The 69,938-nt window shown below is 40.4% G+C and overlaps 1 protein-coding gene across 1 annotated transcript; it reads right to left on the bottom strand.

The window, feature by feature from the left end:
* Positions 1-13,858: 13,858 nt before the first annotated feature.
* Positions 13,859-30,311, bottom strand: DDX18 (DEAD-box helicase 18). Its single transcript, XM_515753.8, has 14 exons — positions 30,021-30,311; positions 27,174-27,458; positions 25,113-25,256; positions 23,609-23,744; positions 23,156-23,256; positions 22,844-23,043; positions 22,644-22,758; positions 20,188-20,327; positions 19,797-19,958; positions 19,294-19,446; positions 18,527-18,640; positions 15,904-15,960; positions 15,443-15,620; positions 13,859-14,328 (listed from the first exon to the last, which is right to left on the bottom strand). Exons 1-14 carry the CDS (start codon positions 30,103-30,105, stop codon positions 14,186-14,188), a joined length of 2,013 nt encoding a protein of 670 aa, XP_515753.3. The 5' UTR covers positions 30,106-30,311; the 3' UTR covers positions 13,859-14,185.
* Positions 30,312-69,938: the final 39,627 nt, after the last annotated feature.

Below are 69,938 nucleotides of genomic sequence, written 5' to 3'. Positions count from 1 at the left end.
AATGATACAGGTGATGGAAGTCACACAACCAGCCCCAGCCCTCACTCTGTCATGACAAATTTCCAAGACAAATTCTGGAAATTCTCTGTTGTTCTTTAAACATTTTCTTGGGCAAATATTAACTATTATTTTCACTAATGACGTCAAGAAGGGCTAATTACGGTTAATCACAGTAGAAAATAAAACTTGATTCCCTTTCCTGAATGGCTTGAGCATGAAATAGGAGAAGGGACAAGACAACCTCCGGGTATTGTTTCTAATTCTTTAAAAAGTTGTACTTGCAGCCAGGCACGGTGGCTCACGCCTGTAATCCTAGCACTTTGGGAGGCTGAGGCAGGCGGATTGCCTGAGCTCAGGAGTTCGAGACCAGCCTGCGCAACATGGTGAAACGCCGTCTCTACTAAAAACACAAAAAATTAGCCAGGAATGGCAGTGTGCACCTGTAGTCCCAGCTACTCGGGAGGCTGAAGCAGGAGAATTGCTTGAACCCGGGAGGCAGAGGTTGCAGTGAGCTGAGATCGCACCACTGCACTCCAGCCTGGGTGACAGAGCGAGACTCTGTCTCCAAAAAAAAAAAAAAAAAAAAAAAAAAAGTTGTACTTGCATGTAGAAAAAGCATTTGACAATTTCAACATCAGTTGAAGACAAAATATCCAAGAAACTAGGATGAAAAGGGAACTTCCAGTTGGGTATGGTGATGGCTCATAATCCCAGCACTTTGGGAGGCTGAGGTGGGCGGATTGCTTGAGCCCAGGAGTTTGAGACCAGCCTGGCCAACATGGCAAAACCCTGTCTCTACTAAAAATACAAAAATTAGCCGGGTGTGGTGGCCCATACCTGTAATCCCAGCTACTTGGGAGGCTGAGGCACGAGAATCGCTTGAACCTGGGAGGTGGAGGTTGCAGTGAGCCAAGATCACACCACTGCACCCCAGCCTGGGTGACAGAGTGAGACTGTCTCAAAAAAAAAAAAGAAAAAAAAAACGTTGGGGGGACCTTCCTCAACATGATACAGGACCATCGTCGTATATGGAAAGCCAGAGCTGACATAATATGCAATGGTGAAAGACTGAAAGCTTTCTCTCTAAGACTAGGAACAAGATCAGGATGCCCACTTTTGCCAGTTCGGTTAAGCATAGTTCTAGCCACAGCAATTAAGCAAGAAATAGAAATAAAAGGCATCCAAACTGGGAAGAAAGAAGTAAAACTATATTTGCAGATGACATGATATTATAGATAGAAAACTCTAAAGAATCCACAAAAAATTGTTAGAGCTAATTAATTCAACAAAGTTGCAGGATACAAGATCCACACTTAAAAATGAGTTGTATTTCTATACACAAACAATGAATGATTCAAAATAAAATTAAGAAACAATTCTACTTACAATACCATTAAAAAGTATAAAATACATAGGAATGAATTTAACCAAAAAGATGCAAAGCTGGTAAATGAAAACTAAAAAACATCACTGAAAGAAATTTTAAAAGACCTAAATAAATGAAAAGACATGCCGTATTCATACGTTGAAAGACAACATTATATTATTAAGGTATCATTACTTCTCAAAGCAGTCTATAGATTTAATGCAATCCATATCAAAATCACAACAGCCTTTTTTTTTTCAGAAATAGAAAACTCAGTCCTAAAATTTATATGGAATCTCAAGAACCTGGAATAGCCAAAACAATTTTGAGAAAAGAATAAAGTTGAATGACTTATAATTCACAGGATCAAAACTGACTGCAAAGCTACAGTAATCAAAAAAGTGTGGTTCTGGCATCAGGATACACATATACACCAATGGAACAGAATTGAGAGTTCATAAATAAATTCATATATCAATGGTCAATTGATTTTTGAACAGTGCCAAGACCATTCTATGGGAAAAGGAACACTCTCTTCAACAAATGGTTCTGGAACATCCGCATGTAAAAGAAAGATGTTGAATCCTTATCTCATACCTAATGCAAACATTAACTCAAAATCTATCAAAGACTGAAAGTTAAGAGCTAAAATATAAAACTCTTAGGAGACAACATAGAGAAAACTCTTCAGAGCAGTAGCTTGTGCACTGGTTTCTTAACTATGACACCGAAGGCACAAGCAACAAAAGAAAACAATGGATAAATTGGGCTTGTCAAAATTTGAAACTTGTGCATCAAAGGACAAGTTGACAAGTTGTGCACTACTAAGAAAGTGAAGACAACCCACAGAATGGAAGAAAATATTTGCAAATTATATATTTGATAAGAGTCTAGTATCCAACATATGTGAAGAACTTCTTCAACTCAGCAATTTAAATTTCCCAATTTTTAAAAGGGCAAAGGATCTGAAAAGATATTTCTCTAAAGAAGATATACAAATGGCCAAGAAACACCTAAAAAGATGCTAAGTGATATGAGTCATTAGGAAAATGTAATCAAAACCATAATGAGATATTATTTTATACCCACCAGGATGGCTGTAAGAAAAATGAAAAATATAAATAACAAGTGTTAGCAAGGATGCAAAAAAATTGCAGCTCTCATGAAATGTAATAAATAATGGTGCAGCTGCTGTGAAAAACTGGCAGTTTCTCAATAAGCTAATCATAGAATTACGACCAGCAATTCCACTTACTTGTATTTTGGGATTCAAGGTGACACTTTGTCACCGACTTTTGTTGTCCATGGCTTTTCAGTTTGGTTGCTGTTTTCACATGGGCACTCTGGAAGATCCAAACATTATTCTGGTATCGCTGTTACCATCTTCCTAGGCCTCCTGTTGGAGAGCTTTGTGAAATACCCCTTTCTGATATGCATTTCAAATATGTTTCCCCAGTTTACATTTGTCTTTTGTCATTTGAGCAGCTTGGATGGGGGACTTGGATATCAGGAGATGGGGGAATTTGGGGACCATGGGTGGCTTCTCACATTGCGTCCTCTGTGAGCTGGCAGCAGCACTTCCTAATCACCCAGGGAGTCCGTCTTATCCCCCTCTTCACAGCCCTGAGGCTCCATAAAGTGATTAGACTTTCTCAGGTTGTTAATAGTATTTTTCTCCTGGGCTTCCTCAATAGTACAATTCAGTTCACCTATTGCTCAGAAAATATTGCTATGGTAACCTATTCTGGCAAGTAAAGCAATTACCTAGAGTTGAAGAAAAAAAAGTTGGACTAAAAACCTGAGTACTCAACCATTTATTACCCAAAGGCACTTGAAAGAATTAAGGAAAACAAACAAAGGCAGGTACACTGCTCTGTCCATGACAGATTAGAAAGGGCTTAATCCAACTGGAATGATCAGAGGACAATCCTTTAAAGTAGGGAGTGTGGGTGAATCTGATTCCTTGCCACACTGAGGTTTGCAAGATAGACTGCAATGAGAGGCTGCCAAATGTCTAATTTGGGGTCAAAACCTAGCTTGTATTAAAGATTCTTCAAGTCGTGTAAGGTTCCATTGATATTTAACCCCAGGTTTCTATTGCTGTGAAACCCTGTTCCTGGGTTCAATGCAGAAGTCCAGCCTCTTTCTTCCCAGTGGTTGACAGGACTCCTGAGAAATGTGTACATGTACAAGTGAAAAAAAGGAAAGATGCTATATTAGTTTCCCACTGCTGCTGTAACAAATTATCACAAACTTAGTGGTGTGAAGCAACAGAAATGTATTATAATAATCAGAAGTCCCAACTGTGTCTCCCTGAGCTAAAATCAAGGTGTTAACACAGCTAAGCTCCTTTTGGAGGCTTTAGGGGAGAGTCTGTTTCTTTCCTGCCCACTACATTCCTTGGCTTATGGCCCTTTCCTGCATTTTCAAAGCCAGCTGTGTAGTATCTTCAGATCTCTCTGCGACTCTCTGTCCTCTGCTTCTGCTGTCACAGCATCTTCTCTGACCCTCTTGCCTCCCTCTCATGAGGGCCCTTGTGTTTACATTGGGCCCATCTGGATAATCCAGGATAATCTCTCCATCTCCAAACTATTTACTTAATCACATCTTTAAAATCCCTGTTGTCATATAAAGTAATATATTCACAGTTTCTGAGGATTAGGATGTGAAGAACATTGAGAAGTCATTTTTCAGCAGATCACAGACCCCAACAGCTCTCAGGCATGCCTGTCCTGGCCAGAAACTGGTCTTCTCACATGGGCTCCTGTGAAGCAGGTGCCAGGGGAGCTAGAATGTGACTCTGCTCCTTATAGCCAAAGATGCTCAGAGTGGCTCTTTTGAAACAAAAACTTACGAAGTATTATTTGGGGTAGGAAAGAGGGTCCAATAGGAAAGTGTCATACAGGTTGAGTATCCCGTATTCAAAATGCTTGGGACCAGGAGTGTTTCAGACTTTAGATTTTTTTTCTTTTTTCTTTTTTTTTGATTTTTGGAATATTTGTATTACACCGGTTAGGCAAACCCAAATCTGAAAATATGAAATCCAAAATGCTTCACTGAGCATTTACTTTGAGCATTGTGTTGGTGCTCCAAAAGTTTCAGGTTTTGGAGCACTTCCGATTTTGGATTTTCAGATTTGGGATGCTCAGCCTGTACTCTGATTCTACTACTCACCTGCCAGCTTTCTGTGTGACTTTGCTTCATCAGCTACCTTCATTTTCCCCTTTTTATCTTCAACTTCTCTCACCTTTGAATTCTTCTTTTGCTTTGACCAAAAATATGCCTAAGTCTGTTCCATCCTAAGAAAAGCAAACAACACTGCCTTCCCAGGCCACTCCAGCACCCCTTGACCAAGACAAGTGGGCAGCTCAACAACCAGTTTTTAACAGAAAATGTGGCCAGAAAATTAGTACTCATTCCACAGAATACCACTGCTGTGATGGAGACCGTGTGGCTGTGGTCCAGGCATCTTCATGCCCTTTTTGTAGCAATCACTGCACATCCAAAGTCCTGAGGGGGAGCATCCACATGGCAGAGCCAGGGTCTCAGGCCCATCGCTTGGCATCCAGGGGAACAGGAAGAAGGAGAAGCTTTCCATTTTGGATGCTGTACGGGAGCAAGACACAGCCATCCCACCACAATTATACCTTGTGGCAAGGTCCCCCCATCCTACCGGCATATCAGTTAGAATTAGGTCTCACTGCATGTGAGACAGACAGAGATGCACATGTGTACACACATACACCCCAGAAAAAACAAAGCTTAAACTTTATTTCTATGTCACACAAATAAAATGTGGAGGTAGAGAGTCTAGTGCTGATATGGTAGCTCTGTGATCATCAACTACTCAGATTCTTTCTGGGTGGTGTGTCACCATGTTAGCATGTAGTCTCCTAGCCCAAGATGGCTGCTTACACTCCAGACATCATTTCTGTTTTCCAGCCAGAGAGATCAAAATGACACAAAGAAGGAAACAACCCAGGGGGATGTGACCCCATCTTTCTAGGCTACTTAAGAAGTTGCACTGCATGGTACTTCCTCTGACACCTCATTGGCTACAACTTAGATAGCTACAATCAGGTTTAAGGGGGGCCAGACAGGGTTGTCTTTTTTTGGGCAGCCATGTGCCTAGGTGAAATCAGGGGCTTTGTAGCTGAGGAAGAATAGATAATGGGAATAGCATTTTTGAGAGGTTAAATTCCTGCTATTTTTCACCTTTCTTAAAATATTGAAGAAAGTCCACTATGGCTTCTGTGTTAGCTCATTGTCTTGATTATCCTTCTTTTTTTTTTTTTTTTTTTTTTTTTTTTTTTTTTTTAAGACAAGGTCTTACTCTGTCATCCAGGCTAGAGTATAGTAGTTCAATCTCTACTGACTGAAACCTCCGCCTCCCGGGTTCAAGTGATCCTCCCACCCCTCAGCCTTCTGAGAAATTGGGACTACAGGTGTGAGCCACCACGCCCGGCTAATTTTTTGTATTTTTGGTAGAGATGGGGTTTTGCCATGTTGCCCAGGTTGGTCTTGAACTCCTGAGCTCAAGCAATCCACCCGCCTCGGCCTCCCAAAGTGCTGGGATTACAGGAATGAGCCATCACGCTTGGCTTTCTGTTTTTAAGCCATTTGTTGTATTCTATTCCTTCCTCACTGACTTTATCAATTAAGTTACTCTGGTTGCAAGTAACAGAAAGTGACCACGTAACTTCAGGAAAAATGGGGAAAAAAATCCTCACAGAATTGAAGGGAAGGCTTGTGAACCTGGCTTAGAGAAGTCAGAAACTCGGCAGCTCTGGGGGCCTGGGAAACAAGAATGATTTGACAATCTCATTGAAATGTGATGCTAAGGTTAGTGAGCTTCAGCTATTTTTTTTTCAACCATTTCATCATGACTCCTGGGATTGTAAGTTATATTTGAGAACATGTCATTGGTTTAGCTTTTTCTCATGCCTGTACCTCCACTAGGAGAGGAGTGAGGGGGAGAGATGATTCTCTAAAGAAAATAGATGCTATTACCAAAAGGAGAAAGAGCCAAAAACCTAAAAATGCGTCCTACCCTTCTTCAAATAGAACAATGGTTAATTTTACTGCTCTGGCCCCACCTGCTATTCCCTGCTATGCACCTCACTCCTCTGCCTCATGACCCTCTCACTACAGCCCCGCTAGGCATTTGCTCTATTCTCACTTTATGTAAGTTGTTCCCACTGCCTGGAATATCCTTCCAGCCCTCACTCTTCTTTACCCAAGAGATCTCTCCTGATGCCTCCTGTTTGGGCCCATGATTCCTCAGACCACGCTGGGTGTCCATCCTCTGGGTTCCCACAGGCTCCACTCAGAAGAGATGAATTTCTATGTTTCTCCCACTGTGTGTAGACCAGGAGTGCCTTACTCACAGGGGTTGCCTTGCTTATCTCTGTTGCCAAAGCATCCAGTACAGTGCCTCATACAAAACAGTTACTCAATAAAATTATGATGGCTGGATAAATGGCTCTAAATGTCTTGCTGCAAATTCTCTTCTGACTTCCAGTCTCCATGCCAGAGCCCCTATGGCTGGCCAGCTGAATTCTCAGCTCTAAACTAAATCTTTCTTTTTTCCTGTCAATCAGCACCTCCTCCTGATTTCTGTTCAACTCCTATTTGCTGAACTCATACTCTGCTTGTGAGACATGAGGGAAACAAAGATAAATAAGATTCTGTCTATGCCTTCAAGAATTGTCTTCATTAGGGTTCCATAACTCCGGCACTATTGACGTTTGGGGCTGGATAATCTGTGCTGCAGGCATCCTGTGCACTGCGGGATGTTCAGCAGTATCCCTGGCCTCTGTCCACTAGATGCCAGTAGCATTGTCCTCTCGGTCAGGACAATTAAAAATGTCTCCAGATGTTGTTAAGTGTGCCCTGAGGAGCAAAACTGACTTCAGTTGGGAACCACTGGTCTAGATGCAGAGACATAAAGAAACAGAAAGAGAAAATTTCAATATGAAGTAGATGTAAGGACAAGTACAGCAATGGTCTGTGAGGAAATTAAAATTGGAGGCTTTAAAAATACTTGTATCTACAAGGATGAACTGGCCAATAAGCTGAAGCTTAACCACACGAAATAATTAAAGGACATCATAAGACAGCATTTTCACAGGCGGGAAGGGAGGAAAGGAGCTAACTAACACTTGTTTAGTCTTATGCAAAACCTGCTTTGCATTTGTTGATTTATTTCATTCTCACAATATACCAAAGTGTACAGCATGCTCTGCTAATAGCAGCTAATATTTCTGCACTGCCCACAGTGCTAGTTCATATAACCCTTACGGTATAAGGGCTGGATGGCGGTGCTGTCTTTACATGTGACAGCCACGAGGCACAGGGAAATTCCTTGCTAGTCAGTGACAGCACTAGAATTCAGACAAGAGCAGACTCCAGGGTCCAGCCCCACGCTGCCCCTTTGCCTCGGCTCATGCGGTTCACGTTGCCTGCACGCCTTGGCTTCTCTCTTCCTTTCTCCCCTTTGCTGTTAGAACATCCTTCAGGACTCAACTCCAACGCGGAGCCCACCCAACGCCGTTCTTGAGCGTTCAGCCCTTTAGATGGCGATTTCCTCTCTGTGGTGCATTTTCCCCTGGATTTTCTTCAGATCCCTCTCACATAACTTTATAGGAGAGGGCTGGAATCACTCCTGCACCCCCAGGCTCTTACTCTTAGTAGCCACACAAATATACTTGTGATCAGAATGGAGTCCAGGGCGCTGCTCCTAGGGAGTCTGACCTTTTTCAATTTCCTCACCCAAAGCCGCCCTGGTAGCCGTCTGTTACCAGGGTTGGAGGCCACATCCTCTGTGTCTTTGCCCCAGCACCTCCAGGCCTGGTTCGGGCCAGGCTCTCAGGCGCTGGCGGGTTCCTCCTGCCCGCATCTGAGGACGCCAGCAGCATTCCCTGGGGGCAGCAGGGAGGGAAGGGCGGCTCGGCCTGCGGAGGAGCAGGAGGCCGTCAGGGAGCGGGAAAGCGCCCGGCCCTAGGGCTGAGCAAACCGCGCTGGCGTCCGGGTTAGGCCATCGCCCTCCTGTCTGCGGTTGACTCTGCGCTTCTTCTCCCTCCCTGTGACGTCCGGGTAAGACTGTCCTTCCCAGCGCTGCCGGGAGACTTACAGCGTTGGAAGGACAGGGGGCGCTTGGTCCAGAGCCTCAGCAGCCTGCAGTCCGACTCCTCTCTCCACGTCCCCCTCAGCGCATGCTCTCGGCATGACGGAGTCGCGTGTTTGTCCGACTCTTCCCCGACACTCCGACCTTTCTTTCCTCCAGCTGGATAACATGAACCCTTTATAGCGCTCCTCTGCCAGCAAAGGCAAGTCAAAAATCACCAGCGGCTGCTCTGACAGGCGTAGCTGGCCCCGTCGCCGCAGCCGTCCTGAGTCGGCACAGCCGAGAGCCCTCTGCTGGAGACGTCGGGAGCTGCGGAAAGGCCGGAGACTTCCCAGGAGGAGGCTCCCTTTTGCAGCTTTTTGGCCTAATGCCTCTGAAACCATGATTTTGATGGTGGGGAGAGGGTGTGAGAAACCGGTAAGTCCTAGAAAACTCTTGTTTCTGACCTTCTTCCCCCTTTTCCTGATGTTCCTGGTAATAGTGTCGTTAGGTCTTGTTTCTAAGATCTGACTTGGCCTGACTCTGTGCACCTAATCCTTGTGTATTCATTCCTTCCATTCTACGGATGAGGAAACTGAGGCACAGAGCAGGGAATTCACTTGCTCCAAGCCTCCTGTACATTCTGCCTGACTCCAGAAAGTGCTGCCTTGGGAGGTCTGACAACCCTTGGTTCTCCCTTTCCCAGCTGTGGACACCCCTCTAGAGGCTCTCAGTGATGCCAAGCATCCTGCTTTTGCCTGCCTCCCAAACCTCCAGAGCAGCTTCCCCATGACCTGTCCCGAGGTGGTGAGTTTGCCACTTGTTCTTTTTTCGACGCATCCTTGCCCTAGATGTTTCAAAGTCCTGGCCTTGCTCAAAATGTCCAATTTTCCCGGTGCCGAGGGGCAGGAGGCTCCAGGCAGGGAGGGCAAGAATGGTGGCAAGCAACCTGGACATTTTGACAAAAAGAGGGAGAGAGAAACCAGACCTTAGCGGTTATTGTATCCTTGGGCTAATTATGAGCAACAAAAAGCCACTCAGTAATTTAAACTGAAACAGAATTAATTGAAAGGATATGAAATGGCTGCAGAACTAGGCTTGCAAAATAGGCAGGAACAAGGGCAGGTAGCTAAAGGGCAGGACCCTGGACAAAGTCATGGCACACACTCAGTCACTCTCAACCTGGTGTGAGCACGGCTGCTGCCTGGTGCCACAGCTGGAGCTGCCTATTCCCAACACAGCTGCCTCTGGACCCTGGATGAGAAAGCTGCTACATCTACTGTTTCTGCTCCTGTTTTCTTAGTTAGTATCTGATTCACTCTGGGCAAATGTACGTGATTAGTCAAACCCAGGTCACAGCCCCACCCTGGCTGCATGGGAGGCGTTTTTGCTTGTCTGATGGGAGGTGATCTCAGTAACCCACCAGTACTTGAAAGGTATTGTCTCCAAATAAAAGGTTGGATGCGGACTGGGTGAGGTGGCTCACGCCTGTAATCCCAGCACTTTGGGAGGCCGAGGCGGGCAGATCACGAGGTCAGGAGATTGAGACCATCCTGACTAACATGGTGAAACCCCGTCTCTACTAAAAATACAAAAAAACATTAGCCGGGCGTGGTGGCGGGCGCCTGTAGTCCCAGCTACTCGGGAGGCTGAGGCAGGAGAATGGCGTGAACCTAGGAGGCGGAGCTTGCAGCGAGCCAAGATTGCGCCACTGCACTCCAGGCTGGGCGACAGAGCGAGACTTCGTCTCAAAACAAAACAAAACAACAACAAAAAAAATTAGCTGGGTGTGGTGGCACATGCCTGTAATCCCAGCTATTAAGGAGGCTGAGGCAGGAGAATCGCTTGAACCCAGGAGGCGGAGGTTGCAGTGAGCCGAGATCGTGCCATTGCACTCTAGCCTGGGTGACAGAGCGAGACTCCAACTCAAAAAAAAAGGTTTGATGCTGGCTAGCCCCTTAAAACAAAAAATGTGTTTTTCCCTCCACAGAAAAGTGATCATCCAGTTAGAATTTTCCACATTCCCCTCTTATATTACAGGTACAGATGCTCTCAGTCCCAGAGGGGAGAGTGGCTTTTTTTCTCAAAGACATGTGGCCAAGGCAAATTGGTTTCTTCTTTGGTCCACCACCAACGGACTGGGATTGAATGGAGCACTGTGGAGGGATCTGGAGGCTTTGTCTGGTGCAAGGAGGTTCCATGAAGCTAGGCTGTCCTACTTCTTCCCGCACCAGGCATTCAAATGAAACACAGCTGTTTCTCTCTCGAAAGTCCCAGCCTGTCTCTCTTCTGGGCAGCCCTAGTTTGTGAATGACTACAACGTACTAACACCATTGCCTGTGCTGGGCACTTTCACTTTGCAAGATGAGAGCAGAAAACATTTACTAAGAGTCTGTATGTGAATGGGTTCTAGTCTGGTTGCTCCCAAACCTAGCTGAGCGTGAGCATCACCTACATACCTCTGCCCTGGCAAAGGCCTACTGAATCAGAATCTCCTAGAGATGGGGCAAGAAAATCATAGTCCACTAGGACCCGAGGATGCAGGATTTCTAGGCTTAATAAAAATAGCTGGAATACTTGCCTGCATCTATCACATCATTTAGAAAACAATATTGCAACTGTTTATGCCTACCTTCTCTAATCTGTATCCATCCCAAGAAGGATCTGGGCGTATTCTTCTGTGTCCTCTGCAGTTTATGACATCTAACAGGCTTTTAATTTATGATGAATTAGGTTATCCAAACGCACACTGTTGTTGTTGCCACCCCATACTCAGTACAGTAACCTTGAAAACAGCATTAATATACTTGACAGCTACCTTAGGAAGGTGCTGCAGGACTGGACCGCTTTCCAAAGCCCAAGTCTGCTCTCCAGAATTCCAAGAGATCCAGACTGTTAGAAATCCTGTATGCCAAAGCCCAGACTGGCTCACGGTTTGGGATGAGCCTCTGTACCTGCTGCTGTATGGCAGCAAGTTTTTCACGTAGGATGCACGGAGGCCGGTACCATGGACAGAGCACTCAGCACCAGGGCACTGTCCTGAGCACTGCCTTCTGAAGGAGGTATTACTTTTGCTTCACTCATGAATCAGGCCCTGAGGTTAGCAAGTGGCACAGCTGGAATTTGAATCCAGGCATTCTAGTTACAGAGCTCTCACTTTTAAGCCCTGTATAACTTAGGGATCCTGTTTTGGGTATCTTGTTTTATTTATACAAAGCTGGCTGAGACTAAATAAATTTAGACATAGCAGTGTCATCACTTGGAGCCCACAGGACCCAAAGACTTACCTGCATGTAGTGATGTGCTTGGCTCCCCCACCTCACATTCTGCCTTCGAACCTTCATGGCTGCAGCCACCTAATTCCACCTGTCAAACGCCCACATTTGCCACCAAATGAAGCTCTTACTGTGCACGAGCCTTGCAGATGGTGCTGCTTTCACTCACTGTACGTGATACCAGTAACTGGCTCCTTCATATCTGAATCTGGCCAGGCTGGTCAAGTCTGGTTGTCTCTTGTCCCTAGCCTGGACCATCCTGCCACTACAATCACAAACAGCACCCAGCGAATACGGTAGTTCCCCCTTATCCTCCAGGGATACATTCCTGGATCCCCAGTGGATGTCTGAAACTGTGGACAACACTGAACCCTCTCTCTGTTCTTTCCTATACATTACCTGTGACAAAGTTTAGTTTATAAATTAGCACACTGAGATTAACATAAAGCAATTACAATATACTGTAATAAAAGTCATGTAAATGTGGCCTCTCAAAGTATCTTATTGTGACTACAGGTAATGGAGATCATAGATGAGGCTGCTAATGGACCTGAAGTAAGTTCTCATACAGCAGGGCCAACACTGTCCACTTTGTTTATATGCTTTTCTCACAAAACCTCTAGAGACTGACTCATACTAGAGGTAAACAATCTCAAGACTACTGAGCACAAGACATACTGAGATAGGGACAGCCAGTTTGGCACATTCAGGTAGGTATCTTGAACCTAAATCCTGGCAGACCAAACAAGGGTCAACAAAGCATCCATAAATGAAATACAACATTGAAGTAATTATTTAATGACACAGGAAAATAACATGTTATGAAACAAGCTGGTTACAAGTAGTAGGTAGATGACTTAATTTTTGATAAAAAAATTAAAAAGCATGAACATGCATATAAAAATTAGATTATGTACAAAATACCAACAGTATTTACTTCTGCTCAGTAATTAAATATTCTTCCCTTTGTTTTTGTCTTTTAAAAAACATTATTTCTGAAAAAAAAATCAGAAAAACATGATCGTGGAGAGAATTATTAAACACCAGGAATTAGGAACCCAAGAAGCTAAGCCAGGAGCTCAGCAGTCAAGGTTGGAAGTCCAGGACAGGTCCGACCAGGGTGATGGTGGCCAAGCCCAGAAATGGAAGATTGTTCTTCTCTTTTCCTACTGGAATGTTCTTTACCAGTGTTCTCTATATTCGATGTTAGCACACTTATTTAATGGGATCCTATGATTAACTGGCACAACAGCAAAATTATGCTAGCAACTTTGGCTTTGAACTGCTACAAAATGTACTATCTTGTAGTTATATACTGTACAAAACACACTAGAAATCAAGTGCTCCTACAACGAAAAACTCATCTGACTAAATCACTGATTTTGCTGTTTTTTTTTCTAACTTTGTTCATTTTCAATCTTCACAGCAAATGTATTTTTTGTTTCAGGGCCTGGAAGAGGTATTTTTTTCTCAGAAAGAAGCTAACATTAATGTGTGCTGGGCACCGTCTGACAGCTTGGCTCTAACTCCAAGTAAGTTGCCCTTGTCTTCTAAGTACTCTACAGAGTGCAAAGGCTTACCAAATCCAAACCACCTTGAATTAAACAAATCTTAATGAGGAGCATCATCGTTCTTTGTATGTGTGTTTTTAAAGTCTTTGTTATGTTACCAAATGAAGAAATGCAGTACATTACACCTCTATTGATGTAAATGAGGCTCAAACATCTCAATTCCATCCTCTTCCTACCCCCCAGCCATCAAACGTTATAACTGCTTAGTGACACTTTATTCAAATTACAACCCATAGTTTTTGCTCCAAAAAATGCAACACCTGAGAAAGGCCTGTTGCTTTAAAATCAAGAATCTATAAAAGCAATGTCACCCTAATCTTAAGATGCTTCTTAGGTATTTCCCAAAGCTCTTTGCTCTTTTATACTGCAGCATTTTCAGGAGGAGTCATTAGATACTGTCAAGGTCCAAGAAATAACTAAAAACAAAAAATAACCTGAGACTCTTTTCTGCACCGCCACCAGCTGCCCAGTACACTAGGTCACCTTTTACAGCAGTGAGCACAGCAATCCATGCCACAAAAATCTTCACAAAACAAGAAGGAAAGGTACAAAAAGAATTATATTAAAATGGTAACATACACTTGTATGAGGGAGGGATATTTAAAATTAAAATATTATCATCACAAGAAACACCAGATATTCCTTGCTCTGCCCTTGGGCAACCAAGAAACTTAAAGCCTGTTTTATATCCCAGAAATAAAAGAGAGACTTGATAGAAGTAACAGTGCTCAGTGCTTGCAACCCAAGTCAATTTATACTCTTGTTAGGTAAGTCCAAATTCTAAAGTCTACAAAAATCCTGTTAAATCAAGGGGGAAAAAAAATTCATTTTAGGACAAAGTTATTCAAGATGAAAGGAAGGCATGTCTTCAGTGAGAGAACTGCCTGCTGTCGGATGATTTCTTGCTAATGTGTTTAAAGATTTTGGATTTCTCAACTTTCTTGGTTTTCTGGTAGCCAAATCCACCACCACCTCCTCGCTTTTTCTGCTTGCCTTCATTACTGTTGACGTCTGGAGGCAAACATTAAGGAAATCAAGCAAAAAAGATAATGAACTCCAATCTAACATCTACACAGAGAAAAAAACCAGCATGAACACTACTGTTCCTCCACAACCCCATTCTCAACAATGAAAATGTGGGAACATAAGCCTATGCAATACATTTCCAGAAAAATTAGCAGTGGCCACGTGACTGTGGACTTAAATTAGCAGGTATGATTTTAAACTTTGGTGTGTAATAGTCATATTAATTATTTCTTCCACACAATGAAATTCATGACAGTGAATAAGGATTTATGAGTTTAATCAGGAAGTTGGTAGGAGCACATGAAAAAAACACCTCCTGTGTCAAAACAAATGACTATCATTTCTCTTCGGAATTGATTTAGGAATGCCTAAGTGAAGGAGCTGCTCTTCCTTCCACAGGACTCGACATACATTCATTTCAGCTGACATTTACTCAATGCTTACAATGGGGATGGTGACCCAAAATTTGGTCCTCTAGTTCCCTCAGAAGTTACTCCTATGGCACTGAAGCACAGGCCTCATTTCAGCTGCTCAGTTTCTTCTTCTGAAAGGCACAAATTATAAATCACAACTGAAGCAACTGGAAGTACTCCTGCCTTTTATCTTAAGCAACACCTAAGTTTTATTTTCTTTTGCTGAACTTGCCACTTTCTTGCATAAAATCCTTCAGGGGTTCTAAGATGATTAAAACTCCTTGAAAGGTCCCATCCTCTCTTTAGCTTCAAAACATCCCATTCACCTAAGTACCCTGCACAGTGCAGCCTCAGCAAACACAAGTTTTGCTTTTTTTAACCTGTGTTTCTGCCTGGAATACACAACTGTCTCTGTCTCTCCTTGACAGTCAAATTTCTTTGTCTTTTGAAGGCTCAAGGCATAAGCTGCCTTGTCCCTGTAACCCCATCCTAATGATTAAGCCCTGCTTACCCCATTCAACCTCTATGTCCTGTGCTAGCACAGACAAGCAGACATCGACCAGGGTGAACACTGGAGCCTCCAGTCTGAGCCAGAACACATACCAATCCACTGCAAAGCCCCAAATGCCCCTCTGTCAAGCTTTTGTTCCTTAGTCACAGGATAACTTCATTAAAGAAAAGGATACTCAGATCAACGAAGGGAGGCACCTTGAAACCAAATGACAGAGCAACCTGAGGCAAATTTAGGTTATTAACATTAAAGATCTGTTTCAGAGAATGGGAATCATAGGCTCGTATGTATGACTTATATGCTTCCTGGGCTGACTTATGAAGAAAGTAATTCTTTTCAATCAATTTCTCAAGCTGAAATAGAAAGAAACACTGGTTTTAATAAACAAAAACAAACAAAAACCTCCAAAACACCAGATTTTAAATATCCTAGAGCAAAGCCACTCCATGGAAAACATTTAAAGAGGGCACAGAGTGGTGATAACTAGAATAGCAAGAAACCTTATACACCACACAGCCTGATCCTAACTTTAGGACAGGGTAGACTTCAAAGGACGGTGATTGCCCAGTGAATCACTACAAACAGAGTGCTGGGACAAGGTTCCTGTTTACTCACAAACGTTTAAAAAGCACATACCTGAGACTGAATGTCAGAAATCTTAGACCAGGAAAAGTCAAACTCACTTAATGGAACCTAGAAATCAAAAGTATTAAGATTAGTAAAGCAGGATGATCAGCATTCCGATACTGGGTACTGAAGACAGGGAAGGATGAACCGGCCTATGAAATTCCCTCAGGACAGAAAGGAAAATCTGCTTTTTCTAGTCTCCCAATGTTGATGGGAAAGTTACATCTTTGCTCTGCTGAGTTAGGCAATCTGCACTTCTTTCTTTCTGAAAGGCAAGGAACTGGATAGGGACACAGTCAGTAAAGCACTTTTCTGTAAGAATCTCTATAATCCTGACTATTTGCAACCATGAATCAGCTTGAAGCTTCTAGTCAGAAGGGCCATCAGCCCCTTTTCTCCATGTCAGAAGAGGGGCCCTAATACCCCCACAGTCCTGTATTGAGGCTTGTGACACTGGAGGCCATGATGACCACAAACTCCTACAGGATGGATCTGCCATCAGTTATCACTCATTAGATAACTAGAAAAGCAACAGGCCTGTGCCAGGTGCTAGAGAGAAAATAGGTGCCTAACTCATGGACTCTGCCCTCACAGAGCTTGCCGTCTTGAGGGGGAGAAAGATAAGTAATGAAATGTCAACCTGTAGATTCTGGATATTAGCCCTTTGTCAGATAGGTAGATTGCAAAAATTTTCTCCCATTCTGTAGGTTGCCTGTTCACTCTGATGGTAGTTTCTTTGGCTGTGCAGAAGCTCTTTAATTAGATCCCATTTGTCAATTTTGGCTAGGACTAATACCCAGAATCTACTAAGAACTTAAACAAATTTACAAGAAAAAATCAAACAACCCAATCAAAAAGTGGGCGAAGGATATGAACACACACTTCTCAAAAGAAGACATTTATGCAGCCAACAGACATGAAAAAATGCTCATCATCACTGGCCATCAGAGAAATCCAAATCAAAATCACAATGAGATACCATCTCACACCAGTTAAAATGGCGATCATTAAAAAGTCAGGAAACAACAGGTGCTGGAGGAGATGTGGAGAAACAGGAACACTTTTACACTGTTGGTGGGACTGTAAACTAGTTCATCCATTGTGGAAGACAGTGTGACGATTCCTCAAGGATCTAGACCTAGAAATACCATTTGACCCGGCCATCCCATCACTGGGTATATACCCAAAGGATTATAAATCATGCTGCTATAAAGACACATGCACACGTATGTTTATTCACAATAACAAAGACTTGGAACCAACCCAAATGCCCATCAATGACAGACTGGATTAAGAAAATGTGGCACATATACACCATGGAATACTATGCAGCCATAAAAAAGGATGAGTTCATGTCCTTTGTAGGGACATGGATGACGCTGGAAACCATCATTCTGAGCAAACTATTGCAAGGACAGAAAACCAAACACCGCATGTTCTCACTCACAGGTGGGAAATGAACAATGAGAACACTTGGACACAGGGTGGTGATTATCACACACCGGGGCTTGTCGTGGGGTCGGGGGAGGGGGGAGGGATAGCATTAGGAGATATACCTAACGTATATGACGAGTTTATGGGTGCAGCACACCAACATGGCACATGAATACATATGTAACAAACCTGCACATGGTGCACATGTACCCTAGAACTTAAAGTGTAATAATAATAAAAAAAGAAAGAAAGAAAGAAATGTCAACCTGATGAGCAACTGTGCTGTGGGAACAAGGAGGCAGGAGATCAGCGATGGCTTCCCAGCAAAGACAGAGGCGAGCTGAAACCAAGCATTCTGGACAAAGCGTGCAAAAGCTGTAGAGCAATTTCAGGGAACTGCCTGCAGTTACAGGGTAGAGGAAGCCTATCAGCAAGACTATGCCAGAAGGGCCAATGAGGATGTAAATGTCAGGCAGGAGAAGGCCTGATATGCATCCCCCACATGGCCTAGCAATGAAGAGGCCACTTAGGGTTCTGATGGATTCAATTCTGGTGTGATAGTAGAAAGCTAAAGCCAAATTCGGCTGGTTAGGGACTGAGAGGGAGGTAAATGGCAAGAATATAAGCCATTTTTCCAGTAAGGCTGACTGAGGAAAGGCAACAGACAGTAGCTCCTGCAGGTAGGGGTAGAAGAACAGGTTTAAGGTTGAAGTTACTTTTTTACAGTGAGAAATTTGAGATGGTAAAGCGCCAACCGCAAGGAAGAGACTGTAGGCCAAGAGTTGATGAATAGGAGACAGAGGGCAGGGGAGGAGGCAGAGGCTAGAGCGAACAAGGATTCCCCACTGCTTCACATGAGGTAAGAGGAAAGAAGGGGAGCAGAAGCAGAGATGACTAGGTGTGAGGGAGCTTCAAAGGAGTGGAGAAGGTTTCAAAGAGGGCTGGAGGGAACAGGAAAGGAGAGGCTGGGACACAGAGGTGTTGCTGGGTAACAGAGCTAGAAAGCCGAGCCATGTGGGCAGTTCCTTCTGTGCTCACTTCTTGGGCTAGACGTACATAAAACCTTACTTGCTTAATTGCCATAAGAATGGTTGTAATAGCACTGGCCAGACTCGAGACTCCTCTGACACATGTAGAAATGTTGCTTGCTAACAATTCCTACACCGAGAGAAATCTTTCTCCAAGTACAGATCTTTACCTTGGATTGTTTCAAGTAGCGAAGAAAACCCAATTCTTCTGGGCGCAAAATGAGCAAGGCATGCCCTCTCCCATTTAGGCCTCTGGCTGTTCTACCCACACGATGAATATATTCCTTTGGTGGAGAAAGAAAACCTGAGTTAACGCAGTGACTTCCACATGAGCCCATTTGCGTATCTGCATCCTGAGTATGTGCATGTCTGTACTGAGATGGTGTAGTCCCACGGTGCTGGGCCACACACACCTTCACCACACCCCCACAAAGCTGGGCCAGCAATCGCTCTGTGCACATCACCCCCAATAGGCCAATGATTGAGGCCCAAAAAAAAAAAAGGCTGGACATGATGTTTGCATTAACAGTGATCTAATAAAATGAGTATTATGTGTGCTTCATCATCAAAACGGCTTTAATCCAGTGTTTGTTGAAAATACTTCTCAATGAAGCTTATTCTACCACATATACTACAGAAGTTTATCTACTTCCTTAAGCAATTTTATTTCCTTCAGGCATCTGCTGTTCTTAAGAGATCATTCCAAGGATCTCATTTTCATAACTTAAGTCCCACTGATCCTTTTCAATCCTCTTGCACAGCCCGTTTGAGCCCTGAAAAGCCTTAAATACTTATCAATACCAGAGAAATACTGCAGTCACTGTATAGTAGGGATCTTTACCTTGAATGTGGAATGCAGTTTCCGTCAGGGAACTGGGAGAATAAGTGAACTTTTAATGCAGAGTCATTCTGAAGATATTCCAAAGATGCCAGTTACCTTAGGGTCATCCGGAGGGTCATACTGAACAATCCAGTCGACTTCAGGAATGTCTAGTCCTCTCGCTGCCACATCCGTACACAATAGTGTTCCCGAATCTGCATTGCAGAACTGGAAGAATGTGGTTGTACGCTTATTTTGCTTTTGCTTTCCCTAGAATTAAATAAAAACATCCATTAGAGCTGGAATCTTGAGGAAGACTAGCAGTAGAACCCCCAAATTGTGGAATTGTTACCCTACTTTATTTCGAGCTCATCCCTTGGCCTATGTCCTATTTCCCCAACTGTTCTGCAAGCCCCTCAAGGAGGATGGTGTCTTGCACTCTTCGAAAGTCCTCATACCCCTCCACACCCAGCAGCGCTCCCCCACACAGGATCCATCATCTAGTGGTGATCAAACTACTCAGAACAATGTTTCCAGGAGAGGGCAATACCTCCAATCCTACAATCTATAGGATTTAATAAGCATACCCTGTTTTCAATGAGCTCATCATCATCACTTACATGAATGGCCAAGACGGGCAAATCAATGTAGTTCAGCAACTCATAGTGGTATTTCACAGACATACAAGATGAAAAGAAGACCATAAGCTTCTTCTTTCGGTTCTTCTTAAGGAATGTAAAGAGCAGAAGGAATCTCTTTTCAGAAGGACAAACAACATATCCCTAGAAAGCGTTTAAGCAGACAGATACAAATGAACCAAGTGGACATTTTCCATTTCCTAACTTGTGTAATTTGATCAACAGCACTGATAAACAGTGTGTAAACTGTCATGCCTCACCTACAGCATTTTAAAAGTTCATTAACCCATTCACTTTCTGAATGATCCTTCCAACAATTACATAAAAACACCAAGTAAGATCCCTATAGTTTTCAGTTATTGATAAAAAGTACCTGTTCAAGACCATCCACTGTTGCATTCGCTTTATCATCATCAACGCCAACATACAATGGCTCCTTTTTCAGAGAAATCCTTGCCAGGTCTTCAACTTTTCGAGTTTGGGTGGCAGAAAAGAGCATAGTCTGTCTACGTGCTGAAACAGATACATACAAAAATAACCCCAATCTTTTAGGGAATCTTTACAATTGCCTCACAACTACAAATATTCTAGGTAGAGATATCAGAAATGGGAGATATGATGTCTCTACAGATTCAACAAATATTACAAAAGGTAAAAAGGGTATATCATGAAACACTAGGTCTATAAATTTGAGGACTTAGATGAAATGGACAAACTCCTTCAAAGACAAACAACTGAAGAAAATAGGAAAACTTTAAATAGCCTTATATCTACTAAAGAAATTTTAGTTATAACCTTCATGTAAAGAAAATTCCAGGCCCAAATGGATTCCACTGGTGAATTCTACTGAACATTTAAGAAAAAAACATCAATTATTCACAAACTCTCCAATAAATTAAAGAGAGGGCTTACATGTCAACTCATTCTTCGAAGTCAGTCATTACACTATACAAAAACCTGACCTGACATGACAAGAAAACTATGGACCAATACAATTCGTGAGCACATATACAAAATTTGAAATAGAATTTTAGTAAAGTGAATTCAGCAATATATAAAAAGGATAATGGCTTATGTTTATTCTAGAAATGGATCAGGTTTATTCTAGAAATGCAGGTTGGTTCAACATTTGAAAAATCAACCAATACAATTCACTATGTTAACTAAAGAAAAAACATGATTATTTCAGCAGACAGAAAAAAAACATTTGACCATCTATTTCTGATTAAAAATCCTCAGCAAACTAGGAACAGAAGGGATCTTCCTCAATCTGATAAAAGGCATCTATATAAAACCTGCAGCTAACTTCATATGTAGTTAATGGTAAAAGACTGAATGCTTTCCCCTAAGATCAGAACCAAGACAAGGATGTCTGCTCTCACCACTTCTATTCAGCACCATACTGGAGGTTCTGGCCAGGGCAATCAGGCAGGAAAAAAAAATTAAATAAAGAGGTGAAACTGTCTTTATCTGCACATGATTGCCTATATAGAAAATCCAAAAGGCTACAGTCATCTGGAAAGTCATACTGAATAATCATTCGGTACAGGATTAACTGTCTTGCTAAATACAAGATCAATATAAAATTCAACTGTGTGTGTATATATATGTGTGTATATGTGTGTGTGTATATATGTATATATTAAAGCAACGAGCAATTGGAATTTGAAATTTTAATGAAATACTCAGGGATAAATCTGACAAAAGATGTGAATAAACCTGTATCCCGAACCCCCCTAAATATGATAGAGAAAATATCGAATACATGGAGATATACCTTATTACGGGTTACATGACTCAATATTGTCTTCCTCCAATAATCTCTATTCAATAAAATCTCAATCCAGATCCGAGACTTTTTTAGAGGGAAGGGGGAGAAACTGACAAACCAATTCTAAAATTTATATAGAAAAGCAAAGGACAAGAATACCACAACTTTAAAAGAGAACAAACTTGGGGCTAACATTACCTGATGGTCAAGACTTAATAGGAGGAACTGGAACTTTCATACACTGCTCATAGGAATGTTAAATGGTACAGCCGCTTTGGAAAACATCTGGCAGTTTTTTAAAAAGTTAAACACACGCTAAGCATATACCAACTAGGACACTCCTAGGTTTACTTAAAAGAAAAGGAGATATATGCCTCTACAAAGAGTTGTAGATGACTGTTCACAGCAACTTTATTTCCAGAAAATGTAACCCAATCTAGCAGCAGAAAACAGATCAATACTCACTTGGGGACAAGGTATAAGCGTAAGGAGGGGTGGGAGGGAGAAACTGAAAAGGGGCAGGAGGAAACCTTTGAGTGTGATGGACATGTTCATTTTCTTGATTGCAGTGATGATGTCACAGTGGTAAACAAATCAAAGAACATCAAATTGTACATTATAAATGGGTACATATAATTATGTCAATTATACTTTGACAAAGCTTTTAAAAATAAATTATATAATGAAGGAAACCATGGTCTTAGTTATAACCAGTTCATAATGTTGCAAGTACTATAACCAAGATATGTACAAGTAAGGCAACAAATCTGCGGCTTCTTGGGGGATGTTAGATGAGGTAAGAATGGGCAAGAGGTGGAGGATAGGACCTATGTGAAGACTGCTTAACGTGCATTATAACTTCTAAAACAGCAAAACTATTATATCAAGTTATAATACATTTGATGCTTGTATTCCAAATTACCTTTCGGGTTAATTGGCACAACTACCTCACTTGGCTATGGTAAAGTTCTGGCATTAGTACAGTTTTTCTATAGGAACAACTCTTATCTACGTCCAACAGATACTTTGCAAACCAAATGCAGATGCTACCTACTTACTTGGCAAAAGTTTAATAATTTGCTTTAATTCCTCTTCAAACCCCACATCCAAGATACGATCAGCTTCATCAATAACCAGACACTGCAGGTTTTTATACATAAATCCTGGGGTATTCTAACAAAACAAAGGACAAAGAACAACCATTAGTTGTCAGTGTATGTTTCATACAAGACAATGAGACAAGCACTACATCTCTTACCTGCATATGGTCCAGCAGACGGCCTGGTGTGGCCACAATGATGTTGATCCCATTAGCAAGTTTCTGTGCTTCAGCAGATCTGTTACTGCCACCCATTATCAAGCCATAGGTATGCACGTGGTGAGTCATCAGCTCCTTAAGAACACCAAAAGTTTGCATGGCTAGTTCTCTAGTAGGTGAGAGAATAAGGACTCCTGTTCCTAAAAATGATAATATGGTAAAAGTCTAAATGTGGTTGTTACCACTGAGTCCGTAACAGCTACAATAAACCTCTAGTGAAATAATGGCAGAAACAAGCAGGTGAACGCTTACCATTCCTGGGCATGAACCTTAACTTAACAATGAGTTCAACTGCAGGGATGAGAAAAGCCAGGGTTTTACCACTGCCTGTTTTTGCAGCTGCTAGAAGATCCCTAAATATTGAAAAGGGAAAGGAGAAACACATTTAGCCTACTCATTTACGACGTACTACATACACACACCTTAGGCACTAAGGCTAGAACATGAACAAGAAACGTCTACAGCGCTGAAATTGATCACCTGGGTTATATACCGAAATCATAAGTCAGAACTGTGCTACAACGGAAGTGAACACCTTTTGAACACTTTCCTTCAAACATCAGTAATTAACTTAAAGCCTTTAATGTATGCTGGATAAATGACCCAACATATAGTACAAAATCAACAGAATATACTGGTATGTTCTTTATCATCTACTAGTTCTAAAAATAGATGCCAATATCTAAGCTTCAATGTTAATCATACCTGCCTTCCAGAAGTGGTCTGATACTTTTATGCTGAATTTCAGTCATGTTTGTAAAACCCATTTCTTTTATTGCCTTCAGAGTGTTTTCATTGACAAGATTACATAGAGAAGCAAACGAAGTATCCTCAAAAGCTCCTAAACAGAAGACAATTTATCATTAGCAAATTTATCTTTTTTTTAAAAAAGTATTGCTACAGTTGCCTAAATCTATTTTGCTTAGAAAAGCTTCCCGCAGTAAGAAAAGGCTAAACCTTAATTATTCATATGTGATAATATCAAGAAAAAGACCCTATATCTTTCAAGTTTCTCCACTGTTAACGGCTGTGTGAGTTATAGTCCAGAGCCCATACTATAACAAAACAAGGGGTGGAGAGGAGGTATAACCAAGGAATTTATATAAAATAAAAATACCAAAACAAGGAAAATAATGAGAGTCCAGAGATAAATGAAATGTTTAAGAAATCTGATATAAAAGTGAAAACATTGAGCATTAATAAAAACTGAGTGTGAAGTCAATAATAAAAAAAAAAACCTGTTAATCTCACTCCAACAAGACACAGAAGAGTCAGATACAGCCACAGAATGTTAGGCTGAGCCTACGTATCAAGTAGTACAGTGGTGGTTCGGCAGAAGGCATCAAAATCACCTGGGGGTTCCCCATACTCCACATGCCCAGGGTGTAAACCAATCAGTCTTGACCTTGGCATTACTGACATCTGGGCTGAATAATTCTTTGCTGTGAAACACTGTCCTATGCATTATAAGATATTATGCAGTGTTTCTGACCTCTACTCACCAGATCCCAGCAGAGTGCTCCTAGCTCTGAGAACCAAAAATGTCTCCTAGGCTTAGGATGACCAATCTTCTCAGTAGGCTAGGGACAGAGGAGGTTCCTGGGATTCAGAACTTTCAGTGCTAAAACTGTTAAAGTTTTGGGCAAACCAGGATGAGTTACTCATCTTACTTGGGGGGCGAATTTCCCTGCTCGAGAGCTACTACCAAAACGTTTGCAATTTGGATTAAGCAGGTCTAGGGTTGGGCCTCAACATTTTAACAAACCAACCAACCCAAACCAAATAAACAACTCAAGTAACTCCTAGACATATCTGGTTAGGAGCAGTGAATTCTAGCCTAAACTCGACTTTATAAAGGAACAAAGGCCAAAGGAGGTTAACCTCGTACAGGGCCAATCCTTTTCCTATTACAGCACAGAATGAGACTTAGAAAAGGACAAACCAAGGAATCCTAGAAGCTGTTAGTGTGCATATAAAATATTTGGTGTCAGGAATGAACAAAAGGAAAAAAACAGGGAATAAAAAGAACGAAAACACCACAAAATAGAAGATAAAGAGAAAAAGCAGCAGAAAGACATAAAAAAAGTTTCTTGTTGATAGTTACTTTTTTCAGGTAAACTGAAAGTCACAACTGAACCTTCAAACCTATAATCCTCTAAGAGAGGCACATTTTAAAGAAGCTACATCTAGAAAACTTCCTGGACATTACCTGTCAGTCCCAGGGGCAGATTGGGCACCTCACTCTCATCTTCATCATTATCTGGCTTATCCACATTATTTTCTGTTTCTTTAGGAGTCTCGGCACTTTCTTCTTCAGATTTCCCTTTGTTTTCAGTTTTTGCTTTTTTCGTATCTTTGGTTTTAAAAGACAAAAGCCGAAAAAATTTTTCTTTAAAATAGAATTCCAAATGAGATCAACAAACGGAAGATCTCTGATGTAAAGATGTATATTTTCGAAGCTAAGTATATTCTGTATTAATTTGTTAAGAATTCTGTTTGGTGAAAAACGATTGGTTGTATTTAAAAACCCAGGGTACGGACAGACTTGGTGACAAAACCTTTTAGGCTTTTGTTCAACTAAACAGTATAAACATACCAATTGTAAGTTTCACATACTCCACTGAGGGGAAAGAAAGCATGCCTGATTAACATAATCCTTAAAAACTCATTATAAGTAGTCATTTTTCTTCCCGCGCCAATCACTATCAAAGGCTCTTCATGTTACTAGAGAGAGACTGTAATGGAAGGACAACAACCCACTTGCCTGGCTGACATACGCTGGACTGTGCCTTGGCTATCAGGGATGAGGGTGGGAGGAAAGGCAGGGCTTCCTCCCACCCTCATTTCTACATTCACAACTTTCATGTGGCCCCAACTACCTTTTCAGTCCTACCTCTCGCTTCTCTTTTCAATGTTCAACTCTGGGTCAAATGGATTAACCACACGCTGTGTTTATATAAAACTATACGGCAATTAGTGACGTTTGAAAAGAACTTAGACCACAACCCAGGACTCTCTGTAGCTCAGTACTGGTCTCCTCCCTGTACCTGACGGCCACCCTTCCAGGAAAGAGTCAACTTTGTAGGACCTACATGTTCAAAAGCCATAGATATCTTCAGCTGGTCTCCATGGCTTATTTTGTTTTCCCTGGAATAGTTCTTAAAATGTACCCATAAGGTGGTTGGGTGTGGTGGCTTCTGCCTGTAATCCCAGCACTTTGGGAAGCTGAGGTGGGAGGATCACTTGAGCCCAGGAGTTCAAGGCCAGCTTGGACAACACAGTGAGACCCCATCTCATAAAAAAACAAACAAACAAACAGACAAAAAACCCATAAGGTTAAAACGCCCAGCATTGTGATTCAATGCTTGGGAGCAGAAATAATACCACTTCCTGGGGCATACTCAAAACAAGAATTGTGAAGGCAATAATTTTAGAACAGGATTACAATGACTTCTGTGTGTAGGCATCATGAAGACAGTAATGCATGTTTGGAAAAGTTCAAAGCTCCTTTCTAAATAAAACCCTTATTTCAGGTAAAATACATGAATAGGATGTTCCAACTCAGGGGCTGGCAAACTTTCCGCAAAGGGCCAGATAGTAAATATTTTAGGCTTTGCAGGTCATATGATCTCTGTTGCCATAAACACAACCAAATAGGCATTGCTATGACCCAGTAAAACTTTATTTACAAAAACAGGTAGAAGGAGGGATAGTTTGCTGACCCCTATCTTATCCTACCTTGATATCTCTGCTTGTACAAATCTCAATTATAATGTCCATTCTTTCATCCGAGCTTACTGAAATTCCATCATCTTCAAAAAACATTCCTTCCTTTTCCTCCTGCCATTCTTAGCACTTGGAAATTAATGTTCTATTTATTCAGAAGTTTCCTACTTTATATACTTTGTAACTAATACTCCTTTCAAAGGGAGGAATTTATGGAAGGAAAATGGGAAGAATCAAGCAGGAAAAAAGGTAACTTAAAAAGAAGAGAAAGTTTCTAGAATTCTAAGGAGAGTCTTTTCTGAGAGTGAGGTTTTCTTCAAGGTTAGTGAAATTAAAAATATATTCCTCAATATTTTGAGAAAAGTTGAAATGGACTCCCTGCTTCTGCCAATAAAATGTTTCCATTAGCTACCAGGCTAATCTCTAACATACTGGTGAGTACAGGGAATTCTCATGTCATGTGCACACAATAGTAACAGAAAGAGGAACAATAACCGTCTGTGAAAAACTAAATGGCTGAAGTTCAAAGATAATAAATACCTACCAGGCTCAGCATCATTCACCATTTTTCTCTTTTTCTTCTTTTTCTTTTTTGATTCTGAATTGGAAGACTGCATTGCTGCTTCTCCATTGGTTAATACAGTGGATTTCTGGGGAGACTTTTTAACTTTTACATTTTCCACTGCCTCTTGAGACACGTCTCCATTTTGAGTTTCTGATAAGCCCACATTCATGGGCTTTTGTTTTGATTTTTTAACCTTTCTACTTCCCATTGTTTCTTCAGATACATCTCCATTTTGAGTTTCCGATAGGGTCAGATTTGAGGCCCCTGTTTAAATAAACAGAACATATACTGTGACAAAGAAGGAGAAGTTTACTTAGAAACACTGAAATCCCAAATGAGAACTTCCACGGCTTCCTGACACAAATTATTTAGATTTTCTTCTCTTTCATGTAATTAAAACAACTTATAGTTTTATGGTGTTCCCTTATAGGGAAAGTAAGTTATCTTAAAGAAAAAATACTGGAAAAGGGATAGCTATATTGATTTCTTAACTGCAAAAGACCGTACATCTGACTTTAAGGAGTCAAGGACAGGAAAACTTCAATGAGGTCAAATATTTAAACAGATGAGGTCAGACAATGGCAGTTACAGAATAAACATAAGTATTTGATAAACATATGATTAACTGATATATTGAAAAAGACATTTACAACTCATTCACACAAGTACTATCCTTCATACCACTTCAAAACATTCAACCCCAACTCTTCTAGACTGCAGTGAGTTGAAAATTCAGTTGATAAGACCACTTATTTGCTCCAATATTTATCATATGCAAATACAGTAATGCGTGCACAATGACATTTCTGTGAATTAAGGACAACATATACAGTGGCTCATTCCTATCACCTAGTGCCATCAGTAACTGCAATGTTGTAGTGCAACATATTACTCATGTTTGTAGTGATGCTAGTGTAAACAAATCTACTGTAATGCCAGTCGTATAAAGTACAGCACACATAATTATGTACAATACATAATACGTGATAATAAACTATGTTACTTGTTTATGTGTTTACTATACTTTTAATCATTATTTTAGAGTTTACTCCTTTTACTTATTAAAAAAAAATAAGAGTTGACTGTAAAAGAGCCTCAGGGAGAGAGGTATTTTAGAAGGCACTGTTATCATACGAGATGACAGCTCCATGCCTATTGTTGCCCCTGAAGATCTTCCAGTGGGACAAGATGTGGAAGCGGAAGACAGTGATACTGAATGTGTCTGTGTCTTTACATTTTTAACAAAAAGCTTAAAAAGAAAAAAAAATAAAATAAAAATCACATAGAATAAGGACAAAAGGAAACTTTTTGTACAGCTGTATGTACAATGTGCTTGTGTTGTAAGCTAAGTGTTATTAAAGTCAAAAGGTTAAAATTTAACAAGTTTATAAGGTAAAAGTTACAGCAGGCTAAGGTTAATTTAAGAATAAAAGTATTAAAAAACTAAACAGTGTAGCCCAAGTGTACAGTGTTTATAAAGTCTATAGTGTACAGTAATGTTCTAGGCCTTCACAGTCACTCACCGCTCACTGACTCGCTCAGGGTAACTTCCAGTCCTGCAAACTCCATTCATGGTAAGTACTCTATACAGAGGTACCATTTTCTAAATCTCTCATGTCATAGTCTTTTTACTGTACCTTTTCTATGTTTAGATATATTTAGCCATACATATACTTACCATTGTGTTACAATTCTCTGAGTATAGTACAGTAACATGCTGTACAGGATGACAGCTTAGGAGCAACAGGCTATATCATGTAGCCTGGGTGTGTAGTAGATTTAGGTTTGTGTAACTAGATAAAGTTCGCAAAACGACAAAAGCCCCTAATGACACATTTCTCACAATGTATCCCCTCTCCTGTTATGCGATGCATGACTGTACCTGAGAATGTCCTTACCAAAGGTTCCCTGTTTGTTTACTGAAAAAGATAAAACACCATCTTTTGTTCAAATTTACTTACATACGCGCTGAAAAGTAGTTAGTAATGCTGTAGTATTATTCTACAGGAATTAGAAATACAAGAGTATTTCAAAACATATTCCTAAAATTCACAAACCTATTGCCTCCTGCAGAATTTTTTTTCAATTAATGTCTGTTGAAAACCAACTGGGGCAAGGCACTGTGCCTCCAACCTTGCCCTCGGGGAGTTTGTATCTTAACCTGGACAACAGGTTAACACAATTACTTCAAGATCTGTGGCCCCACTGTCAGGACACTGGGACTGCAAATGAGGTAGGTAAGAAAGGTGACATTCAGATAAAATCCTTTTCATTTAGGTCACTGTTCAGGACACAAATACGTAGAAGCTCTTGTGAGAAAGTGCTACGAGAGCGTGTGGAAGTGGGTAGAGGAAGGCAATAGTATCAAAGAAGCTCTGTGGAAACAGCCAGACGGGCTTTTGGGGAAAGAAATATGGGAATTAAATAGATGTGAAAAGTGGGTGGAAATGAGACGTTTCATGTAGCATAACCGGAAATGAGGGATGAGATGAGGTACGACTTGCAGGGGGTGAGGGAACCAAAAGCTAAGGTGGAAATGCAAAAGGCAGGGTTAGTCGTAAGCCTAGAAGTGAACGGGGAGTCCTCCCGCTCTAACGTTGTAAAAAGACACTGATTGCTCAGAAAGGTCAGGAGCAGCGCTGGAGCCACGCGACCAGTGGGCAGCAGCGCGGGTCCCGAGTGGAAGCTGCCTTTTCACTCTCCCCAACCACACACGCTGCAGGGGAAGCTGCCTCCGTCACACAGAGCAGCTGGGCCCCCGGCCGCCCGAACGCGCCAGGGCTCGCGCGTGGGACTCCTGAGCCACCGCGAGTCAACGCATCTCACCCTGCAACTTTAGGTTCCGCTGCCGCAATTTGAGGTTCCGCTTCTCGATCTTCTTACGCAGGAGTTTCATCGGCAGGTGAGACATTCTGTCCAACAAGTGCCTAGAATAAGGCGCCACACAGTACAGCTACTCAGTTGTCAGGCTGACGTTACTTCCCTTCCGGCCGCACGTGCGCAGCTCGGCCAACAGGAAACGCGTCACAGGAACGCTGGCGCCCGGCGGAACGAAAATTCTCCAGAGCGGAAATGCTTCCAGACGCGCGCACCGTGATACCTTTGGCGACCAAAATCTTTGCAGCGCCCCCTGGAGAAGTGGAAGCGAGACGCTGCACTGGCTTCACACTGTGCTAAAGCTAACTTGAGCTCCCTCTAGAGGAAGACTGAAGAAAGAACGTGGAGGGGAAGGAGGCCTTAGGGAGTCCGCATTTTTATGTTCCTATCCTCTGTGGGTGCAGAACTAGAGTTGGCCCTCCCTGTACCTGGGTTCTCTGTCTGTGGATTCAACCAACTCCCCCATTGAAAACATTAAAAAAGAACAATTAAAAATAATACAGTGTGATAACTACTTTCATAGCATTTAGGTTGTATAAGGTATTATAAGTCATTTAGAAATGATTTAAAGTATACTGGAGGTTGTGTGTAAAATAAATGCAAATATTACACTATTGTATATAAGGGTTTTGAGTATCCTAAGATATTGGTATCCATAGAAGGTCCTGGACTCAATCCCTTGTGGATACTGAGGGACAACTGTATTTGGGAAACTGAATAGAACTAAATTATATATATGCATTTCCAAACTTGTTTGGCCACTCTCCTCAGAAATACAATTTCTGTGTCACTTGGTACACATACACACATAAATATAACATTTCTCAAAATAATATTCTTGCTTTTCACTCTTTTTCCTTCAATTCCATTCATTCCATCCTAAATTATTCTTTTTAGCTTACTAAAAATACTGATTCCTATGAATTTAAATTAACTTTACTACATTAATAATAGGTTGACTGCAGTTTGAAAAAGAGGTTTATATATTCCCTAAGTATACCCATGGACCCTTCAGGGGTCCAGGACAGAAATTGCAATCTGGCTAGCTAATAGTCATCTTTTTTGGGATGGGGAGGAAGACAGGGGTAGGCATATAGTATTTAATTTTTTAAAAAATTGTTATCAACATTAAAATACTTGGAGATTTCCATAAAAATTCATATTTGTCTTTAAAAATTGGCCGAATGCACTCAAATTCCCCTTAACAATAATCAATTTGAGCTGAACAACTGGAAGAGTCCATGAAACCTGGATTAATTTGTTTACTTGGAGGGGCAGAACATGAGACCCTGGAGATTAGTCCTGATCATAGTGAGGAACAGAGAGGGAGAAAACTTGGGAGGGAGTTTAAACAGAATGTGAAGGAATCAACTTAGAAATCACATTGGATTGGACTGGAAAACTAAGACAAACAAATAATAATGTGCTTAGATTAATTTGTTAATGATCAGGCAGGCTGAAGGATGAGTCAGAAATGTAAGAGCGCACACACACACACACATGCAAACATTTATCTCAGTGTAAATATATATGCCAGTTTAAATTTATACATATATCAGTATATATATGTATATACACATATGTATCTATTTCTATATCTCTATGTACATACATATATATTTACCTGATTACATGTGTGAGTTTTGGGTCTGTGACTTTGAAATAGACACAACTGAAGTATATATAGAAAGTGCTCAAAATTTGTTATTTCTTTTATGTTGTAACTTAAATTTGTGGGGCTATGTTTTGGTAGTAGTAATGGAAAGGTACTCCCTTTTTTCTAGAGTGTGACTTTTTCTAGCTAGTAGTGAAGATTGGCAGTCATTTCCTCAGAACCAAAAAAACCCACATTTACGAGGTGTTTAAGACATTTAGATCAGAGAAGCCGATCCTTTGAGGTGCATGGAAATGCTTAATGTTAGGGATTGATAACCTTTTAAGAAACATAGATAAAGCTACCGATGCCAATTATTCTGGATTTTTAGAAGAAGAATGAGAAATTATAACTTCAAATCAACTCTCAAAATTAGGGTTGAGAGTTATTTTTAACAGAGTGAATTTCCAAGGCCACATCATCAGTTACTCTAGCAAAGAAAACAATGTCATTGGGTTAGCTACTCAAAAATTACCTGTGAGGATGAGGTAACAATCATGTGCTTCTGAAAAGCCTGTTGTTCCTCACAGCTGGAGCCTATCCCAGTATCTATTCAGAATGCGTTTCAGTCTTTAAAACTTCTTGCTTGGGCTCTCCATCACAGAGGTCTCTCTCTTCAAAATATGGTCATTCGCCATAAAACAATTGCATAATATAGTCATTATGCAATTATTTTTTGAGCATTTTTGTGCTAAGAGTGTGTGGTAGGCATGTGCCAAATCCTGGGTATAAAATGGTGGACAAGATAGACCTGGCTCACCTTTGTGGAGCTTACAGAGCTTACAAGGAAGTCAGAAAATTAAACGATTATGGTAAACTATGATGAATGCAGTGAAAAGGAAGCACATGACAGGAGCAACATCCTAGCCTTGGGAAGGGGTCTGGGGATGGAGTCTGTCATTCAATATTCATTATGCATAGGGACTGAGCCAGCAGCAGGCAGAAGCAGGAAGGGAGTTGCTGTCTTTTTTTTGTTGGTTTGTTTGTTTTGAGACAGAGTTTTGCTCTTGTTGCCCAGGCTGGAGTTCAATGGCGTGAACTTGGCTTACTGCAACCTCCGCCTCCTGGGTTCAAGTGATTCTCCTGCCTCAGCCTCCCAAGTAGCTGGGATTACAAGCATGCACCACTATACCCAGATAATTTTGCATTTGTAGTAGAGACAGGGTTTCTCCATGTTGTTCACGCTGGTCTCGAACTCCTGACCTCAGGTGATCCACCTGCCTCAGCCTCCTAAAGTGCTGAGATTACAGGCGTGAGCCACCGCACCCGGCCAGGAGTTTCTGTCTTTTACCTCCTGACTAAAAATAATTAAGTTTAACATAGAACAGGTCTTATTCATGCTGTTTTGTTTTTCAGTTTTCACTTGAGATCCTTAAACCTGAGACAAGTGTTTGTAAAATAAAATGCAGATTTGTGTACTTTGTCATTCAAATTAAAAACGTCCCACTTCACTGGGAAAAGAAATCAATCTATTTCACCAACATCATAGAATTGTGAGCCAGAAATAACTGACTCATCCTCTCCAATCACTGCATTAGGACCCTTGAAGTGATTTTCTAGGAACTTTCAAATGCTATTTTCTATAAGGTTAACCACTCTGTTGTGTATTGGAACTTAAAAAGTGCTATGTTATTGTAAATAAGCATGATGTTGCCTCCTTCACATTACCTGACTTTCCTGGACCAGCGTCTGGTTCTGTGTATTTCTACATTGTAGAAAGCAGATGGCTGGTACTTAAGAAAGGTTTTCTTCAGTGAACTGATGGACATAAGAGTGAGAGATTATTTTAAAGAGCATCACCACAATTCATGACAAGTCATTATTGCAGTGGTCCTAGGAGCTGGAGAGGATACAGAAACATATAATAGAAACCTTTCTGTCAAGAAGTTTATTCATTTATTAATTTAAAAAAATACCATCTATCCATTCCAGGTACTGTTTTAGGCCTCAGGGATCAGCAGTAAACAAGACAGGAAAAGTCCTTATTTCCAGGGAGATTACAGCCTGGATAAGAGAAGACAGGTATAAGTAAACCTTGTGATTGAACAAGATACCTTTGCATGAAGCTAAATGCTGGGAAGACATTACAACCAGACAACGCAATATAATAAAGAGGGATGGGTGGGAGGGCAGGACAGCATGCTATTCAGGTGGGAGGTATTTTTTGAGGAGACAAAGATCTAAGGTCAGAGAAAAGGCTGTCAAAGACAAGCCTTAATATGCTATTAAGTAACAATTCAAGGGATCAAGAGCAGATTTGTAGTCAGGAGCATAAGAGGAGATTTGCAGGGGGAAAGAGTCTAGGGACTGGGTCAGGCTTGAGTGACTAAGGGGATAGTGACAATGTTAAAATGAACTGCATTTGACTTCCTTCCCTTTGAGTCATAGTCTGACCACTGATGATTGCATCACAGACTGAGTCTTGCTTGTGCAGTATGTTGCGGAAATAAGAGGATGGAAATGAATTTATTTTTAATACACTTCTCATGTGGAATAATTTTAGACTTGCAAAAAAGTTGCAAAAACAGTGCCCTTTACCCAGTTTTCCCTAACGTTAACAACTTATGTAGCCGTGATACATTTATCAAAATAAAGACATTAACGTTAGTGAATCACTATTAACTAAATTAGACTTTATTCAGATTTCACTAGTTTTTCCACTAATGTCCTTTTTCTTTTCTTTTCTCTTCTTCCTTTTCTTTATTTCTCCTAAAAAAAAAAAGGGATACACATGCAGAACGTGCAGGTTTGTTACATAGGTATATGTGTGCCATGGTGGTTTGCTGTACCTATTGACCCATCCTCTAAGTTCCCTCCCTTCACCCTCAACCCCCTAACAGACCCTCGTGTGTGTTGTTCCCCTCTCTGTGTCCATGAGTTCTCAATGTTCAACTCCCACTTATGAATGAGAATAAGTGATGTTCAGTTTTCTGTTCCTGTGTTAGTTTGCTGAGGATGATAGCTTCCAGCTTGATCTGTGTCCCTGCAAAGGACATGATCTCATTCCTTTTTATGGCTACATAGTATTCCATGGTGTATATGTTCCACATTTTCTTTATTCAGTCTATTATTGATGGGTATTTGGGTTGGTTCCATGACTTTGCTATTGTAAATAGTGCTGCAATAAACATACATGTGCATATGTCTTTATGGAAGGACGATTTATATTCCTTTGGGTATATACCCAGTAATGGGATTATTGATTCAAATGGTATTTCTGCTTCTAGATTCTTGATGAATCGCCATTCTGTCTTCTACAACGGTGGAACTAATTTACATTCCCGCCAACAGTGTAAAAGTGTTCCTATTTCTCCACAGCCTCGCCAGCATGTATTGTTTCCTGACTTTTTTTTTTTTTATTATACTTTAAGTTTTAGGGTACATATGCACATTGTGCAGGTTAGTTACATATGTATACATGTGCCATGCTGGTGCGCTGCACCCACTAACTCGTCATCTAGCATTAGGTATATCTCCCGATGCTATCCCTTCCCCCTCCCCCCACCCCACAACAGTCCCCAGAGTGTGATGTTCCCCTTCCTGTGTCCATGTGATCTCATTGTTCAATTCCCACCTATGAGTGAGAATATGTGGTGTTTGGTTTTTTGTTCTTGCGATAGTTTACTGAGAATGATGATTTCCAGTTTCATCCATGTCCCTACAAAGGACATGAACTCATCATTTTTTATGGCTGCATAGTATTCCATGGTGTATATGTGCCACATTTTCTTAATCCAGTCTATCATTGTTGGACATTTGGGTTGGTTCCAAGTCTTTGCTATTGTGAATAATGCTGCAATAAACATACGTGTGCATGTGTCTTTATAGCAGCATGATTTATAGTCCTTTGGGTATATACCCAGTAATGGGATGGCTGGGTCAAATGGCATTTCCAGTTCTAGATCCCTGAGGAATCGCCACACTGACTTCCACAATGGCTGAACTAGTTTACAGTCCCACCAACAGTGTAAAAGTGTTCCTATTCCTCCACATCCTCTCCAGCACCTGTTGTTTCCTGACTTTTTAATGATTGCCATTCTAACTGGTGTGAGATGGTATCTCATTTTGGTTTTGATTTGCATTTCTCTGATGGCCAGTGATGATGAGCATTTTTTCATGTGTTTTTTGGCTGCACAAATGTCTTCTTTTGAGAAGTGTCTGTTCATGTCCTTTGCCCACTTTTTGATGGGGTTGTTTGTTTTTTTCTTGTAAATTTGTTTGAGTTCATTGTAGATTCTGGGTATTAGCCCTTTGTCAGATGAGTAGGTTGCAAAAATTTTCTCCCATTTTGTAGGTTGCCTGTTCACTCTGATGGTAGTTTCTTTTGCTGTGCAGAAGCTCTTTAGTTTAATTAGATCCCATTTGTCAATTTTGTCTTTTGTTCCCATTGCTTTTGGTGTTTTAGACATGAAGTCCTTGCCCATGCCTATGTCCTGAATGGTAATGCCTAGGTTTTCTTCTAGGGTTTTTATGGTTTTAGGTCTAATGTTTAAGTCTTTAATCCATCTTGAATTGATTTTTGTATAAGGTGTAAGGAAGGGATCCAGTTTCAGCTTTCTACATATGGCTAGCCAGTTTTCCCAGCACCATTTATTAAATAGGGAATCCTTTCCCCATTGCTTGTTTTTCTCAGGTTTGTCAAAGATCAGATAGTTGTAGATAAGCGGCGTTATTTCTGAGGGCTCTGTTCTGTTCCATTGATCTATATCTCTGTTTTGGTACCAGTACCATGCTGTTTTGGTTACTGTAGCCTTGTAGTATAGTTTGAAGTCAGGTAGTGTGATGCCTCCAGCTTTGTTCCTTTGGCTTAGGATTGACTTGGCGATGGGGGCTCTTTTTTGGTTCCATATGAACTTTAAAGTAGTTTTTTCCAATTCTGTGAAGAAAGTCATTGGTAGCTTGATGGGGATGGCATTGAATCTGTAAATTACCTTGGGCAATATGGCCATTTTCACGATATTGATTCTTCCTACCCGTGAGCATGGAATGTTCTTCCATTTGTTTGTATTCTCTTTTATTTCATTGAGCAGTTGTTTGTAGTTCTCCTTGAAGAGGTCCTTCACATCCCTTGTAAGTTGGATTCCTAGGTATTTTATTCTCTTTGAAGCAATTGTGAATGGGAGTTCACTCATGATTTGGCTCTCTGTTTGTCTGTTGTTGGTGTATAAGAATGCTTGTGATTTTTGTACATTGATTTTGTATCCTGAGACTTTGCTGAAGTTGCTTATCAGCTTAAGGAGATTTTGGGCTGAGACAATGGGGTTTTCTAGATATACAATCATGTTGTCTGCAAACAGGGACAATTTGATTTCCTCTTTTCCTAATTGAATACCCTTTATTTCCTTCTCCTTCCTAATTTCCCTGGCCAGAACTTCCAACACTATGTTGAATAGGAGTGGTGAGAGAGGGCATCCCTGTCTTGTGCCCGTTTTCAAAGGGAAGGCTTCCAGGTTTTGCCCATTCAGTATGATATTGGCTGTGGGTTTGTCATAGATAGCTCTTATTATTTTGAAATACGTCCCACCAATACCTAATTTATTGAGAGTTTTTAGCATGAAGCGTTGTTGAATTTTGTCAAAGGATTTTTCTGCATCTATTGAGATAATCATGTGGTTTTTGTCCTTGGCTCTGTTTATATGCTGGATTATATTTATTGATTTGCTTATATTGAACCAGCCTTGCATCCCAGGGATGAAGCCCACTTGATCATGGTGGATAAGCTTTTCGATGTGCTGCTGGATTCGTTTTGCCAGTATTTTGTTGAGGATTTTTGCATCAATGCTCATCAAGGATATTGGTCTAAAATTCTCTTTTTTTGTTGTGTCTCTGCCTGGCTTTGGTATCAGAATGATGCTGGCCTCATAAAATGAGTTAGGGAGGATTCCCTCTTTTTCTATTGATTGGAATAGTTTCAGAAGGAATGGTACCGGTTCCTCCTTGTACCTCTGGTAGAATTCGGCTGTGAATCCATCTGGTCCTGGACTCTTTTTGGTTGGTAAGCTATTGATTATTGCCACAATTTCAGCTCGTGTTATTGGTCTATTCAGAGGTTCAACTTCTTCCTGGTTTAGTCTTGGGAGAGTGTATGTGTCGAGGAATTTATCCATTTCTTTTAGATTTTCTAGTTTATTTGCGCAGAGGTGTTTGTAGTATTCCCTGATGGTAGTTTCTATTTCTGTGGGATCGGTGGTGATATCCCCTTTATCTTTTTTTATTGCGTCTATTTGATTCTTCTCTCTTTTTTTCTTTATTAGTCTTGCTAGCGGTCTATCAATTTTGTTGATCCTTTCAAAAAACCAGCTCCTGGATTCATTAATTTTTTGAAGTGTTTTTTGTGTCTCTATTTCCTTCAGTTCTGCTCTGATTTTAGTTATTTCTTGCCTTCTGCTCGCTTTTGAATGTGTTTGCTCTCGCTTTTCTAGTTCTTTTAATTGTGATATTAGGGTGTCAATTTTGGATCTTTCCTGCTTTCTGTTGTGGGCATTTAGTGCTATAAATTTCCCTCTACACACTGCTTTGAATGTGTCCCAGAGATTCTGGTATGTTGTGTCTTTGTTCTCGTTGGTTTCAAAGAACATCTTTATTTCTGCCTTCATTTCGTTATATACCCAGTAGTCATTCAGGAGCAGGTTGTTCAGTTTCCATGTAGTTGAGAGGCTTTGAGTGAGATTCCTAATCCTGAGTTCTAGTTTGATTGCACTGTGGTCTGAGAGATAGTTTGTTATAATTTCTGTTCTTTTACATTTGCTGAGGAGAGCTTTACTTCCCACTATGTGGTCAATTTTGGAATAGGTGTGGTGTGGTGCTGAAAAATACGTATATTCTGTTGATTTGTGGTGGAGAGTTCTGTATATGTCTATTAGGTCCGCTTGGTGCAGAGCTGAGTTCAATTCCTGGGTATCTTTGTTAACTTTCTGTCTCGTTGATCTGTCTAATGTTGACAGTGGGGTGTTAAAGTCTCCTATTATTAATGTGTGGGAGTCTAAGTCTCTTTGTACGTCACTCAGGAGTTGCTTTATGAATCTTGGTGCTCCTGTATTGGGTGCATATATATTTAGGATAGTTAGCTCTTCTTGTTGAATTGATCCCTTTACCATTATGTAATGGCCTTCTTTGTCTCTTTTGATCTTTGTTGGTTTAAAGTCTGTTTTATCAGAGGCTAGGATTGCAACCCCTGCCTTTTTTTGTTTTCCATTTGCTTGGTAGATCTTCCTCCATCCTTTTATTTTGAGGCTATGTGTGTCTCTGCACGTGAGATGGGTTTCCTGAATACAGCACACTGATGGGTCTTGACTCTTTATCCAATTTGCCAGTCTGTGTCTTTTAATTGGAGCATTTAGTCCATTTACATTTAACGTTAATATTGTTATGTGTGAATTTGATCCTGTCATTATGATGTTAGCTGGTTATTTTGCTCGTTAGTTGATGCAGTTTCTTCCTAGTCTCGATGGTCTTTACATTTCGGCATGATTTTGCAGTGGCTGGTACCGGTTGTTCCTTTCCATGTTTAGTGCTTCCTTCAGGAGCTCTTGTAAGGCAGGCCTGGTGGTGACAAAATCTCTCAGCAGTTGCTTGTCTGTAAAGGATTTTATTTCTCCTTCACTTATGAAGCTTAGTTTGGCTGGATATGGAATTCTGGGTTGAAAATTCTTTTCTTTAAGAATGTTGAATATGGGCCCCCACTCTCTTCTGGCTTGTAGGGTTTCTGCCGAGAGATCCGCTTTTAGTCTGATGGGCTTCCCTTTGAGGATAACCCGACCTTTCTCTCTGGCTGCCCTTAACATTTTTTCCTTCATTTCAACTTTGGTGAATCTGACAATTATGTGTCTTGGAGTTGCTCTTCTCGAGGAGTATCTTTGTGGCGTTCTCTGTATTTCCTGAATCTGAACATTGGCCTGCCTTGCTAGACTGGGGAAGTTCTCCTGGATAATATCCTGCAGAGTGTTTTCCAACTTGATTCCATTCTCCCCATCACTTTCAGGTACACCAATCAGACGTAGATTTGGTCTTTTCACATAGTCCCATATTTCTTGGAGGCTTTGCTCATTTCTTTTTATTCTTTTTTCTCTAAACTTCCCTTCTCGCTTCATTTCATTCATTTCATCTTCCATCGCTGATACCCTTTCTTCCAGTTGATCGCATCGGCTCCTGAGGCTTCTGCATTCTTCACGTAGTTCTCGAGCCTTGGTTTTCAGCTCCTTCAGCTCCTTTAAGCACTTCTCTGTATTGGTTATTCTAGTTATACATTCTTCTAAATTTTTTTCAAAGTTTTCAACTTCTTTGCCTTTGGTTTGAATGTCCTCCCATAGGTCAGAGTAATTTGATCGTCTGAAGCCTTCTTCTCTCAGCTCGTCAAAGTCATTCTCCATCCAGCTTTGTTCCGTTGCTGGTGAGGAACTGTGTTCCTTTGGAGGAGGAGAGGTGCTCTGCATTTTAGAGTTTCCAGTTTTTCTGTTCTGTTTTTTCCCCATCTTTGTGGTTTTATCTACTTTTGGTCTTTGATGATGGTGTTGTACAGATGGGTTTTTGGTGTGGATGTCCTTTCTGTTTGTTAGTTTTCCTTCTAACAGAGAGGACCTTCAGCTGCAGGTCCGTTGGAGTACCCTGCCGTGTGAGGTGTCAGTGTGCCCCTGCTGGGTGTGCCTCCCAGTTAGGCTGCTCGGGGGTCAGGGGTCAGGAACCCACTTGAGGAGGCAGTCTGCCCATTCTCAGATCTCCAGCTGGGTGCTGGGAGAACCACTGCTCTCTTCAAAGCTGTCAGACAGGGACATTGAAGTCTGCAGAGGTTACTGCTGTCTTTTTGTTTGTCTGTGCCCTGCCCCCAGAGGTGGAGCCTACAGAGGCAGGCAGGCCTCCTTGAGCTGTGGTGGGCTCCACCCAGTCCGAGCTTCCCGGCTGCTTTGTTTACCTAATCAAGCCTGGGCAATGGCGGGCGCCCCTCCCCCAGCCTGGCTGCCGCCTTGCAGTTTGATCTCAGACTGCTGCGCTAGCAACCAGCGAGACTCCGTGGGCGTAGGACCCTCCGAGCCAGGTGCAGGATATAATCTCGCGGTGCGCCGTTTTTTAAGCCCGTTGGAAAAGCGCAGTATTCAGGTGGGAGTGACCCGATTTTCCAGGTGCCGTCTGTCACCCCTTTCTTTGACTCAGAAAGGAAACTCCCTGACCCCTTGTGCTTCCCAAGTGAGGCAATGCCTCGCCCTGCTTCGGCTCGCGCACGGTGCATGCACCCACTGACCTGTGCCCACTGTCTGGCACTCCCTAGTGAGATGAACCCGGTACCTCAGATGGAAATGCAGAAATCACCTGTCTTCTGCGTCGCTCACGCTGGGAGCTGTAGACTGGAGCTGTTCCTATTCCTGTTTCCTGACTTTTTAATAATCACCATTCTGACTGGTATGAGATGGTATCTCAATGTGGATTTAATTTGCATTTCTCTAATGATCAGTGATGTTGAGCTTTTTCTCGTATTTGTTTGTTGGCTGCATAAATGCCGTCTTTTGAGAAGTGTCTGCTCATATCCTTTACCCACTTTTGGATGGGGTTGTTTGTTTTATTCTTGTAAGTATGTTTAATTTCCTTGTAAATTCTGGATATTAGGCCTTTGTCAGATGGGTAGATTGCAAAGGTTTCCTCCCATTCTGTAGGTTGCCTGTTCACTCTGATAATAGTTTCTTTTGCTGTGCAGAAGCTCTTTAATTTAATTAGATACCATTTGTCAATTTTGGCTTTTGTTGCAATTGCTTTTGGCGTTTTTGTCATGAAGTCTTTGCTCATGCCTATGTCCTGAATGGTATTGCCTAGGTTTTCTTCTAGGGTTTTTATGGTTTTGGGTTTTACATTTAAATCTTTAATCCATCTTGAGTTAATTTTTTGTATATGCAGAAAACTGAAACTGGACCTCTTCCTTACACTTAATTTCCTTTTTCTGTCTCAGGATCTAATCCAGGTTACCATATTGCATGTAGAAAATTTTCTGAAATGTGACTTTTTCCATTTCCTAAACAATTTGTATTTGGGAATAAATGAGGGGTGTGACTACCAGCCAGAAGCTAACTTCCACCCCATAGTCCTTACCACATTTTTTTTTTAACTGGTTCTTCACTTTACCTAGTAGAACCCATGGTCTCCCTCCTCCATGCCAACCCCTTACCCTCTTGAAGTAGTGTTGGTATTTACATGATCATCCTTTCATAATAATTTTTACAATCATCACGCCAACTTATTTCCTTAAACATTTTTGAAAACGGACCACTTTTGGAGAATGAGTTTAGGGAAGCACCTACTAGATCCCAACCCTCTACCTAGCTATTTTACTCCAACAAAATGAATGAGTATTCTGATTCCCCAGCAACTGCTTTCATGAAATCTATCAAACTACCTTCCTGTGTTATAACGTCTCAGCTAATTTTACCTACTTGAGGACAGGAATGTTATTTCATTTATCTTTAGAGACCACTCACACTTAGAACTTTCCATTCATTCATATTTTCAAACCATTATTGACTATCAACGATAATATGCTGGGAAATTGGCTAGGTGCTAGGGATAGAGAGAAATTAACCAAAGCGCTCATCTTCAAAATGCTCATACTTTGATAAGAGTCAAAGACATGTTTAGTCACATTTAGACTTCTAATGCCCCACATATTTCCTAGCATTTAGCGGGCTAAATAAATGTTTGGCATCCTGTTTTAAGAAGATGCTTTCTGGTAGCAGTGGAGAGCATGGAGGTGAGATGATCAATCAGGTGACTGTTACAGCAGTTCAGCAGGGATGTTATGAAGCTCACAGGGTCAGAACAGAGTGAGTTTAAATATATTTTCTGAGAAAGAATGAACATAACTGGGTGACCAATTGGATATGGGAGTAAAGCGAGAGGAGGAAGTAAAGAATGCTTCTGAATTTTCCAGCTTGGGATGTGTTATATAGAATACAGGAAGAGGAAACAAGTTTGGAGAATGCTGGTAGAAAGGAGGAAGGGAAAGGAGAAAATGGGAAAGATAATTAATTTGGTATGGGACATTTAGTTTGAAAAGAATTACATATAAAAGATGACCCACAAATACTTCTTGAATGAGTAAAGGAAGGAAAGCATCACAACTTGAGTAACTGTGGATTGATGAGGAAGTTGAACTCACTGGGGCTAAATTTCTGTAGATACAATTTTGAGTCTGTGATGGAAACTGCCCAACAGTGTTGGCAACTGGAGCAGGTAAAAAAGGGCCAAGAACAGGTGGCACATGAGCTGGATCCTAAGCCTGGATAGAATTTGGCTGGGGAATAAGACAAATAGAAGTTGTGCCTCCTGTCAACAAGGAGCAGACTCATTAGCAGTTTTTGAGGGGCACTGGTAAGTAACAGTCAAGATAAGGATATGTGGGAACACATCATGAGGTCTCTAACAAGAGGTGGCAGTGTGGGCATACTTTGATGATATATGGCGATATTAGATTCTTGAGAAGGGAAGTGGGATGATCAAAGTTATGCTTTTGGAGGATCTATTTGTCAGCAGTGTTCAGGTGGGCTTGGATAATGGGGGAGCATTGAGACCTGCTGGTGACTGGCTTGGTAATTCAGGAATGAATTGGAAAGAGTTCGAGTGCTTGTTTCATGCCCCTGTATGACCTCCATTTCTTGGCAATCCTCCTTTGTCTTTTCTGCTTCCACTTAGTTTTACCCACCTGTCACCTTCCAGACTCAGCTTCAATGCAGCCTCCCCTGGAAAGCTCCAGTAACTCTTATGCCCTCCTGATGGCTGCCAATGTGTTGTATATGGTTTCTATGGATGCCCTTTTCACACTGGATGGTAATGTACTCTCTTGAGTATCTTTCTTTTCTAGTACACTGAGTTCCTTAAGGGTAGAGAAAACTACCCGTGGGTTCCAGAACTGGGTTGAGCATATAGTAGACATTTAGTAAATTGATTCTGATTTATGTTGAATAAATTAATGATGGAAGAATGGAAAGAAAAGTGAATTAAGGATACATTTGGAGGACATAACTGATAATATTTACTGGATAATTTAAGGAAAGGACTGTCACCTATAGAATGCATATATTCATTGAGGGTGGAGTGGAAGTGGTGAGTTGTTTTGAAGGTAATAAAGTCAGTCAGGAACAGCATCATGTATATGCAATATATATAAATATGTAAAAATACATATTTATATATTTTATATATAATATTTCTCATGTACATTATACGACATAAATCTATAATAGAGTATATCATAATATATAAGTATATACAATTATATATAATGTTATATACAAATATGTAAACATTTAGTTTAGAAACTATAACCATATGAATATAGCATGTTACAATTTTCAAACAAAATACTTAGATTCCAAGAAAAAAATAAAATGGGGCGGTTAAGCACTCAAGGTTTGGAATAAGAGAGATATAGGCTTGAATTTCAGCTCTGTCATTTACTGGCTATGTGACTTTAGGCAAATATTTACCTTTTTTTGGCTTCAATTTCTTTATCTACTCAAGGATATAGTAATAATTATCCCACAGAGTTGTACGAGGATTCAGTGAGGTTGTATGTTAAGCACATTGTAGCTTGATGCTTAGCTTTTATTAAATGACAATAGTCCCTATTATTCATGCACACATAATAGAATTAATCGGGAGTTATTCAGGAATAGGAACAGCCAGTTAAAACCAACAACTATGAGAAAGCCTTTGAGCTGAAGATAGGAATTTCTGCCAGGGTCAGAAATTACGGACAAGGGAAACATCTCATATACATTCATGTAATTACTTTTGAGTAAATTAAAGATAACTATAATTACCAAAGCATGAAGAATTTCTATGTTTTATACAGAAAATTTGTGTTGAAGTAATAACCACATTAATATGATTAATCTGGAACAATATACCCAAACCAGAGTCACCTTTCAGCATCCTAGGAAAGAGAATGTGTTAGCTATGAGTCTAGGGTTATGATTATTGAGATGAGGTTTTCTTAAAGCCCCATGCTGAAAACTGATGTTGGATATCCCTTTTCAGAAGATGAAAATAAAATGGTTATCAAAAACCAAAAGGAGTATCTCCATATACCTTAGCTAAACATGATATAGAACATATGAAATTAATGGGTAATTGGTTTGATTCTCCAGCCTATGACAGAGAATAGCCTGTTGCAATTCACCAAAAGTTTCCTGTTTGGGTTTATGCAAAGACAAGCAGAGACTAACTCCTCTTATTTGACAGAATGTCTGATTTGTATTCTTAAAGAGGGGTATCGGGAGCCTGATCTGGGATAGGAAAGGCAGAAGTACTGTTGTTACAAGGATTCATGGATTGCTGGAGCTGGAAAGAGGGTTGGGGGTATCTAGTATATACCTTGCAAAGCAGAGGCTGGGGGGCTATAAAGGCCTTTCTTCTGGGATTGGAGCATGGAGAAGATAGAGCTGAGTACTCTCTGTCATGAACCTTAGGCCTGCTGATTAAAAGCAATTGATTATATATTCATATGTATTTCCTACACACTGAAAGGAGGCAGTGAAACAGGCATCATATACCTGGTTTTAGACAAAGAGAATAATAAGGGCCCTGTACCCGAGTATCATGAAGGGAGAATGAGGTTCAATATTAATGGGATCTCCACGTCTTGTCCTTTCAATACTGAGCCTGTGTTAACCTTCCCTTTCAAGTTAAAATATCATTTTTAAATGCAAAATGAAACAAGAACATATTTTCTAAAAATTATTTAATATAATAATCTGTTTGTCCTTCAAAAGTTATTTTTCAATCACTATCCACAAAAAATATGAACTGGGATATTCCACAAGAAATACTGGGCCGGGCGCAGTGGCTCATGCCTGTAATCCCCGCATTTTGGGAGGCCGAGGTGGGCGGATCACAAGGTCAGGAGATCCAGACCATCCTGGCTAACACAGTGAAACCCTGTCTCTACTAAAAAATACAAAAAATTAGCCAGGCGTGGTGGCGGGCACCTGTAATCCCGGCTACTCAGGGGCTGAGGCAGGAGTATTGCATGAACCTGGGAGGCAGAGCTTGCAGTGAGCCAAGATCGCGCCACTGCACTCCAGCCTGGGCGACAGAGTGAAACTCTGTTTCAAAAGAAAAGAAAACAAAACCCCCAAAAAAACCCAAAAGAAATACTGATTCACGCCTGTAATCCAAGCACTTTGGGAGGCCGAGGGGGTGTGGATCACCTGAGGTCAGGAGTTCAAGACAAGCCTGACCAACATGATGAAACCCTGTCTCTACTAAAAATACAAAAAATTAGCTGGGCGGTAGTGGTGGATGCCTGTAATCCCAGCTACTCAGGAGGCTGAGGCAGGAGAATCACTTGAACCCAGGAGGCAGAGGTTGCAGTGAGCCGAGATTGCACCATTGCACTCCAGCTTGGGCAACAGAGCAAAACTCTGTCTCATATATATATTAAAAAAAAAAAAAAAAAAAAGGAAATACTGATGATGGCTCAGTGGCAAGTCTGGCCCAGAATTCAGGCAGAAATCCAAATGTAAATCATTTTTTCCTTTGAAATTGTGATATTTATTGCTGCCCTCATGTCACATAGGCATCTGATTGAAGAAAAAATTGTTCATCTCTGTCCAGTACACAGTGGACATACTTACATCAGGTATTTATCAATGGTATTCGCCATTCATAATTAGCCATTGAGTTAGCCTCAAACTAGAATTATTTGCACTAGGATTTTATGAGTGTCACATATTTTGGACTGGGGTAGTTTAAGATACATCTCGAGATTACTTCTACATTAACTGATGATTTTTTTTTCACCTCATAAAACAGATCAGCTTGAAACTGATGGGATTGAGGTACTCACTCAAACCCTTTGGGGTGCAAACATTGTAGAGTGTGGCTTTTTAACTCTTACCGTGTCCCATCAGATCTCTAAACACACGACGCTGTGAGATACTTAATTATATTTCAGTTTGGTTCTATCATTTCTGCTATCTTTAGTTATTAAAATGTCTGGCCTATTGAGTGTCTCACTCTCACATTCAATTCAAATGTCCGTTCCCCTTCCAGAGCAGGCTAGGTTCTCCAAAGATTTGAAGGTGAGGAATGATGCATTGCCTGCAAGCTTTCCTCCTCTTTTCTATTGCTTGTGCTTGTTCCTTGAGCATTGCAGTTAGAAGGGAGAGAAAAAAAGGCAGAAAGTCATTTCCTTTTTTGATTTTCCATGGAGAGTTGGTTTTACTTTCTTTGTTGGTTTGGGTGGCTTTCTTCTTATGCAAACAACCATATATTGGTGGTAGAGAGTTACTTTCCCTATTTTTTTAGCCACCATTCCTCATCTACCTCTTTGCCTGAAGACCTGGACAAGCAGAGTCCCCAGTGAATCCCAAAGACAAGTGGCTCAATTCTTTTTTTTTTTTTTATTATACTTTAGGGTACATGTGCACCATGTGCAGGTTTGTTACATAGGTATACATGTGCCATGTTGGTTTGCTGCACCCATTAACTCATCATTTACATTAGGTATTTCTCCTAATGCTATCCCTCCCCCTGTCCCCCACCCCATGACAGGCCCCCGGGGTGTGATGTTCCCCACCCTGTGACCAAGTGTTCTCATTGTTCAATTCCCACCTATGAGTGAGAACATGCAGTGTTTGGTTTTCCGTCCTTGCGATAGTTTGCTGAGAATGGTGGTTTCCAGCTTCATCCATATCCCTACAAAGGACATGAACTCATCCTTTTTAGTGGCTGCATAGTATTCCATGGTGTATACATGCCACATTTTCTTAATCCAGTCTATCACTGATGGACATTTGGGTTGGTTCCAAGTTTTTGCTATTGTGAATAGTGCTGCAATAAACATACGTGTGCATGTGTCTTTATAGTAGCATGATTTATAATCCTTTGGGTATACACCCAGTAATGGGATGGCTGGGTCAAATGGTATTTCTAGTTCTAGATCCTTGAGGAATTGCCACACTGTCTTCTACAATGGTTGAGCTAGTTTACACTCCTACCAACTGTGTAAAAGCATTCCTATTTCTCCACATCCTCTCCAGCATCTGTTGTTTCCTGACTTTTTAATGACCACCATTCTAACTGGTGTGAGATGGTATCTCATTGTGGTTTTGATTTGCATTTGTCTGATTACCAGTGATGATGAACATTTTTTCATGTGTCTGTTGGCTGCATAAATGTTTTCTTTTGAGAAGTGTCTGTTCATATCCTTCGCTCACTTTTTGGTGGGGTTGTTTGGTTTTTTCTTGTAAATTTGTTTGAGTTTTTTGTAGATTCTGGGTATTAGCCCTTTGTCAGATGGATAGATTGCAAAAATTTTCTCCCATTCTGTAGGTTGCCTGTTCACTCTGATGGTCACTTCTTTTGCTGTGCAGAAGCTCTTTAGTTTAATTAGATCCCATTTGTCAATTTTGGCTTTTGTTGCCATTGCTTTTGGTGTTTTAGTTATGAAGTCCTGCTCATGCCTATGTCCTGAATGGTATTGCCTAGGTTTTCTTCTAGGGCCTTTATGGTTTTAGGTCTTATGTTTAAGTCTTTAATCCATCTTGAATTAGTTTTTGTATAAGGTGTAAGGAAGGGATTCAGTTTCAGCTTTCTACACATGGCTAGCCAGTTTTCCCAGCACCATTTATTAAATAGGGAATCCTTTCCCCATTTCTTGTTTTTGTCAGTTTTGTGAAAGATCAGATGGTTGTAGATGAGTGGTGTTATTTCTGAGGCCTCTGTTCTGTTCCATTGGTCTACATATCTGTTTTGGTACCAGTGCCATGCTGTTTTGGATTTCTGTAGGCTGGTGGTATAGTTTGAAGTCAGATAGCATGATGCCTCCAGCTTTGTTCTTTTGGCTTAGGATTATCTTGGCAATGCGGGCTCTTTTTTGGTTCCATATGAATTTTAAAGCAGTTTTTTCCAGTTCTGCGAAGAAAGTCATTGGTAGCTTGTTGGGGATGGCATTGAATCTATAAATTACCTTGGGCAGTATGGCCATTTTCACAATATTGATTCTTCCTAACCATGAGCATGGAATGTTCTTCCATTTGTTCATATCCTCTTTTATTTCATTGAGCAGTGATTTGTAGTTCTCCTTGAAGAGGTCCTTCACATCTGACAAGGGGCTCAATTCTAAGAAATTTCCATAGGTATTGGTGGCTCTTATTGAGATTCATCTGCATCTTCGAATTGACCCCCACGTCCCCACATTTGCATTCTCAATGTGTCTTCCTGTCATGTACATGCCTCATTGTCCCATGCTGTAGAGGTTACCTATGAGTCTATAGCATCAATGTTATCTACACATTTTGGGCCCTCTAACCCCTGCAGTGGTTCATCTTCCTCTAGGTTCCTTAGATAAGGCATTGAAATGGAGCAAATGGTACTAAAAAGTGTACATCATTAGTTATTTTCTATTTTTGTTGTCTTCTCAGCTCAACCTAATATTAAAAAGTATTATATTTAGTGCTTCATTCCCATAGGCTTGTTTTTTGAAAACAGCTGTCTGTGAATTCATATGCATAAGACTTCCTAGAGTAAGGATACAGGTGGAGGCAAAGGAAGGCCTAAACTATGCATGTGGTGGTGTTAGCTGACAGCATGTCCAGGTAACTGGCCATTATTGATTCCCTTTATCTTAGGGTAAACTCACTCACATAGTCACTTACCTCTGTGACTATGAAAGAAGAATGCCTCTTTATTCTTTTTTCCCTTTTCATTTGGTTTGCCTTACACCTGTGTGAAAGGAATAATTATACCTGCAAGACCTGGAGCCAGGCTATAAAAACTTGGGACCAGTTACTTAAATTTTCGTGCTTCATTTTCTTATCTATAAAATGGGGATGATGTTAGTAACTACCTCATTGGATCACTGAGAAAATGAAATGAGTCAATACATGTCATGTGCTTAGAATAATCCTATTATACAGAAAAGAGCTCAATAAACATTGGCAGGTATCATTAAGGTGTTTCTTTGGTTTGCTGTTTTGTGTTTGTAAAGAAAGCCTTAAGCAGGCTGAAAGTAGCTGGAGAGCTCGTCAAAGATGTGTTTTGTGGGCTCTGGGCTCGTGGTGCCACAGGGAACATATCTTATTATATTTGTTTTGTTTTTCTAGCATGCAGTATGGTGGCTGACACATGGTTGAGATTCAATAGAAAATGAATGAATGAATGAAAATGCTCTCGGTCCTGCTTAGATTCTTGGCTATAGGCATGCCTCCTTTCATACAGACATGTGAGTCACACAGTACAGCTCAGAACCCTTGGCTTGAAATTCTCCAAGGGGCGGGAGAAGAATAGAGCCTTTTGGAAGCACAGACTTTAAGCCATAAAGTACCAAGGACCCATTTTAGTAGATCACTTCTGTACAGATTTCACCATTAAGAAAACTTCACAGACTCTTGCATTTGAGAAGTGACTCCCATGTTTTTCTACTTGAAGTCACATTAGCACTACCGATTTTTCAAGGCTAGCAAGTAGGGTCAACTGAATAATGAGCAGATTAATCAAGACTTCAGATGCTGCCTCTAGCTCATAACTTATAGACTGACAGGTTCATAATCTTTAAAATCATAATTTTCCCTAGGGTAGAGGATTTTTCTATAATAAGCTGTTCTGTTTTTTTTTAATATGAAGGTTCTCAAAAAAAGGATTACAATCTCTTTTCCATCAACAATGTGCACCTCAATTATTTATACCTATTCAGCTACCAAAAAGAAATGTTTTAAGGAATCATGATAAGGGATTCTCTCCCTTTCTCTCTCTCAAATACACACAGAACTATGAACTAAACCTGCAGACCTAGCTCACCCTTTTCAGTACCTAAAGTAACTTATGGCCAAGAAGTCACCTAGAAATATGTAGTTTGCCATTAAGTCATTATGGCTCTGGGTTTAAAGTTTCTAGTTCACAGTCTGCTCCTAAACCAAAGTCTGAGAAAATACATCCATAATCGCTCAAGTTCTGTACAGTATGTGCAGTCTTGAGAATTTGGATTTTTGTGACTGGAACAATATATTAAATCATATAATTTGTTTTTGCTTGTTTATTTGTTTGTTTTTTTTAGGCAGAGTCTCGCTCTGTTGCCAGGCTAGAGTGCAATGGCATGATCTTGGCTCAGTGCAACCTCTGTCTCCCGGGTTCAAGTGATTCTCCTGCCTCAGCCTCCCAAGTAGCTGGGATTACAGGCACCTGCCACCACGCCTGGCTAACGTTTGTATTTTTAGTAGAGACGGGGTTTCACGATGTTGGCCAGGCTCATCTCAAACTCCTGATCTCAGGTGATGCACCCGCCTCTGCCTCCCAAAGTGCTGGGGTTACAGGCGTGAGCCACCGCGCCCAGCAAATCATATACTTTTAACAGGGCTCAGAATTGAATAAATATGTGATTTAAAAGTTCACGTGGCTCATAGTGCTTGATTAGAGATCTCCTTAGAAATGTAAATATTAAAAAGTTATCAAGAGGTCAGGTTCAAAGGCTCATGCCTGTAATCTCAGCGTTTTAGGAGGCCGAGGTAGGCAGATCTCTTGAGTCCAGAATTCGAGACAAGTCTGGGCAACACGGCAAATCCCTGTCTCTACCAAAAAAAAAAAAAAAAAAAAAATTAGCCTGGTGTTGTGGTGAGCGACTGTAATCTCAGCTACTTGGGAGGCTGAGGCGGGAGGATTGCTTGAGCCTAGGATGTTGAGGCTGCAATGAGCTACGATCACACACTGCACTCCAGCCTGGGTGACAGAGTGAGACCCTATCTCAAAAAAAAAAAAAGTTATCAAGATAATACTTGTAAAAATAAAAATTAAAAGTACTGTGACATTTACAAGGGAAAAAATAAATCTCTCACTCCAGTCTTCATCACAGTGGAAACTTGCTTTAACTTTCTGCTCTTTCTTTTAAATTCTAAGTAAATATCATATTTCTAAGTAGTTCATTTATTGCTGTATCTTAAATATCTAGATTTTTTTGACTTTATATAATGATAGGACACTTTTCCTCCCTTTAATAAGTCTTCATCTTAATCCTTCTTGATAGAGTTATGTTACTATTTTTAATTATTAATTATTAATTCATGCCCTCCTCATTGTATCCACGCAAATATTATCCTTACAGAGACATGTAGATTTTTGTCTTTCTCAGACATCTTAATTGTCTTGCTTTTCATTTAAATAACTTATTATCTGCCTATTTTTAATTTTATAAGGATGTCTGTATCCTACTTCTTCAATCTCGTCTGTTTGCTCTTGGACCTGTTACCTAATGCCAACATTTTCAATAAGTTGGGGCATAATTATGTGGTTTGATAAATATCTCCTCCAATATGGTAAGAAGTGTGTTGAGGGGAGACAGTTAGCTGTATTTCACTTATAATGAGGAAGATTATAAGGTCTTTCTCATTATATATCACAATATGTAATATGTTAATATCACTATATTATATAATTATGATACATGTAATTATATACATATAAATTATATGGTTTTTTTCTCACATGTGACTTGTTGCAGAAAAAGTTCTCTGTCACCCCATCATGAATCCAGCCTGATTTTGGCCAGTTCTCAATGTGTTTTTTAACTTGGAGTAATCTAGCCTCTCTTTCTGCTCCTGATAATCATATATGAAATAAAGCAATAGTGATCTGAACGTATTTTTGGGTGTCTAACTGCCCTGGCTACTCATTATTTGTGAATAATCTGAAGGCAGAGAATTAAACCAGAAGTTTTTTGTTAACTCTTCCAGATTTGGTTTTTATGAACAATTTGTGTTGTGGCTTTTTGACCATATTTGAGAGCCTAAAGACTTACAGCCAGGCGTGGTGCTCACATCTGTAATCCCAGCACTTTGGGAGGTCGAGGCAGGAAGATTGCTTGAGGCCAGAAATATGAGACAAGCCTGGGAAACATAGTGAGGTCCCATCTCTACAAAAAATTTAAAAAATAGTTGGACATGGTGGCATTCACCTGTAGTCCTAGCTACTCAGGAGGCTAAGGTGGAAGGATCTTTTGAGCCCAGGAGTTTGAGGCTGGAGTGAGCTATGATTGTGTCACTGTACTCTAGCCTGTGAAAGAAAAAAATAAAAGAAAGAAAGAACGACAGGAAAGAAGGAGGGAAGGAAGGAAGGCAGACAGGAAGAAAGAAAGAAAGAAAGAGAAAGAAAGAAAAAAAGATTAACAAATCAGGTGGTTTGGCTCTCACTTTGGCATTGGTGGAAATGGAAGTATAAGCCTAACTTGATAGTTCTTAAGAAAAAAGGAAGTACATTAAATTTAACAGGAATGATGCATAGGAACTCTCATCAAGGCAACATTCCTTACTGGCTGTGCTGGACTCCAGTTAGTGCCCTTTCTGCTACTACTGTGGAGCCACGCATAGAGCTATTCACTCTTGTGGCACTCAGCATGAGAGAAATCGTGTGCAATCATTCATTCAGCCAAACCGATTGAGTGCTCACTGTATGCTGGCATCATGCAAAGCACCAGGAACACAACAGGGAGTAAAATTTAGACACTCGCGGTTCTCCCACTGCTGAGAGTCTAGGAAGGCATCAGGCACTAATTGAATATTTTCAGGTTAATATGTTATTACAAATGAAAAACAGGGTTCTGGGACAGAGTATGGTGTAAGTGCTGAAGGCAATGATAGCCATTGTTTGTCATGGGGGCAGCTCTGTCACCTAGAAGGAACTTTGGTGACAGAATTTGTGGGAGCATCTTTGTTTCTCCTCACATATGATTGGAGGCATTCAGTGGGAGAGAAACAGAGTGTTGGACAGACCTGATTCAAAGGATTGTCTCCCTTCACACGTGACTTTCAAATATCCTCTGGAGATTCATGTGTTTAATTACCTGAGCTTGGAACTCATTATATGTAAAACTCCATTTTACATATAAATGCAAAATATTTTTGCATGATTTGAACATGTAGAAAATAAGTCTTCTACTCCAATCTCCATCCCAGTGGCAACTTGCTTTAACTTTCTAAGCTCTTTTGCCTGGCGGGTACCATTGTATTTTTAAGTATCTAGAAATGGTACTCAACTTACATATCGCTATATTTTAATTTTAAAATATTAAGCTTTTTAAACCTTGTGTGATGATAGAAAACATTTCCTTTTAAATCAAATCTCCCCTTAATCCTTCCTGATACTGTTAGGTTATAGTTTTAATTCAGCGTAAATTGAGGGAAGATTGTACTTCATCTTTTTTGCAACTCTAATGAGAGTTGTTCATCATTTTGGGAAATCATGTTACTGATGGCAAAGCTGCTTATGGCGTTTGAGTCACCAACACAACAAACCTGTATTGATCTGCATTTCGGTCTCTTTCATTCGTAATTATTCCATACATGAAATCATATACAAGCATGAGATTACCTTGTTGAATCTTTTCAGGTGGTCATGACTAGGCAGTCACATATTGAATTTTTTTATTATTAATTGCTTTCCTGTTATTTCTGCTTCATATTGTGGTTTGGCACTGCACTGGTTGTTTTTAAACTATATGTATAGGGAGGTTAAATAATCTGTAAATTTAATTTTAGGACCATAAAGGTGACATTACAAATATTTGTTTTAGAAAAATGAGTTTGGTCTTCTGGAGTCAAGAAGCCTAATTGTATAACAAAGAACTTTACAGAAAAAGGAACATCTTACCTGAGGGCTGAACGATGAGCTTGGGTTAACTAGGCAAAGAAAGTGCGTGAGTAGAAGGGGAGAGGTTGTGAGGTTGTGTGTAGTGTCAGATGATATGGGTGAGGTCTTTGTGGAGGGTGACTCTAGGAAAGAGTTCAAAGAGCTGAAAGGCAGATCCTGTGGCTGGTGTTCATAGAGTGAGCCAAAAGTGGCTATTAAGGTGTGTGGAGGCCAGTGCCTTCCAGAACTTGTGAACTAAGTTAAATTAGACTTTCATTTTAGTTGAAAAGTCAATGGAAAGCCAGAGAAGGGAAGAGAGTAATACCAGATTTTCATTTGGAAAAATAACTGCCTGTAGTGTAGAGAAAAAACTGGAGTGCAGGGATGGGGTAGGGAATGTGGTGTGAATATGGGAGGACAATAGTATTCCATTTGGATGTGGTTTGTCCCATCAAAACTTATGTTAAAATTTGATCTCCAATGTTGTGGTGTTGGGAGATGGGGCCAAGTGAGTGGTGTTTATGCTATGAGTGCAGATCCTGAATGATCTTGAATGGCTTGGTTCCTTTCTTTTGGTAGTGACTGAGTTCTCATTCTGGTGAGGCTGGATTGGTTCTTGTGGGAATGGATTAGTTCCCATGACAGTGCATTTTTATAAAGCTCGGAGGCCCCTTGAGCTCTCTCTCTTTCAATGTGTCTGCTTTTTCTTTGATCTTCTCCTCTGTGTTCTGACGCAGTATGAAAGCCCTCTTCAGAAGTCAGAGCCATGTCCTTGAACTTCCCAGCCTGCAGAACCATGGGCTACATAAACCTCTTTTCTTTATAAATTAGCCAGTCTCAGGTATTCTGTTATGGCAACACAAAACAAACTAAAATAGTCCAGGTGAGAGATGACTATGGTCTGGATTAGGGTGAAGGTAGCAGTTATGAGAAAAGTGAACATATTTGCAAAAGAATTAGGCAGTAAACAATTCAATTATAGTTTTTGGATAAATACTTGAAGAGATGGATATCCCTATTTTACATGATGTGACTATTACACATTGCATGCTTGTATCAAAACATCTCATGTACCCCATATATATCTATATCTATATCTACCTACTATTATGCAGAAAAGTTAAAATAAAAATTTTAAAAAATTTATAAGGTAAAAATAGATAGACCTTGAAATAAATTGCTTATTAGTCATGCACAGGAGGGACAGGATGGTGTCAATGATGAATCATAAGATTTTGGCTTGTCAAAAAACACATGAAAAAATGCTCATCATCACTGGTAATCAGAGAAATGCAAATCAAAACCACAATGAGATACCATCTCATACCAGTTAGAATGGCAATCATTAAAAAGTCAGGAAACAACAGGTGCTGGAGAGGATGTGGAGAAATAGGAACACTTTTACACTTTTGGTGGGACTGTAAACTAGTTCAACCATTGTGGAAGTCAGTGTGGCGATTCCTCAGGGATCTAGAACTAGAAATACCATTTGACCCAGCCATCCCATTACTGGGTATATACCCAAAGGATTATAAATCATGCTGCTATAAAGACACATGCACATGTATGTTCATTGCGGCACTATTCACAATAGCAAAGACTTGGAACCAACCCAAATGTCCAACAATGATAGACTGGATTAAGAAAATGTGGCACATATACACCATGGAATACTATGTAGCTATAAAACATGATGACTTCGTGTCCTTTGTAGGGACATGGATGAAGCTGGAAACCATCATTCTCAGCAAACTATCGCAAGGACAAAAACCCAGACACCGCATGTTCTCACTCATAGGTGGGAATTGAACAATGAGAACACATGGACACAGGAAGGGGAACATCACACACCGGGGACTGTTGTGGGGTGGGGGGTGGGGGGAGGGATAGCATTAGGAGATATACCTAATGCTAAATGATGAGTTAATGGGTGCAGCACACCAGCATGGCACATGTATACATATGTAACAAACCTGCACGTTGTGCACATGCATCCTAAAACTTAAAGTATAATAATAATAAAATAAATAAAAAAAGATTTTGGCTTGTACAGTTGAGTGACGAAGGCATTCACCATGTTACAGAATGCTGGAAGAGGAAGACAACCAGGTTTGGGTAGGGTCAAGATCCAGAAATCTGGCCTTGGAACGTTGAGATGGTGATGCTGATGAGACTGCAAAGTTGAGGTGTTGAGTAGCCAATTGGAGCCTGGAAGAAACTTACCAGAAGTCTGGCCAGAGATAGAAATGTGGGGTTATTTTTGTAATATTGGGGGCAGTCTTGGCTGTAATTGTGAAGGAGAGGGTGTAGATTAAAAATGAGAGGAGAGCCTAGAATAGAGACTTGAGCAACTTCAACATGTAATGTAGCACAGTGGTTCCTAAAGTGTGGCCTCCAGACCAGTGACAGCAGAATCACTTGGGAACTTGTTAGAAATGTACATTCTTGGCCAGGTGTGGTGGCTCATGCCTGTAATCCCAGCACTTTGGGAGGCCAAGCCAGGCGGATCACTCGCGGTCAGAAGTTTGAGACCAGCCTGGCCAATACAGTGAAACCCCGTCTCTACTAAAAATACAAAAATTAGCCAGGCGTGGTAGCACATGCCTGTAGTCCCAGCTACTCTGGAGGCTGAGGCCAGAGAATCGCTTGAACTCAGGAGGTGGAGGTTGCAGTGAGCCGAGATTGCACCACTGCACTCCAGACTGGGCAACAGAGCAAGACTCCATCTCAAAAATAAAAAAAGAAATGTACATTTTTTGGCCCCACCCCAGACCTACACTGGGGCTGGGACCTACCTATCTGTGTTTTAGGCCTCCAGATGATTCTTAGGCTGCTTAAAGTGTGAGAACACTGAGTATAAGAATGGCAAGGAGTAACCAGAGAGAATGGCAGGGTAAGAAGCGAATGTGGTATCACAGAAGCCAAGGATCAAAATGTTTCAAAAGGTTATTAATTTACAACAAAACCCTGCAGAGAAGTTCCCCAGTCAACTTCAGTATCTGATGATTGGACGACATAAAAAACACTAACTTACCAACTTTATAACTCCAAAATTTTCTGTGTAGCTCAACTTTTATAATTTCTGTGAACAATGAGATTTTCAAATTTGTAATTGGCTATAAACATGACATATTCAATAGTAAGGTAAAGCTTATTATTGACTACCTCACAATCTTGCAATTATAATCTTGCATTGTAATTATAATCACAAAGAGAGAGAAACATCAGAAGTGGAGAAAGGTGAATGAAGAAAGTGCTACTTTATAGTATGGACTCAGCTACAGTCAGATAGGAGCAGCCTGAAATGCCTTGCTTAGGGGGTCTTGAGAATAAGTGCATCCTCTATGCCGTGGTTCTCCACCTTGGCTGTCCTTAAGAATGTCCCGAGGGGCTTTTACAAAGTACCGATGTCCTGGCCTCAGCCCAGGCCAATTAAATCACAATCTCTGTAAGTAGGCTAGTTTCCTCATTTAAAAAATAATCCCCAGTTGATTATAATGTTCAGCCAAGGGTAGGGGACTAATATGGTCTGGCTCTGTGTCCCCACCCAAAGCTCATATTGAATTGTAATCTGAATTGTAATCCCCATGTGTTGGGGGAAGGACCTCATGGGAGGTGATTAGATCATGGGGTCAGTTCCCACATGCTGTTCTAGTGATAGTGAGTGAGTTCTCATGAGAGCTGATAGTTTTATAAGGGGCTTTCCCCACTTTGCTCATCACTTCTCTCTCCTGCTGCCATGTGAATACAGACGTGTTTGCTTACTGTTACACCATGATTGTAAGTTTCCTCCCCAGCCATGTGGAACTGTGAGTCAGTTAAACCTCTTTCCTTTATAAATTACTCAGTCTTTGGTATGTATTTATTAGCAGTGTGAGAATGGACTAATACAGGCACCTTTGAGCAGGTGCTTTGGTGAATCTGGGTTCTACTAAATAGTCAGTCTACCTTTCAGGTAGCTTTAGAGAGGTGGTTTATTAGATCAATCTCAACTGGCTGGGTAGAATATCCTAACTCTAATAGGCCACTGAGTAACTCCTTTTCTGGGTTGCAATTCTTGATGAAAATCAGTTATGTCCTTTTTATCCTATTAAATTCACCACTTTTAGCAACATATTGACATTTAAAAAATTTGCTTCAACAGTAATTCATTTCCCAGTGCTGAGAAGAAGTAAATAAATAGAATCATACACAGATTTATGAGTTTTTTTTGTGAAACAGTAACCATGGTGTTGTATAAGGTCGATATTTTTGGTGAAAATTATCTAAACAGAGAAACAGAGAGGATTATTCATGTGAAGATACTAAATGTTTATTTTCTTTGTTAAGTTGCAGCAAACTGAAAGGCAAGAAAAAATATTTTTTCTTTTGTAGAAGACTACATATAAAGAGATTGAGTCAATTTTCGTTGAGACAGACAAACTATAAATATTGAAAACATTAAGAGTCATTTGGAGAACACAGGAGTTTCCAAAACCTGATTACCTTAGCTTATTTTGATTCATGGACATTTTGATCTTACTGTCAAGGTCTTTAAATCACCACTAGGGGGCCCTGAAAGCATTTCTGTCTGATTTCAAGGACCACAGTCTCTAATGACAAGTACAACTGATAAACTATCCCTAGTGCAAATGAGAGGGGTGCCTCAGTCCCCATTTAAAGTTTGGATTTTTCCTACAGACATTTTCACTCAAAATGCAGCAGCCTAAGTGGCTTTGATGTACTCCGAGTTTTATCAAATTTTTTTACTGTAATATTCAATAATGTTTTATGCTTTTACTGCTTTTTTTTTCTTCTTTGAGACAGGGTCTTGCTTTGTCACCCAGGCTGGAGTATAGTGGCATGATCATGGTTCACTGCAGCCTTGACCTCCTGGGCTCAAGTGATCCTCCCATCTCAGCCTCCTGAGTCTCTAGGACCACAGGTGAGTGCTATCACACCAGGCTAATTTTAAAAAATGTTTTGTAGAGATGGGGTCTCCCTATGTTGCTTAGCCTGGTCTTGTACTCCTGGGATCAAGTAATCCTCCTTCCTCAACCTCCAGAAGTGCTGGGATTACAGGCATGAGCCACTGTGACCAGCCCTTCTAAAAGACTGGTGATGGTTTTGAATATAAATTTGATATTGGTTATAGTAATAAAAATATGGTTCATTTCTCCTTAAAGGAAAAAAAAGAGTTAACTTTGGTTCTCCACGTTGTCAATGAGCTAGAATAGCTGAGAATTTGTGAGGTCTGTGATGAGTATGTGGTGGATTTCTTAAGACTCCATTCTTTATATCAGACTTATCCCAAATTTTCCTTTAGATCTTCTATTTCCAGAATCCTGAGTTTTTTTCAAATGAATAACTAATTGCCCAAAGGGGATATGATCTGTAACCATAAACTATGTGTTTTAGTCTGCTCAGGTTGCCACAACAAAATTACATGAATTGGGTGGCTTCTAAACAACAGACATTAATTTCCCACAGTTCTGGAGGCTGAAAGTTCAAGATCAAGGTGCTGGCAGATTCAGTATCTCATGAACATCTGCTTCCTGGTTCATAGGTGGTCCCTTCTCCCTGTGTCCTCACATGGTGGGAGGGGCAAATAAGCTCCCTTAGGTCTCTTTTATAAAGACACTAATCCCACTCTAATCTGATTTGTGACCTACTCACCTCCCAAAGACCTCAACTCTTAATACTAATCTCTTCCAGGATTAGGTTTTAACATATGAATTTTGGAGGGACACAAATATTCAGACCACAGTAGTATTTTTATTAATCTGGGCCATCCATTTTAATTTTTAGATACATATTTCTCATATTTAGATACATACTAATGGTCAGATTATGCATTAGTTTAAAATATTGTTATTTTTATTTAAATGATTTCTTTTGGTGGGAGACATTCACAGTATTTGAAATAAGATACAGGTAGTAATGCTATATTATCCCGAAGAAATGAAAGATTATCTGTTTATTCTGCTTATATTTTAAATTGACTCCCGTAGGTTTAACATTACTCATCTGAAGTCGAATTATTCCCAAGCATTAGCAAGGATTTTATCGTTTTTACTGAAAAATCTATTGACTTTTCAGTGAAACCCATATTGAATCAAAAATAAAAGTTGTGCCAAACCAAATACTTTATTAAAAAATTATTATTATACTTTACGTTTTAGGGTACATGTGCACAATGTGCAGGTTAGTTACATACGTATACATGCACCATGCTGGTGCGCTGCACCCACTAACTCGTCATCTAGCATTAGGTATATCTCCCAATGCTATCCCTCCCCCTCCCCCCACCCCACAACAGTCCCCAGAGTGTGATGTTCCCCTTCCTGTGTCCATGTGTTCTCATTGTTCAATTCCCACCTATGAGTGAGAATATGTGGTGTTTGGTTTTTTTGTTCTTGTGATAGTTTACTGTGAATGATGATTTACAATTTCGTCCATGTCCCTACAAAGGATATGAACTCATCATTTTTTATGGCTGCATAGTATTCCATGGTGTATATGTGCCACATTTTCTTAATCCAGTTTATCATTGTTGGACATTTGGGTTGGTTCCAAGTCTTTGCTATTGGGAATAGTGCCACAATAAACATACGTGTGCATGTGTCTTTATAGCAGCATGATTTATGGTCCTTTGGGTATATACCCAGTAATGGGATGGCTGGGCCAAATGGTATTTCTAGTTCTAGATCCCTGAGGAATTGCCACACTGACTTCCACAATGGTTGAACTAGTTTACAGTCCCACCAACAGTGTAAAAGTGTTCCTATTTCTCCACATCCTCTCCAGCACCTGTTGTTTCCTGACTTTTTAATGATTGCCATTTTAACTGGTGTGAGATGGTATCTCATTGTGGTTTTGATTTGCATTTCTCTGATGGCCAGTGATGGTGAGCATTTTTTCATGTGTCTTTTGGCTGCATAAATGTCTTCCTTTGAGAAGTGTCTGTTCATGTCCTTTGCCCACTTTTTGATGGGGTTGTTTTTTTCTTGTAAATTTGTTTGAGTTCATTGTAGATTCTGGATATTAGCCCTTTGTCAGATGAGTAGGTTGTGAAAATTTTCTCCCATTTTGTAGGTTGCCTGTTCACTCTGATGGTAGTTTCTTCTGCTGTGCAGAAGCTCTTTAGTTTAATGAGATCCCATTTGTCAATTTTGTCTTTTGTTGCCATTGCTTTTGGTGTTTTAGACATGAAGTCCTTGCCCATGCCTATGTTCTGAATGGTATTGCCTAGGTTTTCTTCTAGGGTTTTTATGGTTTTAGGTCTAACATTTAAGTCTTTAATCCATCTTGAATTGATTTTTGTATAAGGTGTAAGGAAGGATTCCAGTTTCAGCTTTCTACATATGGCTAGCCGGTTTTCCCAGCACCATTTATTAAATAGGGAATCCTTTCCCCATTGCTTGTTTTTCTCAGGTTTGTCAAATATCAGATAGTTGTAGATATGCGGCGTTATTTCTGAGGGCTCTGTTCTGTTCCATTGATCTATATTTCTGTTTTGGTACTAGTACCATGCTGTTTTGCTTACTGTAGCCTTGTAGTGTAGTTTGAAGTCAGGTAGCATGATGCCTCCAGCTTTGTCCTTTTGGCTTAGGATTGACTTGGCGATGGGGGCTCTTTTTTGGTTCCATATGAACTTTAAAGTAGTTTTTTCCAATTCTGTGAAGAAAGTCATTGGTAGCTTGATGGGGATGGCATTGAATCTATAAATTACCTTGGGCAGTATGGCCATTTTCACAATATTGATTCTTCCTACCCATGAGCATGGAATGTTCTTCCATGTTTTTGTATCCTCTTTTATTTCATTGAGCAGTGGTTTGTAGTTCTCCTTGAAGAGGTCCTTCACTCCCTTGTAAGTTGGATTCCTAGGTATTTTATTCCCCTTGAAGCAATTGTGAATGGGAGTTCACTCATGATTTGGCTCTCTATTTGTCTGTTATTGGTGTATAAGAATGCTTGTGATTTTTGTACATTGATTTTGTATCCTGAGACTTTGCTGAAGTTGCTTATCAGCTTAAGGAGATTTCGGGCTGAGACGATGGGGTTTTCTAGATATATAATCATGTCAACTGCAAACAGGGACAATTTGACTTCCTCTTTTCCTAACTGAATACCCTTTATTTCCTTTTCCTGCCTAATTGCCCTGGCCAGAACTTCCAACACTATGTTGAATAGGAGTGGTGAGAGAGGGCATCCCTGTCTTGTGCCATTTTTCAAAGGGAATGCTTCCAGTTTTTGCCCATTCAGTATGATATTGGCTGTGGGTTTGTCATAGATAGCGCTTATTATTTTGAGATACGTCCCATCAATACCTGATTTATTGAGCGGTTTCAGCATGAAGGGTTGTTGAATTTTGTCAAAGGCCTTTTCTGCATCTATTGAGATAATCATGTGGTTTTTGTCTTTGGTTCTGTTTATATGCTGGATTACATTTATTGATTTGCGTATATTGAACCAGCCTTGCATCCCAGGGATGAATCCCACTTGATCATGGTGGATAAGCTTTTTGATATGCTGCTGGATTCGTTTTGCCAGTATTTTATTGAGGATTTTTGCATCAATGTTCATCAAGGATATTGGTCTAAAATTCTCTTTTTTGGTTGTGTCTCTGCCCGGCTTTGGTATCAGGATGATGCCGGCCTCATAAAATGAGTTAGGGAGGATTCCCTCTTTTTCTATTGATTGGAATAGTTTCAGAAGCAATGGTACCAGTTCCTCCTTGTACCTCTGGTAGAATTCGGCTGTGAATCCATCTGGTCCTGGACTCTTTTTGGTTGGTAAGCTATTGATTATTGCCAGAATTTTAGATCCTGTTATTGGTCTATTCAGAGGTTCAACTTCTTCCTGGTTTAGTCTTGGGAGAGTGTATGTGTCCAGGAATTTATCCATTTCTTCTAGATTTTCTAGTTTATTTGCGTAGAGGTGTTTGTAATATTCTCTGATGGTAGTTTGTATTTCTGTGGGATCGGTGGTAATATCCCCTTTATCATTTTTTTATTGTGTCTATTTGATTCTTCTCTCTTTTTTTCTTTGTTAGTCTTGCTAGCGGTCTATCAATTTTGTTGATCCTTTCAAAAAACCAGCTCCTGGATTCATTAATTTTTTGAAGGGTTTTTTGTGTCTCTATTTCCTTCAGTTCTGCTCTGATTTTAGTTATTTCTTGCCTTCTGCTAGCTTTTGAATGTGTTTACTCTCGCTTTTCTAGTTCTTTTAATTGTGATGTTAGGGTGTCAATTTTGGATCTTTCCTGCTTTCTGTTGTGGGCATTTAGTGCTATAAATTTCCCTCTACACACTGCTTTGAATGTGTCCCAGAGATTCTGGTATGTTGTGTCTTTGTTCTCATTGGTTTCAAAGAACATCTTTATTTCTGCCTTCGTTTCCTTATGTACCCAGTAGTCATTCAGGAGCAGATTGTTCAGTTTCCATGTAGTTGGGCGGTTTTGAGTGAGTTTCTTAATCCTGAGTTCTAGTTTGATTGCACTGTGGTCTGAGAGATAGTTTGTTATAATTTCTGTTCTTTTACATTTGCTGAGGAGAGCTTTACTTCCAAATATGTGGTCAATTTTGGAATAGGTGTGGTGTGGTGCTGAAAAAAATGTATATTCTGTTGATCTGGGGTTGAGAGTTCTGTAGATGTCTATTAGGTCCACTTGGTGCAGAGCTGAGTTCAATTCCTGGGTATCTTTGTTAACTTTCTGTCTCATTGATCTGTCTAATGTTGACAGTGGGGTGTTAAAGGGTCCAATTATTATTGTGTGGGAGTCTAAGTCTCTTTGTAGGTCACTCAGGACTTGCTTTATGAATCTGGGTGCTCCTGTATTGGGTGCATATATATATTTAGGATAGTTAGCTCTTCTTGTTGAATTGATCCCTTTACCATTATGTAATGGCCTTCTTTGTCTCTTTTGATCTTTGTCGGTTTAAAGTCTGTTTTGTCAGAGACTAGGATTGCAACCCCTGCCTTTTTTTGTTTTCCATTTGCTTGGTAGATCTTCCTCCATCCTTTTATTTTGAGGCTGTGTGTGTCTCTGCACGTGAGATGGGTTTCTTGAATACAGCACACTGATGGTCTTGACTCTTTATCCAATTTGCCAGTCTGTGTCTTTTAATTGGAGCATTTAGTCCATTTACATTTAAAGTTAATATTGTTATGTTCGAATTTGATTCTGTCATTATGATGTTAGCTGGTTATTTTGCTCGTTAGTTGATGCAGTTTCTTCCTAGCATCGATGGTCTTTACAATTTGGCATGTTTTTGCAGCGGCTGGTACCGGTTGTTCCTTTCCATGTTTAGTGCCTCCTTCAGGAGCTCTTTTAGGGCAGGCCTGGTGGTGACAAAATCTCTCAGCATTTGCTTGTCTGTAAAGGATTTTATTTCTCCTTCACTTATGAAGCTTAGTTTGGCTGGATATGAAATTCTGGGTTGAAAATTCTTTTCTTTAAGAATGTTGAATATTGGCCCCCACTCTCTTCTGGCTTGTAGAGTTTCTGCCGAGAGATCCACTGTTAGTCTGATGGGCTTCCCTTTGTGGGTAACCTGACCTTTCTCTCTGGCTGCCCTTAACATTTTTTCCTTCATTTCAACTTTGGTGAATCTGACAATTATGTGTCTTGGAGTTGCTCTTCTCGAGGAGTATCTTTGTGGCATTCTCTGTATTTCCTGAATCTGAATGTTGGCCTGTCTTGCTAGATTGGGGAAGTTCTCCTGGATAATATCCTGCAGAGTGTTTTCCAACTTGGTTCCATTCTCCCCATCACTTTCAGGTACACCAGTCCGATGTAGATTTGGTCTTTTCACATAGTCCCATATTTCTTGGAGGCTTTGTTCATTTCTTTTTATCTTTTTTCTCTAAACTTCCCTTCTCGCTTCATTTCATTCATTTCATCTTCCATCACTGATACCCTTTCTTCCAGTTGATTGCATCGGCTCCTGAGGCTTCTGCATTCTTCACGTAGTTCTCAAGCTTTGGCTTTCAGCTCCATCAGCTCCTTTAAGCACTTCTCTGTATTGGTTATTCTAGTTATACATTCATCTAAATTTTTTTCAAAGTTTTCAACTTCTTTGCCTTTGGTTTGAATTTCCTCCTGTAGCTCGGAGTAGTTTGATCGTCTGAAGCCTTCTTCTCTCAACTCATCAAAGTCATTCTCTATCCAGCTTTGTTCCGTTGCTGGTGAGGAACTGCGTTCCTTTGGAGGAGGAGAGGCGCTCTGCTTTTTAGAGTTTCCAGTTTTTCTGCTCTCTTTTTTCCCCATCTTTGTGGTTTTATCTAGTTTTGGTCTTTGATGATGGTGATGTACAGATGGGTTTTTGGTGTGGATGTCCTTTCTGTTTGTTAGTTTTCCTTCTAACATACAGTACCCTCAGCTGCAGGCCTGTTGGAGTTTGCTAGAGGTCCACTCTAGACCCTGTTTGCCTGGGTATCAGCAGCAGTGTCTGCAGAACAGTGGTTTTTCGTGAACCACGAATTCTCTGGAAGTTGTGTCTCAGAGGAGTACCCGGCCGTGTGAGGTGTCAGTCTGCCCCTACTGGGGGATGCCTCCCAGTTAGGCTGCTCGGGGGTCAGGGGTCAAGGACCCACTTGAGGAGGCAGTCTGCCCATTCTCAGATCTCCAGCTGCGTGCTGGGAGAACCACTGCTCTCTTCAAAGCTGTCAGACAGGGACATTGAAGTCTGCAGAGGTTACTGCTGTCTTTTTGTTTGTCTGTGCCCTGCCCCCAGAGGTGGAGCCTACAGAGGCAGGCAGGCCTCCTTGAGCTGTGGTGGGCTCCACCCAGTTCAAGCTTCCCGGCTGCTTTGTTTACCTAAGCAAGCCTGGGCAATGGCGGGCACCCCTCCTCCACCCTTGTTGCTGCCTTGCAATTTGATCTCAGACTGCTGTGCTAGCAATCAGCTAGACTCCATGGGCCTAGGACCCTCTGAGCCAGGTGCGGGATATAATCTCGTGGTGCGCCACTTTTTAAGCCCGTCGGAAAAGCGCAGTATTCAGGTGGGAGTGACCCGATTTTCCAGGTGCCCTCTGTCACCCCTTTCTTTGACTCAGAAAGGGAACTCCCTGACCCCTTGCACTTCCCGAGTGAGGCAATGCCTCACCCTGCTTCGGCTCGCGCACGGTGCGCGCACCCACTGACCTGCGCCCACTGTCTGGCACTCCCTAGTGAGAAGAACCCGGTACCTCAGATGGAAATGCAGAAATCACCTGTCTTCTGCGTCGCTCACGCTGGGAGCTGTAGACAGGAGCTGTTCCTATTCGGCCATCTTGGCTTCTCCTCCCAAACGCAAATACTTAATAAATGAATATATTCTGGTAAGGATTAAATAAATGTAAAACTAATCCAGGAAGTTCTTTGACCCTGTCTGCAAGGAAAAAAAGGATAATTACTTGGCACGAATTGTCAGGAAGGGTTTATGCATCACAAATCTGATGGATAGAGATGTCCTATCAGATATTGTCTATCTTTCAGATTTTATACATATGTGAAATAAGGTACTACAGTCAGTCCCATTAAAAATGTGGTTTTCCCAAACCCCACAATTTCTTTATAGACAAAATGTTTTGCAATATGAAAGAAACTCAAAATTTAAGTCACAGGATATTTTAATTCCCTGGAGGAATATCTTGCCAGGATTAAGTTATTGAACTGACTTTTTTTGGGTAACTGGTCATTGGATGTAACTGAGTCAGGGTACCTTTGTGGTTTGCTTGCTGTATAAGCATGTTTAAGAAGTTTCTCTTATAAATGCATTTAATGCATTCCTTTTCCCAATGCTCTCATAATATCTGCAAAGGAGATGAATTTGCCAATATGGCTGCCATTAGCAGGACTTTGAAGTGCCAGGGTCAAACATATCTTATTAGAATGGATTTAACAGTCTATTTCTATTTCTTTTTTTTTTTCTTTTTTTGAGACGGAGTCTTGCTCTGCCACCCAGGCTGGAGCACAGTGGTCTGATCTTGGCTCATTGCAACCTCCGCCTCCTGGGTTCAAGTGATTCTCCTGCCTCAGCCTCCCCAGTAGCTGGGATTACAGGCACCCACCACCACGCCTGGCTAATTTTTGTATATTTAGTAGAGACAGGGTTTCACCATGTTGGCAAGGCTGGTGTCGAGCTCCTGACCTCAGATAATCCACCCCCCTTGGCCTCCCAAAGTGCTGGGATTACAGACTGGAGCCATCTCGCCTGGCTTTAACAGTCTATTTCTAGAGAGAACTTCTTTTATTTGACAAACTCTAAGACTGTTGGGTGAAGAGCAAAGATTTTTCCAGGTATGGTGGCCCATGCTTGTAGTTCCAGCTACTTGGGAGTCTGTGGCAGGAGGATCACTTAAAGTTGAGTGCGAAGCTGCAGTGAACTGTGATTGCGCCACTGCACTCCATCCTGGAGACAGTGAGATTCCGTCTCTAAATCATAATAATGATAATAATAGCAACAATAACAAAAAAGTTTTTTTTTTGTGTGCGTGTATGCATGGTGGGGGTGTGGGGAGGTCAGGTATAGGAGTGGAGAGAGGAAGAATTTTTTTCTTCATGAGTAATTATGAATATGTATTTTTATAAACAAATTTAAACATACAAGAGTTAATCCAATTATTCATATTTGAAAGTTACTAGTAGATACGACTAAGAGATTCTAGAAACGTTTTCTCACTTGAGAAATTAAAATCACCATCTGCAATGCAAATCCATTTTCGTCTTGATGATAGAAAATGTCCTTACTTATGTAAGTGTCACCTGGCTTCTAATATCCTGTTGGTAATCTGGAAATTAGACAGAAAAATAGGTGTTTGACCATCAAGAGAGATCATTCAAGGTCCAGAATGTAAAGCCCATGTCCTTTACTTGAGAAAGTCTCTCGAGGCCTGTTAGTGTGTGGACTTTTAATTTTCCCACACTTCTAGAAAGCCTGGGGACTTTATTTTCCCAATCTACAGAAACCACGGATGTTGAGGGTTAGTGGGTGGACAGAGCACAGATACAGGGATCTACACTGATTCAGCAAGAAGCGATTGTTGACATTAAGAAGGACACTATAAAACACACTTAAAAAAAAAAGACAGCAATTTCAGAACAAAATTTAGGATTGTTGAGTACAGGAGCAGCCTTTATCTCTCAGCAGTTCTTGAGAGTGTTACTAAATGATCAGTGGTTTCCAATGGCTATTCCTGGAATCTTATGGTTCTATGTCGTCTCAGGAATTCCTAGTTGGTGGGACTCTGTTGCACACCCATCTCTCTCTTCAACTCTTCTTTGTATCTATTTTGTTGGTTGGAATTCTAGAAAAGGCTTCTCAGTTAAAACAGAATTTTAAAAATCGCATTTTGGTGTATAGTTTGATTCTGTAATGAGGCTGAGTCATAAAAGATTAAATGGTCGCACTCTGTGTAAAAGGCAGAGGAAGATGTAACATATTTCAGAAACACTTGCATTAAAATGCTGAAAATATAAGTTTTGGCATGGTAGACTGTAAGTAAATATTTGTTAAATGGATGAATTATGAAATGCAGAGAGAGAAACTCAAACTATTCAAAAGTTGCCTTACTCCACATCACTGAATAAATAAAGTATGACTGAATATAGTGCCTTTGTTGAGTGTATAGATATGTGAGTTCAATCTTCTAAGAAAAACTCAAATAGAGACTTGACAACATGTGGCCAGACACTTGTCTCAAGTGCCTTCAAGCATCATGCTGCAATCTATAAAATAGCTTTAAGCAATACATCAAACAAGTATTTGGAATGAAAGTTGATGATTCATTCTCTTGCAGATATGGAAATTGAGAATAAAATAAGTTCTAGAGGCAAGTACAGTTTATTTTGTCTGCATAATGAATATATTTAAAGAAAAGGTGTTTTGTTTTCTTGAAGTTAATTGATTTGATTGTTGTTTTATGCATTGAATGTCTATTGTCAAACATGATTCAGAGCTAAACATGGAATGTAGTTACATATATAACTACATAACTAAATATGTATAGTTAAAATTGTAAAATATGACATGTATAAGGAAAAGTATACAAAATAGAAATGTACAGCTCAATGATTTGTTACAGGAGTTGGCATATTTTTGTGTATAAGGCTGGATGGTAAATATATTAGAATTCATGGGCTATATGGTGTCTGTTAGGACTATTCAAGTCTCCTATTGTTAATAAAAAGACAGATACAGACAATGTGTAAACTAACATGGGCTGTGGTTTAATAAAGTTTTGTTCACAATAATAGGTGGGAGATTAGGTTTGGGCCATATTGTTTGCCAATCCCTGATTTATGACAGTGCAAACCCTACTGTTCCTACCATCTAGGACTGGAAATACAATATGATCAACATTGCTGAAGCATCCTCATCTTCCCTTCCAAGCACCATCACTACTCTCTTGCTCCTATACTATCTTTCATGGTAATATATTCTTTGCTTTTCTTTGTAGTTTTATCAGCTAAACATACATACCTAAACACACATACATTAATGAAGTCATATAGAATGTATTTTTTTCTCAACATTCTCTTCATCAGATTCATCTCTGTCACATGAAGTGGCAACTTTTTTTTTCATTTTCATTGCTGTAAAGAATTGTGTTATGTGAACAGTTTAACATTTATTTTCCAGTTCTAATGCTGG

Source organism: Pan troglodytes, chromosome 13 (assembly GCF_028858775.2).
Source record: "Pan troglodytes isolate AG18354 chromosome 13, NHGRI_mPanTro3-v2.0_pri, whole genome shotgun sequence".
In the NCBI taxonomy this organism is placed as follows: domain Eukaryota; kingdom Metazoa; phylum Chordata; class Mammalia; order Primates; family Hominidae; genus Pan; species Pan troglodytes.
The sequence above is the reverse complement of the archived record's forward strand: the minus strand, read 5'-3'. Positions and strand labels throughout refer to the sequence as shown.

Coding starts and splice junctions, on each gene's coding strand:
- DDX18 (XM_515753.8), bottom strand. CDS start 30,105: ATGTCTCACCTGCCGATGAAACTCCTGCGTAAGAAGATCGAGAAGCGG. Junction 23,044..23,155: donor AAGGTTCATGCCCAGGAATG/GTAAGCGTTCAC, acceptor TATCATTTTTAG/GAACAGGAGTCCTTATTCTC. Junction 20,328..22,643: donor AATTATTAAACTTTTGCCAA/GTAAGTAGGTAG, acceptor TATCTGTTTCAG/CACGTAGACAGACTATGCTC.